The sequence below is a fragment of the Hirundo rustica genome, unplaced genomic scaffold, assembly GCF_015227805.2.
Source record: "Hirundo rustica isolate bHirRus1 unplaced genomic scaffold, bHirRus1.pri.v3 scaffold_150_arrow_ctg1, whole genome shotgun sequence".
In the NCBI taxonomy this organism is placed as follows: Eukaryota; Metazoa; Chordata; class Aves; order Passeriformes; family Hirundinidae; genus Hirundo; species Hirundo rustica.
The window spans coordinates 18,239-88,726 of record NW_026690229.1 but is presented as its reverse complement, the minus strand read 5'-3'; the positions used below and the strand labels follow the sequence as shown (position 1 = coordinate 88,726).

The 70,488-nt window shown below is 50.5% G+C and overlaps 2 protein-coding genes across 2 annotated transcripts; one reads left to right on the top strand and one right to left on the bottom strand.

Moving 5' to 3' along the window:
• Positions 1-11,644: 11,644 nt before the first annotated feature.
• LOC131378786 (olfactory receptor 14A16-like) lies at positions 11,645-17,689 on the top strand. Its single transcript, XM_058424323.1, has 4 exons — positions 11,645-11,726; positions 13,658-13,974; positions 14,335-14,479; positions 17,646-17,689. The coding sequence occupies exons 2-4, from the start codon at positions 13,681-13,683 to the stop codon at positions 17,687-17,689; spliced, it is 483 nt and encodes a 160-aa protein (XP_058280306.1). The 5' UTR covers positions 11,645-11,726; positions 13,658-13,680.
• A 13,329-nt stretch (positions 17,690-31,018) lies between these two features.
• LOC120747670 (serine/threonine-protein kinase pim-1-like) lies at positions 31,019-69,834 on the bottom strand. Its single transcript, XM_058424322.1, has 6 exons — positions 69,782-69,834; positions 32,925-33,171; positions 32,779-32,829; positions 32,208-32,574; positions 31,383-31,562; positions 31,019-31,125 (listed from the first exon to the last, which is right to left on the bottom strand). The coding sequence occupies exons 1-6, from the start codon at positions 69,832-69,834 to the stop codon at positions 31,019-31,021; spliced, it is 1,005 nt and encodes a 334-aa protein (XP_058280305.1).
• Positions 69,835-70,488: the final 654 nt, after the last annotated feature.

Below are 70,488 nucleotides of genomic sequence, written 5' to 3'. Positions count from 1 at the left end.
GTAAATAACTGCTCCCATCAGTGACCCAGGTTTCTGCATCATCCAAAGGGGTGTCCTTCAAATCTGGGCAGCTAGAGTAAGTGGCTTTGATAGTCAGCAGGCAGTCATGATGTACCGGCTCCCCTTGATTTCCGCTGAGAAAAGAGGTTGGGTTGACAATGTTAGTTACGGCTATCTCTACATTATCTTGCTCTATCATGATAGCTTGGTATTTCAGGAACTGCTGAGGGGAAATGTTGGAGTCCTAGAAGCTTAGAGTTTGGGGTTTTAGTGTATAGTACTGCATGTGAGTCAAGATGGAGGATTTGGGGTGTTGTCTTTGTCCTTCTTCTTCACCTTCTTGTTCACAAATCTGGGTGGTTTTCTGTAATCAGGTGAAAGAAATCCGCATTGCGTGTTTTGGGTGATTATAACTGGATTCGGAGCATAAATAATATAGATGTCAACTGTTTATTGGATAACTGGGACTTAAATAGCCTTGAATAGACACCATTTTAGCTCACTTTCTCTACTTGTTAGAGAGAGCTCACATCTCGTGTGTTTGTAATAGATAAGGATAATAAATTTCAGAGTGAGACTTCAAAAACAATGTCTCCTGAGTTTTATTCACTCTGACCTTGGAGCAGGAAAGAGCCAGGCAATCCCACAGGGAATGCCAGTGGCCACCCTTTACTTCCAACACTGCAGACACTGTGTGAGACACTAGCACAGTCATTTTCTGGCCCAAGGTGAACTTGTGTGCTTCTTGGATGTTCAGCACCACAGCTGCGACAGCTCTAAGGCAACCTGGCTGTCCTTTGGCTGCTGCACCCAGCTGCTTAGAAAAGTAAGCAACTGCCCTTCGATATGGGCCCAGGTCCTGTGCCAGTATTCCCAGGGCAATCCCCTGTTTCTCATGGGAAAAGAGAAAGAATGGTTTACTCACATCTGGAAGTTCCAGAGCTGGAGCTGACATGAGAGCTTCCTTTAGTTGTTCAAAGGCCCACGTGGCTTCCTTTGTCCACTGGAGGTCTTTGTTTCAGTTTGCAGTGAGCGCATACAGAGGTTTCACAAATAGTCTGTAATTGTAGATCCATAATCTGCATCACCCCATCATTCCCAAAAAGGTTCTCTGATTCCTTTATCATGTCTGGGGTTTCAGGGTTTGGCATATTACCTCTGTGCACTCTTTTTCCAAAGTCTGTTGTCCAGCACTGACCTCATAAACCAGGTAAATCACCTTCTGCTTTACCACTTGAGCCTTTTTCTTTCATACTCTGTACCCCTGAAGCCCCAGGAAATTTAAAAGGCTTACTGTCCAGGCCACACACCCCTCTTCTGTTGGAGTAGCTATTAGGATGTCATCTACATACTGCAACAATTTCCCTTCTCCTGGCGGTGCTTCCCAGGATTCTAAGTCTTTTGCAAGTTGTTCTCTGAACAAGGTGGGCAAATTTTTGAACCTGTGCAGAAGCACTGTCCATGTGAGCTGAGTTTTCACATTCAAATGCAAAAATTTTCTGGCTGGCTTCATGGAGAGAGAAGCAAAAGAAGGCATCCTTTAAATCTAGAATGGTAAACCAAGTTAACTCTGGTGTTAAACACGTTAACAAGGTGTATGGCTTTGCCACTACAGGGTAAAGATCCTCAGTTATCTTGTTGACAGCTCGTAAATCCTGTACGAATCAATATGACCCATCAGGTTTTGGAGAAGTAGGAGTGCTAAAATTGGACTGACACTCCTTTAGCAACCCCAACTGTAAGAAGTTTTCAATTATCAGGTTAATTCTTTCCCTATTCTCTTTTCCCAGGGGATACTCTTTGATTCTAACTAGTTGTTTCCCATCCTTAGGTTTGAATTGTACTGGGGGTTCATTTTTTCTCTCCCTGGTGTATTGGAAGCCCATACTCTAGGCTACATAGTTTTGGTCATTTACCTCCAAAGTAATTTCCCAAATTTTAAATAAATGGTTGCCTATAATTTTTCTTATAAATCTCTCCTTAGGAGTGACTCTGGGGAGTTAGGCATGGATAAAAACTTATGGATGCCCCATTGTTTTCCATATTTATATTTTAAAGGCTTACGAAAATGTGCTATTTTAGATTGGCCAGTTGCCCCCTTGTCCTAGGGTGACTTTATGATGCTTGTGTCCCCAGTGGTCTGTTCTGTTTGTGTTGGATATTGTGTTCTGTACCTTTAAGCCTGGTTCCAAGAGCGAGGCAGGGAGACAGAGAAGGGCCGAGTTTGTTTTCAGAAACTGCACTCACTCCTCTGCATTCCGGCTCCTGGACTGTGTTCATCTGAAGCACGGACAGACAGCGGGACAGAGATCTCCTGTGCTTTTAGTTAGTTTTAGCTACCTTTAGAGGCAGAGAAGTTCCCTGTGCTCTTTTTTCTTTTTTCTTGGGACTGTTTAAACCTGCTCTGGGCTGAAAAACCCAGAAGAGCACCAGGAGCTCAGCACCTTCGCCCCACCTGGACCCAGGACAGCATTTTCCAGCGTCAGAGGGACTGATAAGAGACAGAATGAGCTGAGCTACAACTCACAGCAAGGACTTTCCTCAATTTTGCCTCTCTCTTCAGAGTGGTGAGAGGTTTTATTGTTTCATATTATTCATTTTTTATGCTCATAGACACTTGGTTAAAATAATAGTTTTTTCCTCTTTTCTCTAAGGAGATTTTTTCCCAGACCAATTGGGGCTGGGGCCAATTGAGTTTCCTTCCCAGAGGGATCCTCTTTGGAGGTTTCCTCCCAAATTTGCCCTAAACCAGGACTATAACATAGTCATTCCCCACTGGCAGTAAAGCTTTATTTAAAACTGAATATGTTGGTCCTGTATCCACCATGAGTTTCACCTTCTCCTCCTCTTTTCCCAGCTTCATTTTTATAACCAGTGGATCTGCAGGGGTGGAATCCCCCTGGTTTCAGGTACTAAGTGTGACTTTCCACACACAAACTTTAAGATCTCGTGTTCCAAATCCACATGTCTAAGGTGTTGTTCTTGCTCACACCCAAGTACATACACTCTGTTGCCTAACAAAATAATAATACCAACACCGTGTACAAATCTTACACTATATTAACACCCACACAGGATGCCACTCTCTCAACGAGCTAATTGTCCTGGAATTTCCACAAAAACAAGTTATCCAGTTCCTCTCTCTTGGAAGACCCAGATCCTCTACTACAGGTTTCTCCCAGTACAAGGCAATCAGCCTTCCTGCAGAGGTCTTATATACCCCTTCTAATAAAACCTGTTCATTTATTTTGGTTTTTTACCCAGCAATGTGCTCGATTCACATATTCCCACAAGTCAAGTCCAAACCACTGAGGGAGAAGAGTTCTCTCCACTCATCTAGCCACAGTTAACACACCCAATAAAACACACAGTAATCACCACACACTCAGGCACAGCACTCTCAGACACTGCACACTCTCCTGTGCTCCCACTCTGTATTCCCACGCTTTGCCTGTCTCTGGCCGTTCCGGTCACCCAGGGAAGGAAACGCAGATCGGGGCTCTGCACTCACTCTGTGTCTGCTGGCACATCTCACTCACACAATCAAATGTTCAAACTTAGCAATCACAGTCACACAAATACAGGAACAGTAACTCAATTGCAGTTATAGTTGGTTGTCACAAGAGGGAAGTGTTTCCACAAAAATGAATACAGCTATTGCAAAAACTCCAAAATTCCTTTCAAAAGGCACTACATCAAAACCACATATCCCACACAGCATATATCACTGGCTTTTCATCCCACATAAATCACCTTACATAAATCATCTTACAGAAAGCCTTTTTCCCACCACTCATTAACAAAATCTTAAAACAAACACAATTTTACAGGATATTTATGGTATAGCAACCAAGTAATAAATAATACTGGTAATATCTTGGTTTCTGCTCAGATTACACCTACATCTGCCAGGGGCCACCCAGTGGGGTCACCAGAAATTCCCTTTTTCCATATTTCCAAAATTACTATACCAGATGTCTCTGACAGATACTTAACCTTGTGCAAACATTTCCAGCTTATTGGTTTAGCTTCAGTGCCCTCCCTTAATAGTCAATAAAATATACCTTCTCTGCCATGTGGAAGGTCCTTGTTTATTCCCTGCAGGAGCAGCCAGGGAGCAGATTCCCCTCTGGAAAAGATCCAGGGTGCACCTTGGGGGGTCCAGCCTCCCAAGTGCTTCTGCAGCCAGTTGAAGTCCCATCGAGGTCACCAAATGAAGAGTAGAATAAGGACTTTAATTAGAAAATTCTAAAGTGGGTATGTTTAATTTCCAGCTGGGATACAGAGGGGGACATTTCCTCCAAACTGTGTGTGCTCCGGTGACTTTCTCTTATCTATCTTTTGAAGTATTATGCATTTGAAGTATATGCATTCAATTTCACAATACACCTATACATTACCTACATCCACCTAACCTCACTTTGTATTAAAATTAGCCAGAAGATATTCCTGCAGCTGCGGAGTCCCCTCTGGTGGTCGTGGGCCAGGGTATTCTGATGAAGTAAATAGTCTTCCTCCAAATGTCCTCTTCTTGACTCCTTCTTCTGGGCAGGCACAGTAAGGATTTGGCTAGTTCCCAGGTCAGTTTGCCCTGGCCAAAACAGGAGCCTTGTTCTTGCCGGCTCCCAAGCCACAAAGTTCTTCTTTATCAATTTTTGACAAATGCCTAGGTGCAGCTTTGCTAAGTTTCAACATTATACATCTTACCTATATGTTAGTAGCTACCTAGTAACTACCTAGCAGCCAAGCTTAATAGCTAATCTTCTCTGTGTTCTCAGTACAAACTGTTTTTTTACTTCTACAAAATCACCAAAAGCTGCCGCTAAAATCTTGAATTTTCATATCCCATATCAGGTGCACCCATTGCTGGAGCACTCCAGAGAGGGCACTACCATGGGGCTCACTCAGAATTGGCTGCTGGGCTGGGCTGGGCTGAGCTGGGCTGGGCTGAGCTGGACTGGGGTGAGGGCAGGGGAGGTGGGCAGAGCTGGGAAGAAGCTGGGCGAGACTGGGAAGTTCCCAGGAGATAAAACCCACCCACGTCAGCTGAGCTGTGTGACTCTGCAGGGCCAGGACACATTCCAGCAGGTTTGTGGGGCTGTGCCAGTCCCCTGGCAGGGATCTCACACAGGCAGGTGCAGTACTGAGGAGGTTGGTCTGTGGCCTTGGTGGCATGGCCAGTCTGAGAAGGTGCCCCAGGGCTTTGACCATCCCTCCAGCCTCTTCCAGCAGCCTCTTTCAGACCTGGAAACTCACCCTAGTTTATTGGTCTATTTGTTCTGTGGTTATCTTCTTCCTCCTGATGATTTCAGCCACCCTGTCCCAGGCTCCCTCCTCACCCAGCCCTTGGCAGACTCCAGGGCAGGGCTCTCTGTGAACCCTGCCATGGGATGTGGGTGTTGGAACTCAACACTGAGGTCTGGTGTGGACACTCTGGTGGGGAACATTTGCCCACCCAAAACACACCCTGTGCTGTACCGTGCCTGATGAGGGGAATGTGGGGCCTGTGCTGGGCAGGGGAACTGTGCTGCCTCAGGGATAAATGACAGGGATGAGCCACAACACAACCACCAGGAGGTGAAAATGAGGACAAGCTAAAGAGGAAGAATTCAGAAATCTGATGGGAACGTGTATCCATGTATTTAGGAAAGCCAAAGCTCAGCTGGAGCTGATGGAGGCTGCAGGCAACCTCCAGAGCAAAGTTAATTCAGTTGCTGTGTTTGCAGTAAATGGCTGCAAAAGGAACATGTCAACCTGCTGCTCAATGAGGTAATGGAGGGGCAAATCTAGGATCATGGAATGGCCTGGGTTGGAATCCTAAAGATCATCCAGTTCCAATCTCCTGCCATGGGCAGGGACACCTTCCACTGGACCAGATTGCTCCATGCAACCTGGCCTTGAACACCTCCAGAGGTGGGGAGTCTGCACCCTCTCTGGGTAACCTGTGCCAAGGACTCACCACCCTCACTGGGAAGAATTTCTTCTCAATATCCCATCTAAACCTGCCCTTCTTCCCCTCATGACCATTCCCCTATGTCCTGTCACTCCAGGCCTTTGTCCAAAGTCCCTTTCCAGCTCTCTCAAAGCCCCTTTAGGTGCTGGAATGGGCTCTAATGTCTCCCTGGAGCCTTCTTGTGCTCAGGCTGAACAGCTGCAGCTCTCTCAGCCTGGCTCCAGAGCAGAGGTGCTCCAGCCCTGCAAATGTCCATTGTGACACTGCAGGGCTTCCTGTAACCAAGGGTGCATTGTCACACTGTGGAACCAAGGAGACCCTTGTGACACTGGGGTGTCCCATGGAAGCAAGGGGCCATTGTGACACTTTGAGGCCTCAAGGAACCAAGGGGCCATTATGACACTTCAGGGCCTCATGAAAGCAGGGGGATCCTTGTGACACTGTGGGGTCTTGTATAACCAAGGGCCAGTGTGGCACTGCAGGGCCTCATGGAACCAAGGGCCATTTTAAAACTGCAGAGCCAAGTAGGGCATTGGGACACTGTGGAGCCTGATTGACCTGATGAGAATAATGTGACACAGTGAGACCTTATGGAAACAAGGATCCATTGTGACACTTTGGGGTCTCATGTAACCAGGAGTCCGACTGTGACACTGCAGAGCCAAGGAGATCATTATGACACTACAGGGTCTCATGGAACCAAGGGGCCATTGTGACACGATGGGGCCTCATGGAAGCAAGGGGCTGAGCTCTGCCCCTCCCACAGTCAGCCCTGCCCAGCCCAGGCAATGCCCAGCAATTCCTTGTCTGTGCCTGGCCTTGCTGTCAGCCCCGGCAGCGGCTGCGTGGCCCCTTTGTGCCGCGCTGGCCCAGCCATGGTGCCACAGCCCCTGTGCAGGCCCAGGGCAGGACAGGAGCATTGCGGGTGGGAACGGCCCCTGTGCCGTGGTGCCCACAGCAGCCTTGGGGCTCTGTGCCCCATGGCCTCCCTGCTGGGCAGCCTCTGCCAGCTCCTGCACAGCCCGTGGCACCTGTGGGGCTGCACAGACAGCCCTGCCCCGGGCTCTGCCGGGCTCTGGGCCAGCAGAGAGGCCGGGCAGGGCTGGCCATGGCCGGGAACAGGCCCTGAGCCCCGCAGGAGGATGGAGCTGGGCCACAGCCAAACTGCCCCGCAAACCTGGGCTGAGCAGCCAGGGCTGGCAATGGCTGGGGACAGAGGCTGGGAGTGACAAATGTCCTGGGCCCCCTCCCTGCTCTGTCCATGCCACCAAGGGCACAGAGCAGCCTCCTCTCTGGGCCACTTGCCTGTTTTCAATGCCTTCCACAGGCGCTGGCCCTGCCCCACAAGGCCTGGGCTGAGTCCTGCCCCTGCACGCTCACACAGGCTGAGATGGACACTGATGGTTTCTGTGCCAGGCTCTCTCAGCCCAGCCCAGCTCCCTCCAAGCTCTGCCAGCTGCCCTGAGCTCTCTGCAGCACCAAGGGCCTCTCCCCAGCACAGCCCAGCCGGCTCTGGCCCCACAGCTCTGCTCAGGGCAGGCTGCTCTGGGCAGGGGCCCCACGGCCTCAGCCCCTCGGAAGGGCACAGCAGCAGCTGCAGCTCAGAGAGGGCTCAGCCCCAGCCATGGGGGAAGGTGCCTGGCCAAGGGAAAAGGAGGCTCCCTGGGTGCCCTGCTCTCCTCTCCAGGACATCCTGAGAGCTCTGCAGCCCCTGCTGCCATCCCATCTGCCCAGGCCAGCACAACAGACCCGGTCTTGTGGTCACAGAATCACAGAATTTTTAAGCTGGAAGAGACCTTCAAGATCATCGAGTCCAACCCATCTCTAATACCTGGTCCTCAGGAACTGTTCCTGCTCCAGGCCCAGAGCCCATCCCAAAGCTGGAGCAGCCAGAAAGCTGTGCCCATTTCTCTTCATTGCTGCTCGAATGAGGATGCAACTTCAGCTACTTAGAAGCTGCTGGTGAATTTTGCTTTTCCAGAGGCCTCATCTTGTGTGAGTTCTTCAGTTGAGAAATTCATTGAAAAAAAACTCATTAACATTTGTTGAAAACACCCAAACACGACAAGCCCCTGGGAATAACTGAGGTTTTCAATTCTTCTGTGGTTAATTAGACACATTTCAGAAGTGAATTCAAACTGAATATACTATATTTAAAACAATGAAGAAATAATTGTTTTGTCCTCTTTAGTTTTCTTTTCTTGTTTACAGATTGATATCAGCAATCTCCAGTTGATATTGATCCCCAGAATCTCCTAATGCATTCCAAATAGATCTGAAAATCCAGACCCTTCATGGCTGACAATCAATCACACTTTGTCCCTACCCCCACCCCACCATTTCCCTCATCCAATCCCTGGGACTCAGAGCACCTGAGGAAAGTTTCTCTTCATTGCCAACTTACAAAAGTTGAACATGATGCTATTTCATATCCATCACAATTCTTCCCTCAGCTTTCTGTGCAATGTCCCAGCTTCCTGTCCATCCTCCATCCCCCATCCCCCATCCACAAGGGATTTCTGTGCAACACCAGTTTTAAAACAAAGATGATGCTCAGATAGATATGAACAATCAAGGTGTTGTATCAGGATGCTCTGCCTGGACTGGAGGTCAAAACAGCTCCAACAGTGCCCTATTTGCAAAGGTGCCAGTCACGGATAAAGAATGGGTTCAGGCTGCTTTTGGTGTTGAGGAAATGCTGAAACCAGCCTGATTCATTTTATCTCTTCCTCTCCTGGCTGAAGCTCCTCTCTTGTCCCTTCCATCCATTGTCTTTTGTCTCCCACCAGGCCCCCGGTGAAGAGCCTGGCTCTGTGTTCTCCATCACCTCCTCGGTGGCACTGCCAGGCTGGCATGAGGAGCCCCTCAGCCTTCCCTGCTCTGGGCTGGACAAGCCCAGCTCCCTCAGCCTCTGCTCACAGCCAAAGGGCTCCAGCCCCACCTTGGGGCCCTTCCCTAACCCTGCTGCAGCTGCCAGACATCTTTCCTGCCCTGGGGAACCCAACTCAGGCCACAGTGACCTGGATCCTGCACATCCTTGATGTCCTGGTCACACAGCCCAGCCCCTTGTCCCCGTGTCAGGCTCTGAGGATTGATTTGCAGAAGATCCTCTTCTCCATCCACTACGGAAGGTCCTTGCCATGCTATAATGTCCCCTTGGTTCCAGTGGGTCCCAAAGTGTCAGAAGAGTCTCCATTGTTCCATGAGGCCCCACAATGTCACTGTGGTCCCCTTGGTTCCACAGGGCTCCACAGTGTAACAATGATTCTTGGTTCCATGAGGTTCCTCAGTCACAATGGGCTCCTTGGATCCTCAGTGTCACAATGGCCCCTTGGTTCCATGTGGCCACACTGTGTCACAGTGGCTGATGGTTCCATGGGGCCACACACATTAATAATGCACCCTTGGTTCCATGAGGTTCTGTACTATACCATGGTCACCTTGGTTCTGTGAGGCTCCACAGTGTCACAATGGACCCATGGTTCCACGAGGCCTTGCTGTGTCAGAAATGGCTCCTTGGTTCCAAGAGGTTTCTCATTGTCACAGTGGTCTCCTTGGAACTGCAGTATCACAGGGGACCATTGCTTCAATGTGGCCCCAAAGTGCCAAATGAATTTTAGTTCCATGAGGTTCTGCTGTGTCCAAATGGACCCTTTGTTCCATGAGTCTGCACAGTGTCACAGGAGACTCCTTGGTTCTGTGAGGCCCTGCCATCACCAAATATCCAAAATATCAGAATAAGACTAAACACTAATTTGCTATTTAGGAGGGTATGCTTGATTCAGGTCTCAGGTCGAGGGAGGGGTAACTCCTAACCTTACATGAACATGTAATTCTACCAGGGTGTTGCTTACATACAGTCACTCAATGTGTATTTATAGTTACACATTTCCATAAAACCCACTTCAACTTCCCAGATTCATTCCTTATTTTTATCTATCACTACACTCGAGCCAGATGTCTTCTTTTTGTCTTCCAACCATCCTCACATGAAAAGCAGCCTGTTCATGTGACTGGTTTCTCGGCTAAAACTTCACAGGCAGGGTAGTAATGGAATTACCCTTTTGGTATCAAGCCCAAAGCTTTGCAGAGGCAGGCAGGAAGAGTGTCCCAGGAATAGCCCTGAGCACGGGACAGGATCTTCTTTGCCAAGGGTTGGGGCTCAGGCCTGGCAACACTTTCTCCATCAGGTTCCTCTGTGTGACCCATTAAAACTTCAAGAAACTTTGGAGTTTCCATTTAACTTGGAGTTCTTGATAAGTTTTTCGAACACATTCTCAGGGACTGAGTTGAAAGTAAACAACACCAAATCCACAGGAGGATCATTAAACTTCTGGTGCTGATGCTGTGCTGCTGAGCTGGGACAGGCTCCTGGCACAGAGGCTGCTCATGGCAACCAAGAAAAGTTTCTAAAAGACAATTATCCTGAGGAGAAATCCTCCTTCCTGGGGTATTTGAAATGTAGACTCAGAGAAAGTTTTCAGTGGCATAACAACCTTTTCTGTTCCTTTCTCATTAATTGTTAACCCTCTCTTCTTTGTTTGCTTTGCTTTTAACAGTATAGAACATCAGTCACTTATATGAAATACTAGCTTTTGCACTTATGCCTATTGATATCTATGCCGATGAAATATTAATTTTTGAATAGAATATGTTTCACCAGCAAATAAAGACATTGAACTGAATAATAGAACTAATCTGTCTCTAGGTCCCACTGCTGCTTTAGGAAATTTTCTTCTTCGGCTAACACTTCACAGGCAGGGTAGAAATGGAATTACCCTTTTGGTATCAAGCTCAAAGCTTTGCAGAGGCAGGCAGGACACAGAGCTGTCAGCAAAGGAAGGGGCCAGCGAGGTGGGGCAGCCGGGGGATGACGACAGCCTGCAGGGACAGAGGCGCAGGGCATGGACACCGTAGGACAGCCTGGGCTGGAGAGGGCACAGGGATGGGCAGCAGCTGAAAGGCCCTGACACAGCCAACTCCTGCAGCACTTGGGCCATGGCTGCTGGCCCTGGGCCTGAGCCATGAGCAGGAGACAAGTGACCCTGGCAGGCCTGGGGCCTCATTGCCTCCTTGTCCCTGCTCAGCAGCCTGGCAGGGGCCGCCCCATGGTGCTGCCCTTGGCATTGCACATCCCCACATCCCAGTGTCCCGGGAAGAGCCCTGAGCACTGAGGGAGGGACAGGATCTGCCTTGGCAGGGGCTGGGGCTCAGGCCTTGACCATTTGAATTCTTGAAGCACATGCAGGTTTGCTCAGCATCAGAGACACCTTTGCCTTGTTTGTCCCCACCTGTCATCACTGCCTGCAGTGTTCTGCTCTAACTGGAACATGAGGACACTTTCTCACTTATGCCCCACAATGGGACCCATTAAAACTTTAAGAAACTTTGGAGTTTCATTCTCATTTGAAGTTCTTGAAAAGTTTTTTGAAGACACTCTCAGGGACTGAGACTGATGTAAACAACACCAAAGCCCCATGAGACTCATTAAAGTCCTGCTGCTGTGTCTGTGCTGCTGAGCTGGGCTGGGCTCCTGGCAGAGGCAGCTCCTGCTCACCAAGAAGAGCTTCAAAAAGACATTTCTCGTGAGGAGCAGCTCCTCTCCCAGCCCAGCAGGGCTGAGGGCATTGCCTGCAGATACATGAGAGCAGTGAAGCAGACAGAAGCTTAAAGGAGCTGGAAGGACAATTCTGAGATTATTCACAGAGAAATCTTCACACCTTTTGAAAATTCTCAGCTTCTTCATGGAGAAATCATCACCACTCCTGACACAGTAAGTCTCTGGCTGCAGGGATCTCCTCAAGCTGACCCAGGACAGGACTGACATGACTGTAAGGATGGCTCTGCTGCCCTCTCTGCTTTGGGGGAGGATGTGCTCCAGAGCAGGGCTGCCCTGGGCACCGTCAGAGGGACAGGGCAGGACGGCTCCTGCTGCCAGGGACGGCTGCAGGGGCTGAAGCTGGGGCTGCAGCCAGGGGTGCCCAGGGCTGTCGTGCAGAGCAGCTCCTGCAGCCCTGAGGGCTCTTGGCCAGGCCAGGGGATCTGCCACCTGCCAGGGGCAGCTCTCAGCCTGCCTGGGAGCTCCCCATGGATGGTGGAGGGGAGCTGTGGGTGCCAGGAGTGACTCCTGCCAGGGCAGGAGCTGCTGCTGTGGAGAGGGTGCTGTGTGGGCCAGGGCTGCTCAGAGCTCCAGCTCATGCCCAGGTCATTTCTTAGGGGACTTTTCATGAGCTCATTCAAGGAAGAAGTTTCTCGCTTGAGTCTCTGTGTTCCTGAATCTGTGCTCCCGCTCTTCCCTGGCTAAGCTTGGTGGCAATGGAAACTCATCTGTCCAGGGCAGAACAGGGAATGAGGCTCTTAAAACATGACACAATTTTCCTGGGACCCTCAGCAAGTGCCTCCAGCTCCCCAGCCTCCAGATCCATCCAGCATCCCCTTTCCATGGTGCCCAGGCCTGGGGGAGCTGTTCTTTAATCCCTGCAGCCCCGAGCAGCTGCAGGGCAGAGCTGGCCCAGGGGCTGGGCTGGGCTCTGGCAGCACTGGCAGGGAAGGAGCCCGGGGCCACAGGAACAGCTCGGGCTGGGACAGCTGCAGCAGCAGAGGCGTGGGCAGGGAGGGAGGGAGGCAGTGCTGAGGGAAGCCCTGCTGCAGGGGAGATGTGGCACCTGCCGGCCCTGCCCTGCAGGGCACACACTGCCCTGAGCAGCACAGCTCTTGTGTCCCCTCGCAGCCAGCACAGCCCTCAGCCCGGGGGCTCGGGGCCCTCAGTCCCCTCCTGGGCCAGCAGAGCAGCCCCAGAGATGAAGGGCATCTCTCCTGCCATGTGCCCATTCCCTGCTGACCAGGGCCTGAGGGCCACTGTCCTGCACTGCTGCTGCCTGGCAGGGGCTGTGCAGGGCTGGGCAGGGAAAGGCTTTTCCTCAGGGCCTGGCTCTCTCTCTCCTTGCCTTGCCCAGGTGCTCCTGGCATTGCTGACGGGCTCTCTGGGAATGGCAGTTCCAGCTGCAGGCTCAGGCCCAGCCCTTGGGCTCCTCCTGTGCAGGCTGAGCACAGCAATGGGGTGTCCCAGCTCCCTCTGCCCTGGGGAGCTCTGGGCAGGGCAGGCTGGGAATGAGCTGACTCTCCCTGACTTTGGGAAAGGCAGGAGCCACTTTGTGTGCCAGGGATCCCTCTGCTCTCAGCAGTGTCTCCTGGCTTTTCAGGATAACAAAGGAGTGGAGGTCAGAAAGGTGCAAATCCAGGGCAGCTGGGAACAGGAGAGAGGGACAGAGCAGCTCCCCTCAGTCTGCACTAAGGCTCAGAAAATCCTCCTGCCTCACTGGACTCTCTGTTCTCCCCAGGTGCAGCAGAATCTCTTGTTCTGCCTTCTGCAATCCCCATCCCTTCACCCTGGCAGCTCCTGTGCTTTAGGAGGAGATTCTTTGTCCAAGTTCAACCACCAGGACTGGCCCCTGCCCTCACTGTTCCCCTGCACTGACTGGGGGTCAGGGCTGAATCCCAGGTGTCCTGCAGGACCAGGTCTGACTCCTCACTGAACATTGGCCAGCAGCAATCAGGGCTACAGCAACCATGATGAAGGAAGTTCTCCTAGACACAGACAAGGGGGGGCAGTGCTTAGTGGCAGGGAATGGTCTGTGAGAGAGGGCTTTGACTCTTCTAAGAGAAATCTCTCCTCAGCTGTCATGGTTTTTTCTCCTGCAAAAGATTCCAGTGTCTGGAGAAAGCAAATGTCCAACAGCAGCTCCATCAGCCACTTCCTCCTGCTGCCATTGGCAGACACGCGGCAGCTGCAGCTCCTGCACTTCTGCCTCTTCCTGGGCATCTCCCTGGCTGCCCTCCTGGCCAACGGCCTCATCATCAGCGCCGTAGCCTGCAGCCACCTCCTGCACACGCCCATGTTCTTCTTCCTGCTCAACCTGGCCCTCACCGACCTGGGCTCCATCCTCACCACTGTCCCCAAAGCCATGCACAATTCCCTCTGGGACACCAGGAACATCTCCTACTCAGCATGTGCTGCACAGGTATTTCTGTTTGTATTTTTCATTTCAGCAGAGGTTCCCCTTCTGACCATCATGTGCTACGACCGCTACGTGTCCATCTGCAAACCCCTGCACTACGGGACCCTCCTGGGCAGCAGAGCTTGTGCCCACATGGCAGCAGCTGCCTGGGCCAGTAGCTTTCTCTATGCTCTGCTGCACACAGCCAATACATTTTCCCTGCCCCTGTGTAAGGGCAATGCCCTGGGTCAGTTCTTCTGTGAAATCCCACACATCCTCAAGCTCTCCTGCTCACACTCCAAACTCAGGGAGCTTGGGATTCTTGTGGTTGGTACCATTTTAGCTTTTGGCTGTTTTTTGTTCATTGTTTTATCCTATGTGCAGATCTTCAGGGCCGTGCTGAGGATCCCCTCTGAGCAGGGACGGCACAAAGCCTTTTCCACCTGCCTCCCTCACCTGGCTGTGCTCTCCCTGTTCCTCAGCACTGGCTTTTTTGCCTACCTGAAGCCCCCCTCCATCTCCTCCCCATCCCTGGATCTGGCCATGTCAGTTCTGTACTCGGTGGTGCCTCCAGCCCTGAACCCCCTCATCTATAGCCTGAGGAACCAGGAGCTCAAGGCTGCAGTGTGGAGACTGATCACTGGACATTTTCAGAAACATTAAACTGCTGGCCAATTTCTGCACATAACTTGTAATAAAAGTCATCTTTGATGGAGCTTGTTAGTTTGGTGGTCAGGAGTTTTTTCTCTATTTTACTTTTCAATGATGTTCACAAAGCAAGGACACTGTTTTTTCCCTTTGCGATTTTGTTTCTCTCCATATTTGCTATGGCCACACACTGTGTCACTGAGAAGCTGTGTTCTCAGTAGCTATTAATGAACTAAAGGATCTCCCAGGAGAGATTTCTCAATAGATGCCCCTTTTGTTCCCCTCTCTGGAGCTGCAGCAGCAATGTCTGTGTGCAGAGCTGGGGCAGATCAGTGCTGGCACAGCAGCTGTGCCCAGCAGCAGCAGCACTTGGTGTTGCCAGTGCTGCTCCCGTGGCCCTGCCCCGCTGCCCTCCTGGCCCTGGTGTTGCTGTAGGGCCTGAGTGCTCTCGGGGCCGGGCACAGTGCTGGGGGTGGCAGTGCCGGGGCTGCAGCAGGGACAGGCCATGGGCACTGCTGGGGCAGCGCTGACGCCTCAGGCCAGGGCCTGGGGGCTCCAGGCTCCTTGCCCAGGCTCTCTCCAGAACACGCCCAGGCCAATGCTCAGCAGAGAAAAGCCCCGTGAGCAGCCCCAGGGTGGCCGTGGGCAGGCTGGGGGCAAACAGCATCACACCATGGGAACATGCCTTGGGGAGCAGGATCATCCTCCAAGTGCTGCAGGAATTGTCTGCAGGCTCCTGCAGTGCCTGGTGCTGTTCCCTTGCCAGAGGCACCACAGGCCAGGGGGGCACATCTGGGCTGCTGTGTCTGGCTGTGGGGCTCCCTGTTCTGGGCAATGAGGAGGGGCTGCAGAGGCTCTGCAGGACTGACAGGATGGGCTTTGGGGCTGTGAGGAGAAGCTGAGGGACCTGGGCTGCTGGACCTTCTGAAGAAGCGGCCCAGGGCTCATCCTGCAACTGCTCCAAGGGTGGTTTCAGAGAATCACAGAATCAGCAAGGTTGGGGAATATCTTGGAGATCATCAAGTCAAACCTGTGCCCTGACACCACCTTGTGTCCCCTGAGCCTTCTCTTCTCCAGGAGAAACAACCCCAGCTCCCTCAGCTGCTCCTCTCAGGACCTGTGTTCCAGACCCTCACCAGCCTTGTTGCCCTTCTCTGGACACGCTCCAAACCCTCCATGTCCTTCCTAAACTGGGGGTCCAGAACTGCATGCAGTACTCAAGGTGCTGCCTCACCGGTGCTGAGCACAGGGGAAGAATCACTGCCCTGCTCCTGCTGGCCACACCATTCCTGATCCAGGCCAGGTGCCATTGGCCTTCTTGGCCACCTGGGCACACTGCTGGCTCATGTCCAGCCTGCTGTCCATCAGTGCCCCAGGTCCCTTTCTGCCTGGATGCTCTCCAGCCACTCTGTCCCCAGCCTGTAGCACTGCAGGGGTTGTTGTGGCCAAAGTGCAGGTCCTGGTCCTTGGTCTTTTTAAACCTCACACTGTTGGATTTGGGTCCTGGATCCAGCCTGTCCAGGTCCCTCTGCAGAGCCCTCCTACCCTTCAGCAGATCCACACTCACACCCAGCTTGGTGTCATCTGCAAATTTGCTGATGGTGGACTCAGTCCCCTCATCCAGATCATCAATGCAGATACTGAAATCCACGCTGCTGGGTCTGATCCCTCGGCCATCCTGTGGGTGCTGTGTGATGGCTCTCAAGGTGATCTGTTCCAGAACCTTGCTGGGCACCGAGGTCAGGCTGACAGGCCTGGAGTTCCCCAGATCCTCCTTCCAGCCCTTCTTGGGGATGGGCTCACACTGGCACCTCCAGCCCTCTGGGACCTCCCTGCAGGGCCAGGACTGATGAGAAATGATGGAGAGCAGCTTGGTGAGCTCATCCACCAGCTGCCTCATCCCCCTAGGATGGATCCCATCTGGTCCCAGAGACACCTGTGAGCATCTGAGTGGCTCAGCAGGTCACCAGCTGCTTCCTCCTGGATGACAGGGGGGCTGTTCTGCTCCCTGTGCCCATCTACCAGCTCAGGAGAACACGTGTCATGAGCACAACCTGTCTGATTGTTGAAAAATGAGGCAAACAAGGTGTTAAGCAGCTCAGCCTTTTCCTTATCTCTATTACTATATTCCTCACAGCATCGAATAAAGACTAAATGTTTTCCTTATCCCACATTTTGCTATAAATTTATTTGTGGAAGCATTTTAATTTTTCAGAAAACTGGCCAGGTTAAATTTTAACTATCTTTCACCTCTCTAATTTTCTTTCCCCATGACCTATCAACATCCTTAAACATTTCCTGAATTGCCTGACCTTCTATCCTAGGTGTTGCACCTTTTTTTTTTTTTTTTTTTTCCTGAGTTCCCACAAAAGTTTCATGGGCAGCCAGGCAAGTCATTTTCCTCACTGGCTCATCTTTTGGCACACCAGGACAGGATGCTCCTCTCCCCTTAAGATTCCTTTTCTGAAGTGTGTCCATTCTTCCTGGACTCTCCTGTTTTTAAGGGCTTTTTCCCTTAAAAAAATCAGTACCTGATTCAGTACTCCCCAAATCTGCATCCTATAGAGGCCAAAGTCTGCAGTCCATAATTTCAGTGTAGATGTTTTGTTGATGCCTTTCCTTCTTTCCCAGATTTATGGAAAGTTGATTATTTCATGGTCACAATACCCCAGGCAGCCTCAGTCCATCACATCTCCCACCAGCCCTTTCCTGTTTGTGGACAGCAGCAGACAGAGCTTTCCTTGGCAGTGGGAATGTTACCAAAAATTTGGTAAAATACAAAACTCCTTAACACCAATGTAGCATTTAGAAGCAGCGTTCTTTATTTGGCTGGGTGCACGGGGGAACAGCTCCTCCCAAAGCCGTGCATGCTGAGTACAGGAAAGGTTCTGTTTATATTCTGTATTTTGCATTCATATCCATTGATGGTCCTGGACTAATCATACCTATGATAATCATTTCCCAGAAAATCATTTACATATTTCCCTCCCCTTTTGCAAGCACTCTTCTGTCCTGAGGGTCTCTCTGGTGGTCCCTGGTGCTCACAGACCCCAATGTTCCAGTCGGCCTGGCTGAGCTGGCAGGACACTGAGGCTGGTGAATTTCCAGTTCCCCTTCTTACACAATAGGCATTGTGTGGTTTCCATGGGCCAGTGGTTTTGGAGAATGAGCATTGTGTTAGCTCACCAGGTGTAGACCATTTATCATCAGGTAACATGAGGTCACAGAGTGGGCTATGACATCACAGAGTGGGCTATGTGAGGTCATCAAGCAGCTCCGACATCACAGGTCAGCTCTGTGACATCACAGAGCCATCTGTGACATCACAGGGAAGAGGTATGACATCATAGAGCTGGCTGTGACGTTACTGGGTGGCTGTGTGACATCACAGCAGGGCTGTGTGAGGTCACTGTGTTGATCATTCCATCCCAGACCCCCCTTACAGTTTCCCCCATGAAGTCCAATGCTGTTCATGCCGAGCAGGGTCCCCTGTCCACTGGTATCCCCCTGGTGCACCTGGAGCCACAGCCTCCACCAAGGATGTTCCACAAATCAACCCCAGAGCCTGACACGGGGACAAGGGGCTGGGCTGTGTGACCAGGACATTAAGGACGTGCATGATCCAGATCACTGTGGCCTGAGTTGGGTTCCCCAGGGCAGGAAAGATGTCTGGCAGCTGCAGCAGGGTTAGGGAAGGGCTCCAAGGTGGGGCTGGAGCCCTTTGGCTGTGAGCAGAGGCTGAGGGAGCTGGGCTTGTCCAGCCCAGAGCAGGGAAGGCTGAGGGGCTCCTCATGCCAGCCTGGCAGTGCCACCGAGGAGGTGATGGAGAGCACAGAGCCAGGCTCTTCACCAGGGGCCTGGTGGGAGACAAAAGACAATGAGTATAGGGTGAAAGAGGGGAGCTTCAGCCAGGACAGGAGGAAACCTTTGTTCCCATGGGCTCAGCCAGGTGCTGAGATGCTGCCCCCTCCCTGTCCTTTGGGATTTTCCAATCCAGACCAAATCAAGCCTTGAACCACTTGGTCTGGCCCAGTTTCTGACAGCTTGGGCTGCTGACTTGCTGAGGTCCTTTCCAATTCAGCTCTCTAACGATCCTGGGACAGTGCTGCTCCCTGTTTTACACTGGAGCACAGCAGATGGGACAGGAGCCCTGCAGGGCTGTACAGGACCTGCTGCTTGCGAGGTGCACAAGCACGTCTTCATTAGCTGGGTCATTTGAGCACTTTTAAGAAATGCCAAAGTTTTCCCATCAGGAGAGACCAGGAATTTCCTGGAATTGTATGATGGCAGGAGAAGGAATCCTCTGTTTGTGTCACTGGCTGGACTTCTGTTTTTCATGGGGCTGTGCCTTCCCTTGGTTTTGTTGGCTGACAATAAATGAACATCCCTCTGTGTCTCAGGCAGCTCCTTCTGCAAGGAAAGCAGGTGGGAGTTGGTGCCAAGGAGCTGAAAGCTGCAGCTGCAGCCTGGAGTGGAGGAAGCTCAGATTTGCACAAGGCTGCTCTGAGTCCCTGGGGCTGGATGAGGGAAATGGTGGGATGGGGCTAGGGACCAAGTCTGATTGATTGTCAGCCATGAAGGGTTTTGTTTTTCATATCTATTCAGACTGCAAGAGGACGTGCTCAGAATCAATATCAACTGGAGATTTGTGATACCAATCTATAAACAGGAAAACAAAACTAAACAGGAGAAAAAAATCTCCCTGCATTTTTCAAAGACATAGTGTATTCTCTTTGAACACACTTCTATAATCTGTCTAAGTAACCACATAAGAATTGAAGAGTTGAAATTAAATTATTCCCAGAGGCTTGTCTTTTTTAGGTGTTTTGAAACATTAATGAGCCTTTGGCACTGAATTCCTGAACTGAAGAGCGGAAGACTGAACAAGTCTCTGGAGAACTAAAATTCATCAGGGAACCTCCAAGCTGCTGAGTATCCATCCTCAGCAGAGCAAAGGAATCTATTCTAAATAGATTCTAATAGATTGCTCAGCAAAGCAATCTATTTAAATTGACTACATTCCAGGGGTTTCCACCTGCTAAAGGACTATAAGCTCACGTGCAGGCACAGGGGCTCCATGGTGGCATCTGAGGGGTCTCTGGGCTCCTGAAGATGTTTGGCCACACTCATTCACAGGGGCTCCATGGTGGCATCCCAGGGGTCCTTAATCTTCCTAAGGGTCATGAGGTGACAGTCACAGGGCTGCACAGTGACAACAGAGGTGTCTGTACACTGCCAAGGAGCCAATTTGTCCCAGGCAGTGGCAGGAGTCCAGTGATGACATCCCTGTGCTCCTAAAGAACTGCGAGGTCACAGACACTCACAGGGTTCCATGGGGACATCCCAGGAGTCTCCAGGCTGCCAAAGAGCTGGGGATGTCACAGACACTCACAGGGGTTCCTGTCATGGGCAGAGTGGCAGCTTCAGGCAAAGTTTATTAAAGAAGCTCCTGTTGGGTCATGAGGTACAGAAAGGACCCCCAACACCCCAATCATACCCCCAGGCTCCCCCAAACCAGGACCCCCAGGCTTTGTAAACTCCTCCTGTGAGAGGATCCTGGGAGTGCCTGGATCCAATCCCAGCCCCAGACTTTGTCAAGGATTTCTGTGTAAAGGATTATACAGGTGGAATTGAAATTTGTACAACTTTGTCCAACAGCATTCAGGATGGCAAACCAGAAGTATTTGTGCACATATAGATATGACTGATTATGATCATGATTAGACAGAAAGGTCTTAATCAGAATTACCCACTCCATAGGGTAGGAGCTGTAACACCTATTTTAATAGAGTGCTCTAGGAAGCAATTTTGAAGCAATTCTATTAAAGCAAAACCAGTTATTAAGTAGAGATGGGTGTCATCCCCCCAGACTATTGGCAAATCTCTTTAGTTCAGCCTCAGGCAGTGACCTCGAGGGGTGTCTCCACTCCAGGGAGGAATCTCCATACCCCACCAAGAAGGGAAATGTCAGGAAATGCTGCAGTTAAAATTTGGGACAGGGCTTTTCTTGTCTGTAGTGCTGCCCTGTCAGTCAGATGGGCCCAGGCTGTGCCACCTCAGCAGCTCTGCAGAAGCTCTCAGTGGTGTCACTTTGTTGTTCCTTTCTCTGGGCATTTTTCCAGCTCTGCCACAGCTTCAGCTTCCTCTCAGGATGTTGAACTTGGGGATGGAGGATTCAGGCTGCTTTCAGCATTATTCACCCCAAAAGCAGCACAACCCCCCTTCTTCATTCCCCACTGGGGGCTTTGCAAACAGAGCCTTGTTGGAGTTGTCTGAGCCCATTCCAGGCAGAGCCTCCTGCTCCAGCAGGAACTGCCTTTCCTGTGCCATGGCCAGGCCAGGTCCCGCTGCAGGAAAAGCCCCAGGCCAGCCCCAACACAGTGAAGGCCTCGGGCACAAGTGCAGAGTGCTGGGAGCTGTGCCAGGAGAGCCTGGGACACCAAAGGCACCTGGGCAGCAGCAGCTCCCTGCAGGCCATGGCCAGAAGCCTCCCTTGGCAACCCGGCCTGGTGGCCACCACTGCAGAGCTGCTGGGGCAGGGGCTGATTTCTGCCTGGGCTCTGCCCCAGCCCACAGAGTGTGAGCTCAGCCCTGACTCGGGCACAGCCCTTGTGCCTGGGCCCTGCAAAGCCTAAAGGTCACCTGTGCCACCCTGGTGCCCATCCCTGGATCTGACACTGTCACTTCTGTACTCGCTGGTGCCTCCAACACTGAACCCCCTCATCTACAGCCTGAGGAACCAGGAGTGTGAGGATGGCCTGAGGAATATGACCAACAATCAAGTGCCTCTTTGTTTCTGCATAGCATTCAGAATGAAACTCATTCCAGGCCCAGACTGCTTTGTGCCATGTCTCTTCTATGTAATTCTATTTGGTGTATTCCACTTTTCCTTTTTTAATATTTTTTTTTAATTTTTGATAATGTTTGCCATAAAGGGATGCCATTAGTCACAGTATTGCTACATCAGTATCTACCATGCTTGTGATAAGCAGAGACAGTAAGGAGCCATCATCACTGTGCATTTATGTAAAATGAAGTGTCCTGCTCTGCCCTGTGTGTCCAAGATGTTTCCTCAGCCCTTCTCTGTCTCTGCAGGGGCAGTGCCTGTGAGCAGAGGTGGAGGGAAGAGACTCCCAGCACAGCAGCACAGCCAGGGACAATGGCCCTGGCTCTTCCCACATCTGCTCTTCCCAACTCCAGCCTCTCCTTCCCAGCCCTGCTGTGGCTGTCAGGCCCGAGTGCTCTGGCAGCTTGGTCACTGTCCTGCTGCGTGTCCCTGCTGTGCCCACAGGCAGGGACAGGCCATGGGCACTGCTGGGACACAGCTGGGCTCCAGCACAGCAGCTCCAGCAGCAAAGGGATCTCCTGAGGGCAGGGCAGGAAGGCTTTGCTCTCCCTGCAGAGTCACTCTCAGGAACAGGCCCAAGGAACAGACTCTGAAGAGGCTCCTTGTGTTCCTTGTTCTCCCAGGGCTCAGTGGGATGAGATCAGGGTCCCAGTGTGGCCTTCAGGGCACTCAGGGCTGGGTCAGGTTCTGCTTGTTGGCGGCCAGGGCCCATCAGATGGGGAATGGTCTGTGCTGAACCTGGCTGGGCTCTGCAGCTTGTGCCAGGGCTGATGGCAGAGGAAGGTTTGTCTGGAGGGCCTTGGGAGCTGCCAGGAGAACACAGGGCACCTGCAGGGACAGTGTGTGCCAGGGATCAGCAGGGAGTGGAGCTCCCTGGGCACAGGCCTGGCCAGGGTGGGCTCAGCCCGAGATCAAGGACTGAATGTGTGCTGTGAGCCAGGAGAGCTCTGCAGCCCCAGGGGACACAGCAGGCACAGGGAAAGGAGTCTGGGCACGGACTGCTCTGACCCTCAGGGAACTTCCCCAGGAGGATGCAGGGCAGCCCCAAGGCCATGGGGCAGCCCTGGAACAAGGCAGGCACCTCTGAGCAGCCTCCATGGCCCCAGCAGAGCCTGTGTGGGAGGGGGTCAGTGCAGGGAGCAGCATCAGCTGCCTCTGTCTCCCAGCCTGAGCAGCAGAGCCCAGCAGAGGCAGCCCAGGGCCCCGGGCAGCACAGCCCCCGTGCTCTGCAGAGCAGCAGCCCCAGCTCGGGGCTGTGGGCAGCAGGGCAGGGGCTGCAGCAATGGCTGCTCAGGCCAGCACAGACGTGTTCCCCTGGGAAAGGCTCTGTGGGCAGCTGGCATGTGCCAGTGTAAGAGTCTGTCTGAAGTTCCCCTCATTTGCCTCACGATCGTCATAAGGACCCCGAGGACCCACTGCAGTTCTGGCCTGCTCGAGGTGGATGCTTGCCAATCATCTGCGGGTGCATTTTCCTGTGTCACCATGCCACGGTACACGGGCTTTGAGCAGTGTAATGGTAGTTCTGTACCTGAAGATTACACCTGCTTCACGGTCCCTGCTTCATGACAATAGCCTATGAATTTCCCCACCTCTTGGCCAAGGGAACTTTCTGGGGTAACTTTGGTGGTCCCCCACGGAAAATCCTTCATCTGCTTCACAACCACCGTGACAGACAGAGATCAAAGTCCCCTTCCAAGGACTGAGATTGAGACCCCTATATGAAGCCCCTCTCAAGGACTGAGACATGAGACCCCTGCAACCCTAATTCAGGGATGGGGACTGACTTAACTGAAGCGAGATGTTTGCCTGGAGGCGTGATCGTTGGACCAAGAAGACAATGGCTCTCGCTTACTGCTAAGGACATGGACTACCTGTTCCCCCTTGGTGGCTTCAGTAGATTTACCTGTTCCCCCCCCGTGATTGAGGACTATAATAAAAACCCCTGAGTTAACCAGAGATTTTGAGAGAGACTCTCCCTGACGTGACGGGCGGACCCATCAACCGGACCACGAGGACTCCGTCTCCACGTTTGGTAGCTATATCCCCCCTTTCCTCTATCTCTTTCTCTATCTCTTTCTCTCACTCTTAATCCCTCTATCGCATTTGCTATGGTCAATCAATAAAAGGTGCATTTGTTTTAATGCTGAAATCCCCTCTGTGTTGTGTTTTGCACTCTGAGATCAGTAAACGAACCATCACGACCCCCGCTTGTATGAGCGGATCGTGACAGCCAGGAGCAGAGCAGGAGCCCGTGGCTGTGCAGAGGAGCCCTGGCAAGAGGCTGCCCTGTCCCTGGGGCAGCAGGAGCTGCCTGAGGAGCCCCGGGGCCAACTCTGTGCTGCTGTGCTGGGCAGCGGGGCTGGCCCTGGGGCTGCACGAGCTGCCTGAGCTGAGCATGTCCTGAGCATTCCAGACACAGAGTGGCTGTTCCTGACCTCCAGTGCCTCCAGTTCCTGCTGCAGGGACAGACAGGTCTGGGCTGCTCTGCAGGGCTGGGACAGGGAGAGGAAAACAATGGACCCTTGATTATAAGAGTCCCTGTGGTGTCAGAATGATCTCCTTGGTTCCACACATCAGCAGAAGGAAGCTTTCATAGCCAAGGAATAAAGATCCTCTCCCAGCAACTGGGAATTCCTGCTGGTACATCCAAATTTGCAGGCAATGAGATGGGCAGAAAAACTAGGCGAACTAGGCAAGAAAACAGTACTTCATAGTACAAGGTCTGTAAAACGGTATTTATTTAGTCAATGCTGGGAGTGAGTGGGATGGCTCCACCACAAACTCACTTGTCTATTCTTCACACAGTACTATCTTTTATACCTTTTTTTTTTTTTTTTTTTAATGTTCTCATTATACTTTCCAAACCTTCATACTGTAACATATTTTCTAATCACATGATTATGTAAGCCCTTGTAGCACATGCGTGGTCTCTGCACAAGGCGCTTGTCAGCCTCCTGGTGGTCGTTTTGATGAAGGCTTAGAAAACTTCCTGGAGTTTGAACTTATTACCCCTGCTTCCTGCACAAGCTCTATAAGATTGCCTGCTCAAATAGCCAGGGGTCAGCTGCTTGCAGTTAGCTTGTGTCATGGTTTGACACTGGCCCAATGTCAGGCACGCACGAGAGTCCTTCACTCATCCTCCCCTGCCACAGCTGGGCAGAGAAGGAGAAAAATATTAACAAACACTTCATGAGTGAGATAAGAATCAGGAGAAATATTTCAAATGCAAAAAAGTCTCAACCTAAGTTGCAAAGTAAATTTTAATACTAACAGAATCAGAGGAGAATAGTGAGAGGTAAAATAAACCCTTAAAAGACCTTTTTTACACAAAGCCCCTCCCTCCTTCCCATGACAGCACAGGGAGACAGGGCATGAGAGTTTTCTCCTTTCATCTAGAGATTTCGTTCTGGTGCTCTGGGAGAGGAGCCCTTCCCCCATGTGGCCATGGAGTCCCTCCCACTGGATACAGTTCTCCATGAACTGCCCCAGCGTGGGTCCACTCTCACGAGCAGCAGCCCTACCACACCTGCTGCAACGTGAGTCCCTCCCACGGGCACACAGTCCTCCCAAACTGCTGCAGCATGGGTCTCTCCTCCCACGGGGTGCAGTCCTCCAAGGACAGGCTGCTCCAGCCTGGAAGCAGGGCCCCCTCTCTCCACCGGGTCTCCCACTGGATCACAGCCTCATCCAGGCATCCACCCGCTCTGGGATGGGCACCTCCCCTAGGGGCTGTGGGTGGATCTCTGCATCCCCATGGATCCCCATGGGCTGAGAGTGGATCTCTGCATCCCCATGGATCCCCATGGGCTGAGAGTGGATCTCTGCATCCCCATGGATCCCCATGGGCTGAGAGTGGATCTCTGCATCCCCATGGATCCCCATGGGACTGAGAGTGGATCTCTGCATCCCCATGGATCCCCTGGGACTGAGAGTGGATCTCTGCATCCCCTGTGGATCCTCAGGGGTTGCAGAGTTACAGCTGCTTCACCAGTGTTCCCACAACAGCCTGCAGAGGAATCTCGGCTCTGGCACCTGGAGCACCTCCATGTTGTTTCTCTCACATGTTCTCACTTCCTGCTCTTCTCTGACTAGAAGCAAAAACCTTGAGACTTTATTTTGATTTTCCTCTTAAATACGTCATCACAGAGGCGTTACCAACCTCTCTCACCGGCCCAGTTTTGGCAGCAGCACATCCACCTTCAGAGCCGTCACCCCCTGGCTCTGCCGGACATGGTGGAAGCTTCCAGCAGCTTCCCACAGGAGCAATCTTGGTGGTGCCCCTGCCGCCAAAAACCAGGCCGTGCCAAACCAATACAGCTTGTTCTGATAAATTTCCTGATTTCTAAAAGGAGCTTCATTCACATTCCTTGTTACAAGGTAACTATTTCTTTCTGCACAGCTACAGCTTTTTGCACAGTTCAAGCATTATCTTGTTGCCTCAGCATCAGGGCCCATCAGGCTGAGTCTGACCTGTCCTTTCTCCAAGCTGCAAACAGAACCTGCCCCCAGCCAGTGCCCTGCAAACAGGCAGGGTTCTGTAGGGCCAGGGAGAGTGCACAGAGATTTGGGGTCTGTGAGTGCTGGCAGGGAGAGATCAGGCACAGGGAAACACCTGCAGGGGGAAAATCTCCAGGAGGCAGAGAGAGTCCCTGTCCCTGAGCCCCATGGCCTCCAGTCCCTGCTGCAGGGCCAGACCTGACTCTGCTGCTCTGTGGGGCTGGGACAGGGGCAGGGAGAGTCTGGACTCTGCAGTGCCAGCGAGAGGAAAACAATGGACCTTTGGTTATACAGGTCCCTGCAGGGTCAGAATGGTCTCCATGGTTCCAGGAGGCCATGAAGAGTCAAAATGGCTGCTTGATTCCTTGGGGCCACACAATGTAACAATTTCATCCTGGTTCCATGAGACCACAAAGCGTCACTATGGTCCACTTGGTTTCATGAGGTCCTGCAGTGCCACAATGGCCCCTCGGTTCTAAGAGGTCCTGAAATGGCAGAGAGGTGTCCTTGGTGACAGAGTGACACAAGTGACCCTTGGTCACACCAGGCCCCGCAGTGTCACACGGCACCTTTGGTTCTGTGGGGCCGCAGTGTCTGTTCTGCTGGTGAGCAGGGTCAGCACCAAAGACACAGACACAAACTTCAGGAATTCTGTGATTTATTATAATGCAAAAGCGCAAAGAATCACCAAAGGAGAAGCTCAGCAATGCACCCAATCATCACTACCAAAGATTGCCTGCAGTGATTAAGAAAGAGACAGCACCAGGTCCCCTCAGACTTTCCCATCACCCAGATCCACACATCAGCTGGGGGAAGCTGTCACAGCCAAGGACTGCACACGGGAGGGAAGAGTGGCAGGGGCTGTGCTGAAAGTCAGCTCCATGTGCTGCTGCTGCTGCTGTGGGGGTCATTTGTGTTGCCCTGCCCCAGAGTGAGGGATCAGATCCAGGCACTGCTGCTGCTCCCTGGGGATCAGCCACAATTTGGTTGTTGCTGTCAGGGCCAGCAGAAGCGGTGGCTGGAGCAGCGGGTGCTGACAGTGCCCCAAGCCCCGGGGCTGGAGGGGTCCCTGGGCTGGGGCTGGCAGGGAGCTGCCCCTTGTTCTCCCTCTGCCTCCCGCAGAGCTGGGCCGGGCACAAGTGGGGCAGCACAGCAAACAGGGAGCCTGCCAGTCTCTTCCAGCCCTGTCTGCTCACAGTTTGGGCCTTGGAGCTTCAGGTGGACACAGGCAGCTGCTTCTGCTCCCTCTGTGTGTCCCCGTGTTCAGCAGTGCTGCTCCATCAGTCTGTGCCCAGCAGTGGGGAAAAGCCTCAGCCCTGCAGGGCCAGGAGCTGCCAAGCTCTGTGTGAGCAGCTCAGTCAGTGGGATGGCAGCTGCTCTACACCAGCAGGAACCAGGAGCAGAGGACATGCCTCTTTTAGGATGTGTTTTCTGTTAAAAAAAAAAAAAAAAAAATGAAAGCCAAAAAACTGCCACAAAATGTGTTGTTAAATTTCTTCTGTAACTTTGGATTAAGAAAAAGGAAACTGATATTTTGAAATGAGAACTCAGTTACTTTCTTTGTAACTGTCCTGGTGTCAAGGATCCATCATCTGCCTTCTTTTAGAGATTTTGGGGATTTTTTTTCCAATATTGAGTTATTTTAAATTGTGGTTGAAGCAATAGGCAACTGAAAGATGGACTGTGCATGAGAGTGTCTTGACTGTAAAAATATTACAGTTTGAAACTTGGATGTAAATACTGCAAATGAAATTTCAAAATCCCAATGGATTGTGTGACAGCAGCTTTTCCTTGAGGATGTGCAGCAACACAAAGATTTCATCATCGGGGGGTGGGGGGATTGGGGCTTTGTCCTGTGCCACTCTGAACATTATGAAACAGGACTTAACCTGCCACCAGCCCAGGTCACCTTCTGCCACTGCAGCTCCTTGGACCTTGTGTCCCCCAGAGCAGACACAAAGTGTTTCTGCTGCACCCCCCATAGCATAAATCCACTGAGAGCTGGGATTTTCCCAAGGCTTGTGTCTCCATTGTGCCATATTCCTAAAGAACCAGCAGCTCATCCTGATGAATATGGCGAGTTACACGGGCGGTTGTCAGCTCCATTTCCTGCCTAGAAATCCTGAAACTGCTTCTGAATGCTGCTCCCTTCATCTCTTGGACACCTATTCACACAGAGCTGGGAAAAAAAATCCCCTGGCCACCAGCTTACAAGTGAGTTATGCCAAAGTTAGAGCTCTGTGGGAAATCTCTATCCATTCTTATCCTTTTAATATGTCTATACGTGGGGGTGTGCACTGATGTGTCTTGTACAGAAAGGAAGGAGTGTGCAAGCAACGTGACTGACACTTTCACTCTCAGTATTCATTCCATACCCATGAGGACAAAGACATTATGGAAACCCTGGCACAGACAAACCCTTCTGTCCATGGATAGAGAGACATGCAAGAGCCCCTGGCACACACAGACCCTTCTATCCATGGATACAGAGACATGCAAGAGCCCCTGGCACACACAGACCCTTCTATCCATGGATACAGAGACATGCAAGAGCCCCTGGCACACACAGACCCTTCTATCCATGGATACAGAGACATGCAAGAGCCCCTGGCACACACAGACCCTTCTATCCATGGATACAGAGACATGCAAGAGCCCCTGGCACACACAGACCCTTTCCCCACAAGCTGCAGGACATGAGAGCACAACCCTTGCAAACACTGACTGCAAGCCACAGCTCTGGGTGCTCCCCATGAAGCTCAGCTCTGGCACCACTGTCTGCCCCAAGCTCCAGGGGATGCAGTGGGAGCCCGGCTGGGCTCTGCCCTGGGGCCATCCTGCAGGGAGAGCTGGAAACAGGGAGCATTTAGGTGCCACAAACAGCCAAGCCAGGGGCACAGGGCAGCTGGTCCAGCCTGGACTGCACTGCTGTGTGCTGTGCTCTGGGGCTGGGGCTCTGCGCAGAGGGGACTGCACTGGTGTGTGCCAGAGGAGACAAAGAAGCTTCAGCTTTAGTTGAACTGAGCTGGGTGGGTGAGCTGGGAAGAGAGGGGAGGCTCAGGGGGATTCACAGAGCTCATCCTGCTGGAAGGATGAGGAAAATGGAGTGGGAACTCAGCAGTGAGGAGAGCTGAGGGCTGGAGAGCAGCTCTGAATGACACTAAAATGCCACTGTACCTCTGAGACATTGCTGTTCTTCTGCCAGGGACAGGATGAGTCCCTAAGCCTGGGACTCGGCCTCCCTCATGGTGAGGGATATCAAGGAAGGCAACAGTGTGACAGAGACTGTGATGGGCTGGGAACTCACTGGAGGGAAGGAGGGAGCAGTTGTGAAGTAAAAGGCAGCTGGGGGAGAGAACTGTTCAGTGAAGGGCTGAGCTACAGCTTGAGCATGCTGAAAAATGTCATTTAGGGTCACCCTAGATTGATTTCGTTTCACAAGGTATTGAAAAGGTTTAATTTAGGGAGGATGTCATGTTTTCCCTTGGAGATGTACATTCTCCAAACTTGAGCAGCACTGCCAAAATGCTCAAGCAAGTCTCTGCTGCAGGTCACACCGTTTCTTCTTTGGCTGATTCCGGCCCGGTGCTGAGCTCCAGCAGAGCCCTGGCAGAGCCCAGAGCAGCCTCAGCATCCGCAGAGCCCGGCTGCAAGGAGAGAAAGCAGAAACTGCCCATCAGCTGAAGGCTCCTGTGCCCTTGTCCCAGCCGCCCATGGTGCCCAGGCCATGCTGGCCGTGCTCAGAGCGGTGCCCAAAGCTGCCCATCATTGCTGCCTTTGGCAGCAGAGCAGGAGGGCAGGACATGTGCCCAGCCTGCAGCCAGCCATGGCACATCCACCTCCTCAGCAGCTGCCCAGAGCAGGATGCTCCTGTGCTCGCTGCCATCTCCCAAAAGCTCTTATCCCACCTATGCCAAGAAGATGGGGACCCACCTCACGCCATCCACCGCTGGAAGAAAAGCTGCTCCCAAAGGATGTCCTCAGCCTTCTCCAAGGGCTGGGCCCATCCACGCCACAGCTGGTCCCAAGCACTTCCCCATCCACACTGGACACTGCCTGGAAGGCTTCCTTTAGAAAAACAAACAACAAATTAAGGAAAATAGATTACAGGCAAAAAGAAAAAACAAGGGAAAAAATAAAAGATCTTATGTCAGTCACAGCTTGAGGAAGGCCCAACCCCTGCATGCTAGGGAAAAACCCACCCACGGGTGAGGGAAGCCCATGCTTTCTCCTTCCCCCCTGCACTGCCCTCCAAAAGTGATGGTGATCCCAAAGCAAACAAGGGGAGTGGAGCAGCCCAAGCCCTTCCTTGACTGCAAAGCAAAGCACAGGGGCACAGGTGCTGGAGTCCCACCTCTGCTCCTGCCATGGGGGTTTGTTTGTGTCAGGCTGGCTGCCCCAGCCCCAGCCCAGGGCACAGTGGGTGGTGGGGGCTGTTGGCAGGGCCAGGAGCCAACTCCCATTTCGTAACCACCCCAGCCCACGGCCCCAGCCCTGACAAAAATCAGCTTGGCGGCCCACTGAAAAATCAGTTGCATCAGCCCCAGCAAAGGGGGAACCTTTGGTTCCTGGCCAGGCTGTGCAATGCCCAAATCTGGGAGCATCCCCCTGCATGTGGACTCATCTGCAAATTCACGGTGGAGCCTGGCTTTGAAGAAGTTTCCAGAATCAGAGTCCCTCATCTCCAGCTTTGTGCTGGCCAGGTCGAGGAAGAGGTTGTCATCCTTGATGTCATCCTCGCTGTCTCCAGCAGCAGCAGCCCCACCTGGTACAGCTCCTCCAGGGGCTCCTTCTCCTTCCCTGGGGGTGAGACCAGGCTGTCAGTGTTCTGCCCAGGGCCCCAGCTGTCAGTGAACCAGGACAAGCCAAACCAGCTGGGATGGCAGCCACCAGTGCTGGGCAGACACGCTCAGCTCCAGCATAAGGGCTGTGTGTTCCCATCTGAGGACCCCTGTGCAGTGACACAGGCAGCAGAAAAAAGTCTGGGTTTCTTTGCTTCTGATTGCCAAGGCATGTGTGCAGCTGTAACTTACCAGGGCCCTGCATCAAAGGGTGCCTGTGGCTCTCTCCCTTCTTCTATGGCAGATGAATATCCTGCATCCAAGGATCACAGAAGATGTCTTCTAATGAAGGCCTGTCCACGTCTAGCATGGTTAAACACCTCCTGATCAGATCTTGGCACTCTGGGGAGAGAAACCAGAAACCGCCGGTCAGTTGGAGAAGGCTCCTGTCTGCTTTGCCCCACTATTCCCATGCCCAGGCCATGCTGGATGTGCTCAGAGCTAAGAGCTAAACTTTCCCATCAATTCCCTGTTTTGGAGGAGAGCAGGAGAGCAGGACATGTGCCACCTCCTCAGCAGCTGCCAGAGCAGGATGCTCATCAGCCCGCTGCTGTCTCCCAGCACTGGTATTGCCCCCGTGCCCAGAGATGAGGATCCACCTTGAGAGAGCCGTTCTGGCAGCGAGAGCTGATGGTCCCAGCTGATGTTCTGGCCCCTCCTGAAAGGGTGCTCCCCGCAGACCATCTGGTGCAGCAGGATGCCCAGGGACCAGATGGTAGCTGGCTTGCCATAGTACCAGCCAAAGTGGGTCCATTCTGGGGGACTGTAGGATGGTGTTCCTATGGAATACAGATGGAGCTCATCAGGGGGATGCTGCTGCTCCCAGAGCCTGGCCCCAGCATCCCTGGGCATGCAGAGGCTGCCCCAGTGGCACGTGGTGTGACCTGCTGCCCTCTCGCCAGCACCTGGGACTTGTGGACAACCTTGGGGTTGGAAAAGAAGCCACTGGTGTTGGAAGAGGGCAGTGTAAGTTCTGGCAATGCCCAACCATGACAAGGAACATCCCCTTCAGTGCTGGGGAAAAACCATGCCTTCATCCTCCCTGCCTGCATTGCCCCAAAAGCATTCTGAAGCCAAGGCAAACCAGGCGAGTGGAGCAGTCCAAGCCCTTTCTCTCCAGCACACCAAACTGGCTGCTGCACAGGTTCTGGTTCCACCCCTCTCCGCCACCCCCACACACAGGTGTTTCTGTCAGGCTGGCTGCCCCAGTCCCAGCCCAGTCCTGGCCAGAGTGGCTGGAAAAGGCTGCCAGCACAGCTGAAAGCTGACCCCCACCTGCCCCTGCTCAAAAGCAACTTGGCTGAAGACTCAGTGCCATGACTGGCAGCAAAAGGGAGAATCCCCGCTGCCACACCCGAGTTGGGTCATGAGATGTTGGGCCAGGAGATGTCCAGAACTGGGAGCACACCCCTGCATGTGCTCACCTGCAAAGTGAGTGTAGGCCGTGTCTTGCAGGTAGGTGCCACAGCCGAAGTCGATCAATTTGGCCTGCCCAGTGGCCAGGTCAACCAGGATGTTCTCCGGTTTGATGTCCCTGTGCAGGACCCCGCAGCTGGTGCAGTGCTGCACGGCCTCCAGCACCTGGCGGAACAGCTCCCGCGCCACCTCCTCGGACAGGAACCCCCGTGCCCGAATGAAATGCCAGAGGTCCTGACATCGTTCCGGGCGCTCCAGCACCATGATGATGTCCTTGGGGAGCTCAAGCCACTCCAGCAGCTGGGCGACACCAGGGAAGCCAGTGGAGACCTTGTGCAGCAGCACGATCTCCAGTGGTGCGCTGGTGCCGTTGGGCTGCGGGAGGAGCACGATGCCGTCAGTGGGGCTGATGCCGTGCCAGGGCTGGGGAAGCCCTCACCCAGCCCGGGATGCTCTGCACCCTGCGCTGGCCCCACGCCCGCTCTCCCTCCAGGCATCCTTGGGGCTTCCACCCTGCCGGGGCTCGGCTCATCCCCGCCCAGCACGCCCCGGCTTCTCCCGCTGGCCCCGCTCACTCACCAGCTGGTCCCAGTGCCGGACGCGGTTCCGTGGCACCCTTTTGATGGCCACCTGCAAACCAAGGGGAGCAGCGGGATGAGCTCAGCACCCGCCCTGCCCAGCCCCATCCTCCATCTCCTGCGCCCGCCGCCGGCCCCGCCGCTCACCGGGGCGCCGTCCGAGAGCCGCGTCGCCGCGAAGACGCTGCCGAAGCCGCCGCGCCCCAGGAGCGACCCCACTCGGTACTGCTCCTTGAGGCCGTGCTGCGCCTTCCCTGCCGGCGAGACGCGGCTGTCAGCGCTCGGCCCGGGGCCAGGAACGGCCCCCGAGCGCCCCTCAACCGCCCCGGGCCGGGCATCCCCAGGCGTTCGCTCCCTGGGACGGGACAGCGGCGGCTCGGGGCCGGCGGCCGCGCTGCCGAGCGGCGGAGCTCGGGCCGGGGAAGCCGCAGCGGAGGCGGTGGGAGCGGCTGCGCCGCGTGTGTCCTCTGCGGGGACCGGGAGGAGCCGGGGCCGGGGCCGGGGCCGGGGCCGGGGCCGGGGCCGGGGCCGGGGCCGGGGCCGGGGCCGGGGCCGAGCATGGCTCAGGTGCAGCCAAAGGGCAGCGATGCCTCCTTGGCTCCAGGCACTGATGCCCGCCCAGCATCGCCACCGCCAGTACGGCCAGAGCCGGGCCGAGGGGAGACCGCGGCGGGACGCCCGGGGGCGGGGACGGGGCAGCCCCATCCGGGGCCGGGGGCGGGCTGGGGGCATGGCCCGGCCCGGCAGGGGAGAGGGAGACTGGGAGAGGAGGGGGACACCGGCAAAGGGAGACCCGGAGAGGGTGCGGGGCTGCGGGAGAGTTTGCGGGACTGAGGGAGAGGGAGGGAAGAAGCAGGACGGGGTAGACAAAATCTCCTTTTTGGCTTATGCCACCGCTGCTTCTGCTGCTGCTGCTGCTGCTGCTACTGAAGCCCCGGGGCCGTTTTCCCCAGTGTCCATTTGTCCGTTGCCCACTCAGCCCCGCACTGAGCCCCGCGCTCCCCGGGGGCAGCCCCTGAGCCTGTCCAGACACAGGAACTTTGCAGTGTTGAGCCAAGACCCAGAGTCTTGACTCCTGCACGGTGGCACAGGAATCCCCTTGGCTGCTGCTGTGCATTGTCCCTGCTGAGGGTCAGACACTGTCAGAGCACATTCCCTGAATGCAGAATTTGTACCTGACCCAAGCACTGCACCTGTGTCTCCAGCATGGCTTTCCAAGAAAAACAGGGGAAGGCAAACTGGATGTAGCTCATGGCATTTTACAGTGTCTAAAACTTGTCAAGTCATGGATCTTCAAGGTGAGATCCATTTGGAATTAAGGGGATGGAGAAGTAGTGCAAGATGGAAAAGAAGAGCATGGAAAAAAATTGGGGAAACACATCCTGGATTGTTTCTTTCCATTTTCATTTCATTTCTTAGAAGCTGTTTCCATTTTCCCAGAATCTTTCTCCTGTCTGCTCTTTCCAAGAAACTTTCCTGGAGAATGAGGTGCAGCTTCTGTCACGGGATGTGCCACCAACAGCAGCTTCCCTTGGCTTTCCACTGAGTGCATGCAGCAGGAGTCTTGCAGCAAAGCAGGACAAATATTTAATAAACCTGACAACTTGTTCTTTCTTTTCCTTGTGGGCTGTGGAGTTGTGCCATTGGTAAGGTTTTCATTGTTACTGTTCTCCCCTAAGAAAACAGGACAGAGTACTGGTGATACCTGCTGGGAGTCTGTTATCGTACACCCAAGCAGGAAGAAGAGGTGGACAACTTATTCTATAAGCAGCTGGAGAATGTTTCAGGATCACCAGCCCCTGTTCTTGTAGGTGACTTTAACCTGCCAGACATCTGCTGGGATCTAAATACAGCAGAAAAGAAGCAGTGCAGGAAGGTTTTGGAGTGTATGGAGAACAACTTGTTCACACAGCTGGTGTGTGCCCACCAGGGGATGGACTATGTTAGACCTGTTGTTCGCAAATAGAGATGGGCTGGTGGGAGATGTGGTGGTTGGAGGATGCTTGGGACAGAGTGATCAAGAAATGAGAGAGTTCTCCATATTTTGTGAAATCAGGAGGAACATTAATAAGACTTTTACACTGGGCTTCAGGAGGGCAGACTTTGGCGTCTTTAGGAGACTTATTCAGAGAGTTCCTTGGGAAGCAGCCTTTCAAAACAATGAAGTCCAGGAAGGGTGGGTGTGCTTCAAAGCAGAGATCTTGAGGGCAGAGGAACAGACTGTGTGCTGAAAGATGAGCTGACGAGGCAAACGTCCATCCTGGATGGGCAACAGGGTTTTGAAAGATCTTAGGAATAAAAAGAGGTTGTATCATCTTTGGAAGGAGGGTCAGGTCTCTCAGGAGGTATTTAAGAGAGTTGCTAGGGCATGTAGGAAAAACAGTAGGGTGGCCAAAGCTCAGTTCAAACTTAATTTGGCAACTTTTGTAAAAGATATTAAAAAATATTTTTACCAATATATTAGAGGCAAAAGGAAGGGTAAGACCAACCTTTGTTCTCTGCTGGATGTGTGAGGGAACTCAGTAAGTGCAGATGAGGAGAAGGCAGAAGTGCTTGATGCCTTCTTTGCCTCAGTCTTTAGTGGGAAGACAGCTTGTCCTCAGGACAACTGCCCTCCTGGGCTGGTAGATGGTGTCAGGGAGCAGAATGGTCCCCCTGTTATCCAGGAGGAGGCAGTCAGAGAACTGCTAAGATGCTTGGATGTTCATAAATCTATGGGCCCAGATGGGATCCATCCCAAGGTGATGAGGGAGCTGGCAGATGAGCCTGCAAAGCTGCTCTCCATCATTTACCAACAGTCCTGGCTCACTGCTGAGGTTCCGGGTGACAGGAAGCTGGCCAATGTGACACCATTCACAAGAAGGGTGGGAAGGAGGATCCTGGTAATTAGAGGCCAGTCAGCCTGACCGCAGTACCCACTAAGGTCATGGAGCAGTTTATGTTGAGTGTCATCACACAGCACCTGCAGGATGGCCAGGGTATCAGACCCAGGCAGCATGGGTTTAGGAGGGGTGGGTCATGTTTGACCAGCCTGCTCTCCTTTCATGACCAGGTGACCCACCTGGTGGATGTGGGAATGCTGTGGATGTTGTGTATTTGGACTTCAGCAAGGCCTTTGACACTGTCTCCCACAGCACACTCCTGGAAAACCTGGCAGCCCACGGCTTGGACAGGAGCACTCTTTGCTGGGTTAAGAACTGTCTGCATGGCCAGGCCCAGAGAGTGCTGGGGAACGGTGCTGCATGCAGCTGGCAGCCAGTCACCAGTGGTGTTCCTCAGGGGTCTGTGCTGGGGCCAGATCTGTTCAATATTTTTATTGATGACATGGATGAGGGTAATGAGTCTTTTATTAGCAAATTTGCAGATGGCACTAAGCTGAGGGCATGTGTCTGTCTATTGGAAGGGAGAATGGCTCTGCAGAGAAACCTGGAACAGTTGGATGGGTGGGCAGAGTCCAGTAGGATGAAGTTTAAGAAGTCCAAGTGCAGCGTCCTGCATTTTGGCCACAACAACCCCCTGCAATGCTATAGGCTGGGGACAGCGTGGCTGGAAAGTGCCCAGGGAGAAAGGGACCTGTTCCACTGATGGACAGCAGGATGGACATGAGCCAGCAGTGTGCCCAGGTGGCCAAGAAGGCCAATGGCACCTGGCCTGGATCAGGAATGGTGTGGCCAGCAGGAGCAGGGAGGTCATTCTTCCCCTGTACTCGGCACTGGTGAGGCCACACCTGGAGTGCTGTGTCCAGTTCTGGGCCCCTCAGTTTAGGAAGGACGTTGAGACACTTGAGTGCATCCAGAGGAGGGCAAGAAGGCTGGTGAAAGATTTGGAACACAAGTCCTGTGAGGAACAACTGAGGGAGCTGTTGTTGGTTATCCTGGAGAAAAGGAGACTCAGAGGTGACCTTATCACTCTCTACAACTTCCTGAAGGGTGGTTGTAGTCAGCTGGGCGTTGGTCTCTTTCTCCAGGCAGCAACTGACAAAATGAGAGGACACAGTCTGAAGCTGCGTCAAGGGAAATAAAGGTTGGATTTTAGGAAAAAACTTTTTTCGGAAAGGGTGATAAAGTTCTGGAATGGTCTGCCTGGGGAGGTGGTGGCATCACCATCCCCGGATGTGTTTAAAAAAAGACTGGATGTGGCACTCAGTGCCATGATTTAGTTGAGGTGTTAGGGCAAGGATTGGACTCGATAATCTTGAAGGTCTCTTCCAACACAGTGATTCTGTGATTCCATGAATTGTTAGGGAATACAAGCCTGTTTGAATGCAGAGAAGGAATCTCCAGAGCCTGCAGCCAGAAGTGGAGAGTTGTGTGATAATCATTTCAACAACAACATGGACATTTTGAAAGTGATCCAGAACATGAAAATGGGCTGACAGAGGGAATTTGTTTCTGTGTTCAGTTTTGATGATTCTACATGTCATGCACTGATAGAAATCAAGAGTACAATCAGTTCATTGGAAGCAGGAGAACAAGCTCTCAGAGCAGATGAGGAAAGAATCTGAAAAGGCGAAATGCAGGGAATGACTTGGTGGACTTGATCTGTAAAGAAGGGTCATTTTATCCAAATCATTTCCAATCCATTCCCTCTGATTTTGTCATTCCTAACAAGGGATCTGCCTCTCAGATTTCCCATGAAATGAGAATCCTGAGCTTGTGGAACTGCCTGAAAGATGCCCTGGTCCTCTGCAGGGACACTCAGGCTGAAACAGGAGCCTGAGCCCTGTCTTGGGAAGCCTCCTCCGAGCTGGAATTTGTGCTGTGCTGGGAGAGGAGGAGGAGAAGGGGGAGAACGATGGGCGCTGTGTGTCAGGAGCAGGAGGTTTGGGCCGCAGGACATTCCGCCTGTGCCGCTGCCCCGTAATCGGCGGCCGTGCCCGGGGCTCTGGGCCTGGCCCCGCGTGCGCTGAGCTCCCGACACTGCGGGAGCTGCCCGGGCTGGGCTCAGGTTCTGCTGGGACTGGGCAGCAGGCTGGGCTCCAACTGGGATCAGCAGCAGCTGGAAATACCTCTGGGCATCTCCACTTCGTGCTGCTGCTCGGAAGAAACAATTGTTAGGAAACTTAATACAGGAACACCAGAGTTTTATGTCCAAAGAGGAGGCAGAGGAGCCCTTTTATTTTATTCGAATAAAGCAAGAGGCCAGGGGGCATTTTCCCTGGGGTCTCTCAAATTTTCAGAGGACGCAGCCTCCTTTTTATCCTGATTTCCCGGCCACATTTCCCTCTCTCTTTCCCCATTGGCTGAGGTACTTGAGAGGTACAGACTTCCCAAAATTCCTAAGATGTAAGATTCCCCTTTTAATGTATAACCCCCTTAGTTTTTAATTCTTATGGGATTTATGGGTTTTCCCCATTGATATTTTCATCATTCAATATTCAGTTTCATTTACAAACAAACCTACAATTTGTCTGTAAAGGCAAATTTCTTCTTTTCCATTCATCAATCAGTAGAATCCTTCCCATTGTTTCTCTTATCTCTCAGTGCTAGTTTTATCTACCAGCAGACCCAGAACTTGTTTGTAAAGACAAATCTTGTCATTCCTTGCACAATGAATTGAGTTGAGAAGTTCTGTTTTTTCTTTCTTCTGGTGGATTTTTACATTTTTTGTGACACTCCAGAGGCAATTTCTGTGATGGCCTCTATCAATTCTATTTCAGCAGCACCAGCAACAGGGCTGTGTTTGGGTGCCGCAAATGTGGCCTGTGTGGCTTTAATTCTCCTTGACTTAGTGCTCAGGGAATGGTGAGTATTTCGAGAACTGTTAATCATGATGCCTGAAAAAAAGTATCTGAGTTCCCCATCAGGAAAGCAGTGTCAGTAGCACCAACCAAAAGAGGCAAATGCCGTTTAAAAGATAAAATTCAATTGCAACCAAAAGAGGGGCAAGAGCAGCCATGATCTACAATTCCCAAGGCAAAGGCGGCAGCAGCCTCCTGCTGTCACCTCAGGGTGAGTAAAACAGTGCTGAAAACAGCACTGGAACCCGATCCTTCCTTTCTCTGAGGGCTGACTCAGGGCAGCACAGCTGGGCCCGGAGGAATCAGGGCTGTTTGTGGGTGACTGTTGCTCTACTCCAGAATTCAGCTGGAAAATCCCCTGGGAAGCCGAGGCAGGAGCAGGTGGGAAGGGGCCGGCGCTGCTGCTGCTCCTGCCCGGGAGCCCCGGCTGGGCCGGGCCGGCGCCCGCTGCGCTGCGGCTCCTGCTGCTGCCAGAGCCGGGCGGGACTCGGGGACAGGGAATGGACACGGGGGGACAGCAAAGGCCTGGGCGGCTGCAGGGATGTTGGCGCTGGGGCCAGCGCCAGCACACAGCTTTAGCCGCAATGAACCCCGAGGGAAACGCTGGGGAAAGGCTCCATTTCAGCCTTTCTTTACTCATGGCTGTGAAGAGACCGAAATCAAAGGAGAACAAGCAGGGCCCGACCCCTTCTCCTTTGGGAGGAGCCCCGTGCCTGGGGCTGTGAGGGGCTGTGAGGGGTCATGAGGAGCTGTCAGGGACCTTGAGGGGGAAAAGGGTCTCTGAGAGGCTGTGGGAGGCCAGGCACTTCATGGAACTAAGGGTACATTATGACACTGCGGAACCAAGGAGATTCCTGTTGACAGCACAGAACCTCATTAATCCAAGGGGCCATGGTGGCACAGCAAGGCCTTGTGGAACCAAAGAGACCACGGTGACACTACAGAACCTCATGGATCATGGATCCTTGTGACACTGCAGAATCAAGGAGAATGTTGTTGGCAGAGTGGTCCCAAAGACAGGTAGCAACCTACTAGGAAGAGACTCACAAGTGAAATTAGGAATAGGGGTTATACCAGAAGATGAGAAAATGACAGCTAAAGTTTTAAAATTAGGCCAAGAGGAGAAAAAAAAAATTAACAAGAAAGTTTGGGCTGGGGAAGGAAATAGGGGAGGATTAAATATTGACCCTATAAGTGTTACAATAGAGAGAGAATATTGTCCCATATGTGTACGTCAATACCCCATATCATTAGAGGGACGGGAGGGTTTGAAGCCAGTAATAGAAGGACTAATAAAGGACGGGACACTAGAACCTTGCATGTCTCCCCATAATACCCCTATTCTCCCAGTAAAAAAGCCTGATGGGAGTTATAGACTAGTACATGATTTAAGGGAGGTTAACAAAAGAACTCGGTCTCGTTACCCAGTGGTGCCCAATCCCTATACACTTCTAAGTAAAGTTCCACCCCAGCATCAGTGGTTTAGTGTAGTGGATCTTAAAGATGCTTTTTGGGCCTGTCCACTAGCCGAGGAGAGCCGAGATATCTTTGCCTTTGAATGGGAGGATCCAAAAACTGGAAGAAAGCAGCAATTAAGATGGACAAAATTACCGCAGGGGTTCACGGAATCTCCAAACTTATTTGGGCAAGCTTTAGAAAAAATACTGCAAGCCTTCTCCACTCCTCCTAGAATACAAATTATCCAATATGTGGATGATCTTCTACTATCTGGGGAAGATGAAGTTGAAGTTAGAGAAGCTACAATAACACTTTTAAATTTTCTGGGAGAAAAAGGATTAAGGGTATCAAAAGAGAAACTGCAATTTGTAGAACTAGAAGTAAAATATCTTGGACACTTGATAAGTAAGGGTAGTCGAAGGCTTAGTCCAGAGAGAATTGCAGGAATTCTATCCCTTCCACCTCCCTCTTCAAAGAGGGAAATCAGAAAACTACTCGGATTGTTGGGATATTGTAGATTATGGATTGAGGGGTACACACAGGCAGTAAAATTTTTGTATGAAAAATCGACAGAGGGAGATAATATAAAATGGACCAAGGATGATGATGATAAATTAGAAAAATTGGAGTTAAAATTAGCCTCAATACCAGCTTTAAGCTTACCTTCACTAGAAAAACCCTTTCATATGTATGTGAATGTAGAACAGGGGGTAGCTCATGGAGTTCTGGTCCAAGTGTGGGGAGGAATAAAGAGACAAGTAGCTTATTTATCAAAGATGTTGGACCCAGTGAGCCACGGCTGGCCAGTATGTATTCAAGCTACAGCCGCTACTGCAATCCTAGTAGAAGAAAGTCGTAAACTTACTTTTAGAGGTAAACTAATTGTGTGCACATCTCATGCGGTTCGAAATGTGTTAAATCAGAAAGCTGAAAAATGGTTGACAGACTCTAGAATGTTAAAATATGAAGCAATCTTGATAGATAGTGATGACCTGACATTAGAGGTAAACAGGAGTTTAAATCCAGCTCAGTTCCTATATGGAGAACCAGCAGATAACCTAATACATAACTGTTTAGAAATTATCCAATACCAAATGAAAGTTTGAGGAGATCTTGAAGAACAAGCCCTTTCAGAAGGGGAAATAATCTATGTAGATGGTTCCTCCAGATGTCTACAAGGAAAAAGGATGTCAGGTTATGCAGTAGTTGATGGAAAAAACATGCAAACTATTGAAAAAGGAAAATTACCCTCAAACTGGTCAGCTCAAACTTGTGAATTATATGCTCTAAAAAAGGCACTGGAATATTTAGCACACAAGAAAGGAACTATATATACTGATTCGAGGTATGCTTTTGGAGTAGTACATACTTTTGGAAAAATTTGGGAAGCAAGAGGACTACTTAACTCAAGAGGAAAAGGATTAGTACATGAAGGACTCATTTTAGAGATTTTAGAGGCATTAAAACTGCCTGAAGAAATAGCTATAGTACACATTAAGGGACACCAAAAAGGAGTAACCCCAGAAATAAGAGGAAATAATTTAGCAGATCAGGAAGCTAAGGATGCAGCAGAAAATGGAGCTGAAAGAGTCATGTTAATATTAACTTCAAATGAGGAAAAATTGGAAATCCCAAAGTTTAGTGAAGCAGAGAAAAAAAGAATTAAACAAGATAGGAGGAGAACAGGCTGAATCAGGGAAATGGAAACTTCCTGACAGAAGACAATTACTTAATAAAATACTGGCTAGAAAAATATTAGAAGATATGCATCAGAAAACCCATTGGGGTACTCAGGCCTTGTGTGATCATTTTTTAAGGAACTATGGATGCATTGGGATTTATGGAGTAGCAAAGCAAGTAACTGAAAAATGTATAACTTGCCAAAGGATGAACAAGAAGGTAATGAGAAAAACAACATTAAGAGGTTGTGAGTTAGCTCTTCGACCATTTCAAATTATCCAAGTAGATTTTACTGAACTTCCTCAAGTACAAAGATGGAAGTATTTATTAGTAATAACAGATCATTTAACCCATTGGGTAGAAGCAGTTCCCACTACCAAGGCCTCAGCCAACATGGTAAGTAAGACCCTTTTAGAACAAATCATTCCCAGATACGGAATGGTTAATAGAATAGACTCAGACAGAGGAACGCATTTTACGTCAAAAGTGTTACCTGTGGCCTTATTGAGGATCCGAACACAACCTTGGTCAGACCTGGGATTGTCACCCTATGAAATGATGTTTGGGTTACCCTTTTTAACCACCCAACATGAAAATGCTACCTATGAGGTAGGGGAAATAAGCGTTAAAAGATACGTTAACACCATCGCAAAAACTCTTGAAAACTTACAGTTGAAAGGAATAATCCCTCAAACCACACCTTTAGACTTTAAAATCCATAATGTTCATCCAGGGGAATGGGTGCTAGTAAAAACCTGGAAAGAACAATCTTTAACTCCTCAATGGGAAGGTCCTTTTCAGGTATTGCTGACAACCGAGGCTGCGATCCGGACCAAGGAACGAGGGTGGATCCACGCCAGCAGAATCAAAGGACCTGTGGATGAACCTAAGGAGTGGACGATTACATCTGAACCGGGTGATACAAAACTGACTCTTAAACGGGGACTGGGTGGTAATGAACTGGGAAGACCCAAATGGTCCAAGAAACATACCCAGGATCACACCTAATTGGGAGAAAAGGCCAAGCTTATATCAGTGGTTTCAAGTACCGTCTGGACAATTTTGAGACGCCTCAGATACCCTCCTTGGGGAGGAATACTTCCACTCCAAACAGGAGGATCAGGACTGTTTCGGACAGAGAACTCTTGTATTCACGCCTTAGCCTGTGATTTATACAAGGAGGAAGAGGAGTTGCAACTTCCATCAGTGCCAGACCAAATACCCTGTTTGATCCACCCAAATACCAGACATGCTAGCTGGGTTAAATGTAAATGTTTAAATTGTGGGAAGAATTGGTATTGTAGTTCACACAAGCGACGTTCTCGTTGCAGGAAGTGTCAAGGACCAAATCGATCTCCTATCCAAACAGAATTCCAAGAAACTGAAATAATAACTTTGTTTTGTGGATGGGAATTATTAGTGCCTGTTGAATGGGAGATACCTGAAGAACAGTGGGAAACGACAGTTAAAAAGTGTCAAAAACGATTTGTCTGGAAATTAGCTAAGAGGAAGTGACAAGGAAATAGAGGGCAAGACCAGATTGGCCTCTGTATTCGCCACCAAGAAGATCAAATATACCTGCTGTGGGTTGCAACCCCATAGGCATGGGAGGTGGGAGTATAAGCCATACTGGACCTCTGTTACTCCTTTTTCTGTCACTCAAGTTTTGTCTTCTCCCTTTTGGGATATCGACAAGGCCATGTTACAGATGTTACCAAAAGCTGTACATGGAAAGACACCGAGGTTCTTTTTTCATCTCTCACACTCATGTCAACAGCAACTGTTACAACCCATCCAAATTAGGGAATTGCATACATAAAGGGAAGAAGTACTGGATTGCAGAGAACTTAGGAACAAGTGGAAGCAGGATGGGAAGTCAGTGCCCAAAAGAGGAGAGATGAATTTGTTTTACCTACATTACTGGAAAAAAAGCACCAGATTTAGTAAAAGAGCAGTTGATAAGCAAAAAAGCTAAGTCAGTAAAGCCACCTAAGCCTGTGCCAATTTCCATCAATGATTTGTATACCAAACTTGAACAGCAATTAGAGAAAGAAATAGATATCTCAAGGATGGGTAAAAATCAGTTTGTAGAATTAGGAGAAAGAATAAGTAAGGAACTTAACATAACCAATTGTTGGGTCTGTGGAGGGGCTTTGATGTCAGAAGAATGGCCATGGAAAGGCAGCAGCTTAGGCCCAATTAAGCTTCTAAAATGGAACCAAGCAAGTACAAGTGGAGAAAACAGACCAGAAGGGTGGATTTTAAGCTCAGCAGTGATAGGGGAAGAATGTCTCTGGCGCACTGGGAAAAGCTTCCTCTATGAAGTAGGAAAAACACCCTGTAAAAGATATAAGGTTAGTAATGGAACTTCTGTATGGTGGGTCCCAGAAGCACCAACCGTGTATTGGACCCAAGAAAAAGCAAAAAAAGTGAATTGTAAGTATGACAACAAAACAAACCTTTTTCAATGTAATGATACAAGTAAAAATCCTTACTATGGCATCCCAGAAGTTTCCAAATTTTGGGAGAATATAGATCAACAAAAATTTAACTATTGGAAAGCTCCAGACGGCTTATTTTGGATATGTGGAAAACAGCATACCCAAAACTCCCCTCCCAGTGGAAAGGGAGCTGCACTCTAGGAATTATACAGCCAGGATTTTTTTCTTTTACCAGGACCTGATGGGGATCAATTAGGGATACCAGTTTATGAGGATCTAAAGAGAAACAAAAGAGAATTGATTGGAGGATTCCAAAAATGGGGAGATGAGGAATGGCCCCCTGAACGCATACTAGAAACATATGGGCCAGCCACCTGGGCACAAGATGGGAGTTGGGGATATCGAACCCCAATTTATATGCTAAATCGTATTATAAGACTTCAGGCCGCTGTAGAGATAATAACGAACAAAACTGGTCAGGCAATGGAATTAATATCAAGGCAACAAACCCAAACAAGAGCGGCTGTGTATCAGAATAGGTTAGCTTTAGACTATCTATTAGCTGAAGAAGGGGGTGTTTGTGGAAAATTCAATACATCAGATTGTTGTTTTAAAATAGATGACAATGGAGATGCCGTCCTGGACATAGTCAATGATATCAGAAAAATCACCCACGTACCAGTTCAAAAGTGGGAATCAATGCTAAACACTAGCTGGTGGGATAATGTGTTGGGAGCAGAATGGTGGAAAAAGTTAGGCTTCTTCCTTTTATGCGCTACAGCTGGTTTAATATTTCTGCCTTGTTTGATTCCCTGTTTCATTTGGCTCATCACCAGTGTGGTACAAAGCATGCAATTAGTGAACATGGACCAAAAGTTGCCTACAACAACAACACCACAAAGGATTATGGTGTTAAAGAAACAAAATAATATAGAAGACCCCTTCAAAGAAGAGAGATTGATTTGTGAAAAAAAACGAGCGAATAATGAAGGCTAGAAAACAATGAATATTGCTTGAGCCAAATTAATTATAAAAAGAAAGAGGGAGGATTGTGAAAAGTGCATATTATATGGCTCTACGCAAGATATTTACTATATGTGTTGTGTTGTGTTAATTGTTGGTGTTGTATTAATATTTTGATAGTATAGTAAATGAAGTTTTGTAGTTAAAGTGTAGTTTTTGTATGCCAACCACAGGAAAATGTAAATCTTTCAGAGAAAAAGAATTTCCTACTTCCTTATCAGAAGAAACCAACTCCTCCTGCCTCTCTCAGCCTTGAGAATGCCACAGAGATTAAAGAAAAAAAAAAAAAAAAAAAAAAAAAAGTGATACTAACCAGAGACAGTTCTTTGTTTAAATAAAGTTTATGCATCATGTATAAAATAGATGAATATTCAACAGGCAATTGCTTTTAAGAGATAGTCCTTTGTTAGCAGGGGTCCTTCTCCAGAGCTTGTGGCTTGGGAGAGGCATCCAGACGTCTGTAACTTTGTTTTTATTGTCTCGTATTGTCCTAACTGTTATAAACATGTTTTGTCCATAATGTAGGATGCGGAAACAGGATGTATGCTATGTAAAGATATGTATTGTTATAAACATATTTTGTTTATAATGTAGGATGCGGAAACAGGATGTATGCTATGTAAAGATATGTTAAGCAATATTTTCCAGAACCCTGAAGCCGCCGACGTAGCAGAAGCAAAAGAAGCCCCAGCAACAAGACAGGATATGCGCAGAGTACTACCCTTGATCCCGGAAACAGAACCGTATAAGAAGAAGGGTCTGAAGCAGAAAAGCGCGGCAGTTGGCGGGACGGTGAAAACCACCCCCCCGTCGCCCAGCGCTGCATTGCCTCATCGCTACGCTTGCTGTAATCAATAAAATTGCTGATTGACTTGAGCAACAGTGTCTGACCTATTTGTTGCCCAAATTCCTCCATAACAATTTGGTGCCGTGACTCGGATGAGAATACAGTCCGATTGAGGAGCCAGGGGAGGCGCCCCACCCTTATAGGTGGCCCCAAGCCCCGAAGTCGAGACCCTACTCTCACCGACGAACCTAAATTGTAACGATAAGGCAAGGAAGAACCCTATAAGCTCAGTGCACTTGAGGTCCGGACGAAGACGCTGGGACGCGTAAGTAACTGCCCTTTGCGCAGGGAGATCCGTTCGGGTTGGGTCGGGAATCCTGGAGCACGGTGAGTGTGAGTGTGTCTGAGAGGAGAACTGGCAGCCAGATTCTCCAAGTGAATGAGGACCCTTGAGTAGTGCGGTTCCCATCTCCCGCGAGGGACTGGGCCACGAAAAAGGGGAAGCGAGTGTACGCACACACGTACGAAAGAAGGTGCTCCAGAAGATGGGACAGGGGAAAAGCAAGCCCCCTTCACCCATAAAAACCCCCCATGTACCTAAGAATAGTCCTCTGGGATTTATGCTAGCTGAATGGAAGCACTATCCTGGGACTGGAGACAAAGATAAGGTAAAAATGATACATTATTGCGTTGAGGTATGGGGTGGGAAGGAAATATCTAAAAATGTTTTTTGGCCCCTGTTTGGGTCATCAGAGGATTGGGTAAGGCAAAAGCTAAATTTGTGGGTGAATTCCAAAACACCCTTTAACCCGGAAGAGAGTGATTATGCTGCGATCTGGTTAGAAACCCCGGGGGTCGCAGTGTTTGCATTGAAAGAGGGGAATGACAGTCAACAGAACAGGAGAAGGGACAAGAAGGAGGAGGAGGTACCCCTGATACCACCTCCCTATATACCTCCACAAGCCCCTCCATTAGAGGAACCTGAACAAAACCGTGTGGGCGAAATATCGGAGGACGTACCTAGAGGGCCAGTCACTAGGCAGCGGGCAAGACAACAAAACCTTTACCCTCTAAGGGAAATGCCCATGGGAGGACCACAACCTGGAATAGGATTTATATCAGTCCCCCTTAACTCAGGGGATGTGAGGGATTTTAAAAAGGATATGGGTAATTTATTAGAAGACCCCCTAGGAGTTGCCGAAAGAGTAGATCAATTTTTGGGACCAAATATTTATACCTGGGAAGAGTTGCAGTCTATCCTTGGCATTCTATTCACCTCAGAAGAGAAGAATATGATTAGGCGGGCAGGAATGCGTATATGGGATGCCCAGCATGTCCAGGGCCCACAGGCAGATCTGAAATGGCCACTACAAAACCCTAATTGGAACCATCAAAATGGAGAACATCGAGGCCACATGCAGGACCTGAGAACAATCATTATACAGGGAATAAGAGAGGCAGTTCCACGGGGACAGAATATTAACAAAGCCTTCAATGAGAGACAGAAGAAAGAGGAAACTCCAACTGAATGGCTAGAAAGACTGAGAAAGAATTTACAACTATATTCTGGGGTGGATCCTGATTCCCCCGTTGGTCAGGCTTTGTTAAAAACACAGTTTGTAGCCAAGTCATGGGAAGACATTAGAAAGAAACTAGAGAAGTTAGACAATTGGCAGGACAGAGGATTGGATGAGTTATTGAGGGAAGCACAGAAAGTGTATGTACGGAGAGAGGAGGAGAGTTATCGTAAGCAGGCAAGAATTATGGTGGCAGCGGTGCAGGAAGGAAGAAAACCCAGCAGACCCCCTCCAAAAACACCACCCAGAAAGAAACAAGGAGGTCCGAGGGAGACACCTAGCTGCTACTACTGCGGGAAGCCTGGGCATTTAAAAAGGGATTGCAGGCAGAGAATAAAAGATGAAGCAGTGTTTAAAGAAGATTAGGGGAGTCAGGGGCTCTATCTGTTGGGGACCCGTACGAACAAGGAGCCCTTGATAAAACTGAAATTAGGTCCCCAAGCACATGAAGTGGAATTTCTGGTAGACTCTGGGGCAGAGAGATCTACTTTGCAACAAGTACCCCCTGGATGTAAACTATCCAGGGAGACTGCCCAAGTAATAGGAGCTAAAGGGGAACCTTTTAAAGTAGGAGTCATACAACAAGTGTTAATAGAAACAGAATCCAAGATGGGAATGGGTAACTTTTTGCTGGTTCCGGAGGCTGACTTCAACCTACTAGGAAGGGACTTGATGGTAGAATTAGGAATAGGACTAGAAGTTAGGCAAGGAGAACTAGGAATTAAAATATTTAAACTTACACTAGAGGATGAACAAGAGGTTAACCCTGAAGTATGGTACACCCCGGAAACAGTAGGAAGATTAGATATTCCGCCATTTACCGTAACACTCAAAGACCCAGACAAACCCATTCGACTTAGGCAATACCCCATGTCTTTAGAAGGAAGAAGAGGGCTTAAGCCAGAAGTAGAGAGACTAGTATCCCAGGGATTACTAGAATCTTGTATGTCTCCCTTTAATACCCCAATTTTACCTGTAAAGAAACCTAATGGAACATATAGGTTAGTGCATGACCTGAGGGAAATCAATAAGCGTACGGTATCCAGATTCCCCGTGGTAGCCAACCCGTACACACTCTTAAGCAAATTAGGACCCGAAAATATGTGGTACAGTGTAATAGATTTAAAAGACGCCTTTTGGGCTTGCCCTTTAGATGAAAGTTGTCGGGATTATTTTGCATTTGAATGGGAAGACCCGGATACTGGACGCAAACAACAACTCAGGTGGACAGTACTCCCTCAGGGATTCACAGAAAGCCCTAATTTATTTGGTCAAGCATTGGAACAAATCCTCCAGGACTTCGTCCCTGCTCCAGGATTAACTTTAATTCAATATGTTGATGATCTTTTAATCGCAGGGCAAACGGAGGAGCAAGTTAGAAAAGAGAGCATAAAACTGTTAAACTTCTTAGGACTTAAGGGCTTAAAGGTTTCCAAATCCAAATTACAGTTTACTGAGGAAAAAGTAAAATATTTAGGACACTACATTGAAAAAGGAGAAAAGATGATAGACCCCGAAAGGGTCCAAGGGATTTTGTCATTACCAACCCCAGGAAGCAAGAAGCAAGTTAGACAACTATTAGGATTATTAGGGTATTGCAGATTGTGGATAGAAAATTACAGTAGTAAGGTAAAATTTTTATATGCCAAACTCACAGCATCCAATCGTGTAATTTGGGAACCCAAAGATGAGGAACAGTTACAGGTAATACGAAAGGATTTAGCAACTGCTCCAGTATTAAGTCTCCCAGACTTAAAAAGACCCTTTTATTTATTTGTGAACATTGATAATGGAACAGTGTATGGGGTATTGACCCAAGAATGGGCTGGGAAAAAGAAACCCATAGGGTATTTGTCAAAACTATTAGACCCTGTAAGCAGGGGTTGGCCTACCTGTTTACAAGCAATTGTGGGATGTGCTTTGATGGTAGAAGAAGCTAGGAAAATTACTTTTAACAGCACGCTTAAAATATTATCTCCCCACAATGTGCGAAATGTTCTGAACCAAAAAGCTGAGAAGTGGATCTCTGATGCTAGACTTTTAAAATATGAAGGAATTCTCTTGGAAGCTCCCAATCTGACACTAGAGACGACTTCACTACAGAATCCCGCCCAATTTTTGTTTGGGGAACCCACTCAGACAGAACATCTAGCACATGACTGTTTACAAACTATAGAAGAACAAACGAAGATTAGACCTGATTTAGAAGAGGAGGAACTAACAGACGGGGAGGTGATGTTTGTAGATGGGTCCTCTCGAGTAGTAGAAGGGAAACGTAAATCAGGATATGCAGTAGTTTCTGGGAAAACACTGGAAGTATTAGAATCTGGACCTTTAAACCCAACTTGGTCTGCACAGGCATGTGAACTGTATGCAATCCTACAAGCCCTAAAAAGACTAGAAGGGAAGTCAGGAACAATTTATACCGACTCAAAGTATGCCTATGGGGTAATACACACATTTGGAAAAATTTGGGAGGAGCGAGGCTTAATTAACTCACAAGGGAAGGATTTAATACATCAGCAGCTAATTAAGGAAGTATTACAGGCTCTTAGAGGCCCGACAAGGATTGCAGTAGTGCATATTAGAGGACACCAATCGGGTACAGAATTAAGAATTAGAGGAAACAATCTGGCAGATATAGAAGCCAAAAGGGCAGCACTCCAAATTAAAACTATAAAACAAATAGGGTCACCAGAAGACCCTTCTAAATCCCCCATTTGTTTTACTCCGCAAGAAACTCAGAAGCTAAAGGAAATGGGAATTTTACAGGATGCCCAAGGGAAGTGGAAATTACCCGATGGAAGGGAAGTGTTACCGAAGGCAATGGCATTTCAATTATTGTTTAGAATACATCAGAGGACTCACTGGGGAAGTCAGGCTTTGGTAGATCAATTTGCTCTTAAGTATATGAGTATAGGGGTGCATGATCTAGCAAAATCAATAACTCGTAATTGTGAAATTTGTTTGCGGGTCAACCGGTCTGTGCAGAGAAAGTTACCAAGAGGGGGACGTCCAGGAGCAATTAGACCATTTTCTAAAATACAAATTGATTTTACTGAGCTTCCAAAGGTAGGAAGATATAAGTATGTTTTAGTTTTGGTAGATCACCTAACACATTTTGTGGAAGCGTTCCCAACCGCAAGAGCAACCGCCCAAACAGTCGCTAGAGTTTTGATGGAACATATCATACCCAGGTATGGAGTGACTGAGAGCATAGATTCGGATCAGGGGCCTCACTTCACCTCTAGAGTCATAAAATCCCTATCAGAAGCCCTAGGAATAAGGTGGGAAGAACACACTCCTTGGCATCCCCAAAGCTCGGGGTTAGTAGAAAGGATGAATGGGGAGCTAAAAAGACAATTGACAAAACTGATGTTAGAAACAAAATTGAATTGGGTTAAATGCCTACCGTTAGCCCTACTAAATCTAAGGACACTGCCCCGGGCGGATTTAGGAATCTCCCCTTTTGAGATGCTTTATGGTATGCCATATGACACGGGCATACCTCGAGACCACCCCGGAGTTATAGATAGAGAATTGAAACTATATATAACAGAATTAATGGCATTCAGGAATAAGCTATGGGAAAAAGGACAAACCGTACAACGGCCTCCCTTAAACATTAATTTACACCAGGTGCAACCAGGAGACTGGGTTTTAATCCGGACCTGGAAGGAGAATACACTGCAACCTCATTGGGACGGTCCATATTTGGTTCTCCTCACAACCCACACCGCCGTGAGAACCGCTGAGCGAGGATGGACACATGCCAGCCGAATTAAAGGACCAGTCCAAAAGCCTGAGTGGAAAATAGTCAGTGCCCCGGGAGAACCGAAGCTTAAGCTGAGTCGAAGGGCTAATTTAAATGAATAAAACGACATTCAGAGTGGAAATTTTGCCGGAAGCAGAGACTGATCCCAGGGGAAACTTATATGCAGAAGACGTACGCATTAGATGCACTAACTTGCACTGTATTAATCAGAATAATTGTTATCCTTTTGTATGTTATCAATGCTTAGTGTGTAAAGAAAGGTGGTGGACTCATTGTGTTAAAGGGATCCCCCCTAGAGGTGTCTGTCACCTCTGTTGGGAGATCCAGAGGGAATTAACTGAATTGGCCTTAAGAATAAGGGTGGAATACGGGACTTTGGAATTAGAATCAAAAGAGTGGTGGGATATTTTTATAGAAGGAATTAACCCTGCTCTATATTGCTACCACTTAAACAAACCAGCTCCCTTTGTGGCAAAGATCCTAAAAGGAGTGTGTCGCCAACAGGCCAAGAGCCTGAGGTGTGACTCTCCTGACATTAAAGACCATAACTGGAACACCTATATCCAAAGATCAGTAAAGAAGGGGCGACTATCCCCTCCTGAAGACCATCCCTGCTGCCGAGAAGATGGGACACCCCGTGGCTCGAAGCAACCGAGTCGACGGGCGAGGCAGAGGGCAAAAAGACAGTGGAGGACGAGCCCCGGGAATAGGTGGGACCAGGGAATTATGGAGCAGGAAATGCCCAGGGACTGGGAATGAAATTGAGGGAAAAATTGGAATCTGCACAAGGACCAAAAACAATGAGGAAGCTACCTATCTAAGACTTTTATTGCTATTTTTGTTAATATGGGTAAAAAATGCAAGAGCTAACCCACATCATCAGCCCTTTAATTGGAGCCTGATCAGGTGGGAGGATCAGAAAATTTTAAAAAGCATAATAACACCGGGCATGCCCTCGTTCTCAATCGATCTGTGTTCTCTCCTACCTGGGGCTCCCGGATGGCCATGCCTTAACAAAGTGGGCTTTTATTTTTGCCCAGCCTCTAATCCAGGGAAGAGTTACTGTAATTACCCAGGAGAATATTACTGTGGGTATTGGGGTTGTGAAACCATATCACATGGGTTCCACCCAGGAGGGGGGCCGGATAGATATATCAGACTTGGGTGGCCCAAGCACTGCAAACCCACGCAAGTGTGGCAAGCTGGTGAAGCAGACCCAGACCCAGGGGCATGTACAAGTATTCTTATCAATGTTAGTAGTCCTCAAGACCCTGGCTGGTTACTAGGGAAGACTTGGGGAGTACGACTGTGGGAAACGGGGAAAGACAGAGGAGGTCACTTCCTAATTAAGAAAGAATTACCCACAGTACATGGCCATGGAATAGGACCAAATCCGGTAGCAAAAGAAGAAGAAGAGGAAGGTATAGATCCCATCATTAATGGTAGTAGCCCGAGTCTCAAAAACAGCTCGCTACCAAACAAAAATAGTTCCTTACCAACCCCTGTTAACCAAGAAGTACCATCCCTACGCACTTATAGTGCCCTTTGGAAAATCATGCAAGCTAGCTTTGATGTGCTTAATAGGACCTACCCTAACCTCACTCGAGAATGTTGGTTGTGCTACGACATCCGACCCCCTTTTTATGAAGCAATAGGATCAAGTGCTAAAATAAGAAGATCTAATAGCTCTAACCCCACCGAGTGTCAATGGGTCAATAGGAATATTACTGAAGAAGCTCCCGGTATCACCATGTCTAAGGTTACAGGTAACGGTACCTGTATTGGTACCATCCCACCTGCTAAGAGTTCTCTATGTAATAGAACTGCATCCCCTAAGGGATCTCAATGGTTGATATCCGCTGGAAATGCCAAATGGGTCTGCATGAAAACCGGAATCTCCCCTTGTGTGTCTGCAAGCATCTTGAACAAGATTAAAGACTTTTGTGTACAAGTAGTAATAATCCCGCGAGTGATTTATCACCCAAAAGAATATGTGCTCGAACATCAGAACACCGCCAACCACCACTTAGCTAAGCGAGAACCCTTTACAGCTCTAACCTTAGCCGTCCTATTAACATTAGCAGGCACCGGAGTAGGAACCGGAGCAGCGGCCTTGATCACTCAACCGGGAAAATTAAGTGCCTTGAGAAGCTCTGTGGATGAAGATCTCCGCAAAATTGATGAGTCCATAACCGCCCTTACTAATTCAGTACGATCGTTATCTGAAGTGGTCTTACAGAATAGGCGTGGGTTAGATTTATTGTTTTGGCAACAAGGTGGTTTATGTGTAGCTCTTAAGGAAGAATGTTGCACATATGTAGATAAGACTGGCATAGTGTTTGACACTCTTGGAGAACTAAGAAAGCAGATTGAGAGAAGGGAAAAAGAAAGAGAATCTTACCAAAATTGGTATGAAAACTGGTTCAATCACTCACCATGGCTTACTACCTTGTTGTCCACAATAGCAGGACCAGTCATTCTGTTAGTTCTAGGATTAACATTTGGGCCATGTATCTTTAACAAACTTATCGAGATAGTAAGGGGGAGACTAGAAGCCGCACATCTGCTGTTAGTCAAAGCCAAATATGAGGCCCTAGGGGACACTGAAAAAGAAGAGGATCTGGAATGGAGCAGAAAGGAATTGGAAAGGTTTAATGAACAAAACAAATTGACCTAAGAGGAAAAGGGGGGAATTGTTATAAACATGTTTTGTCCATAATGTAGGATGCGGAAACAGGATGTATGCTATGTAAAGATATGTATTGTTATAAACATATTTTGTTTATAATGTAGGATGCGGAAACAGGATGTATGCTATGTAAAGATATGTTAAGCAATATTTTCCAGAACCCTGAAGCCGCCGACGTAGCAGAAGCAAAAGAAGCCCCAGCAACAAGACAGGATATGCGCAGAGTACTACCCTTGATCCCGGAAACAGAACCGTATAAGAAGAAGGGTCTGAAGCAGAAAAGCGCGGCAGTTGGCGGGACGGTGAAAACCCCCCCCTGTCGCCCAGCGCTGCATTGCCTCATCGCTACGCTTGCTGTAATCAATAAAATTGCTGATTGACTTGAGCAACAGTGTCTGACCTATTTGTTGCCCAAATTCCTCCATAACAAGAATCATTTACAAACATCACTGTCTGCTGAATGTTATTGCCATTGTCTGTACATTAAACCACGCAGAATGAAATAGAAGGAAATGTGTAAGTGAGAGGGTATTGCTTGTATTCTTTTTTTCTGTGGGGAGAATGGATGGAAGTTTTATGTGGAATATATATTGGTTCTGTCTGTAAGTCAACGATATGGGGATAAGGGGTGGAAGATGTCATGGGGTGACTGTGTATCCCCAATCGTCTGTTGGGTGCAGGGGGGAGGGCAAGCGCGGTTTGTTTTTCCCCAGGAAAACTCTGCTCATCGGAGTGACCTTGAAGCGGGGGAGCTGGAACACAGCAAGACAAAAGAAGCTCTGTTGTTTTTTCCCCGGCAGTTAGTTAGTTTAGTGCTAGCGTAGTTAGACGCTGTAGAATAGCTGAAGCTTTTTGCTTTTTTTTCTTTTTCTTTTTTTGTCCTTTTTTCCTTCCTTTTTGCTTTTTTTTTGTCCTCTCCTCGGAACTGTTCCAACCTCTCCGGACTAAGGACCTGGAGAAGCACCGGGGGCCTCCACAGGGGACTCACCCCACCAAGACCAGCCCTGCACATCTCCTTTTCTCCCAGCGTCAGCAGAGACGGAGCGGTGGAGCACAGTGACGACCCTCGAGGAGACTTTCTTTAAGTTTGTTATCCCTCCGTAAGCGACACGAAGCTCTTGTCATCAGGTATTGTGCTGGGAGTGCTTTGCCTGTTTAATAAACAGGTTTTTTCCACTTCTCTCTGAGGAAATCTTTTTTCCCGAACCAGTTGGAGGAGGGGAGGGGGGCCCCGTGGGAGGGTTTCTCCCAAAATCTGCCTGAAACCACCACAACTGGGCACCCCCGACCAATGCAAAAGCTCCCCAACTAGATAGCCTGTGGGCCCACCCTCAGGACCTCAGCCACTATCCTAGCCAGTGGACCCTCTTAACCCTACACCCGGATGGGGTATCTAGACCCCCCGCCCAATGCAGGTCCCACACCCGGATAATATGCTCTCCTGGGGCCACCCTGACCAATGTGGAAATCAAGGGCCACACCCACTACTCCTCTCTCGCGGGGGGATCTGAGTGGGGCCTTCTACCAACCGCCCTGTGACGTGCCACTCACACCCTATATTGCCTCTGCATGTCTGGAGGGGGGCCCACGATGCCCCTGGAGATGCCTCTCTCTCCCAGTCTCCTTTCGCTTCCCCCTGTTCCTGGCCGGCTCCCTCGCAGAGGTCCGGAACCGCGGTACTGAGGGGTCCTCAATTGCTTCGGGGGTCCGAGCTGCCGGCCCCTGTCTCAGTCACACCTCACTCGCACGCCTCCACTCCCGCCACCGGTTTTCTTACCAGCGCTCCTCAGCAATGTCCTCAGTGGTGGCGTCCTCGCTGTCCCTTCTACGTTCTCCTCTGGTGTCCCTCGGTGCTCCCAGGTCCGGAGCAGCCAGCTGTCCCGAAGGTCCAAGGCTGGGAGGCGGCTTCCCGTCCTGGATCCTCTTCTGGGCATGGCTTCTCCCGGACGTGCCCCCAAAATTGTTATAAAGGAACAGGGCAGGAGATTGTTTTTACTCCTTTTAATGCCTTTATTGTTCAGCTCTTTTGAAAGGGATGGCTCAGGGGAACGCCACCGCTGCTCCCAATGGGCACCGCTGAGAAGGAGGTCTTCGACGAATCTGCTGCACAGCCGCAGAGTCGGGAGCCTTGCCTCACGGGAGTCCCCTAGGTCTCGTTCCAGGCTCCTCAGGTCTGGGGGGGTGTCTCTCAGCGAGGACCTCTTAAGTAACTGCGAGAATCTGGAAAACAGCTGCAAGTTGTTGGTAGATGCCTGGGCTCCCTCCTCACCTGGCACTGCCTCTCATTTTGTTGGAGTTTGTGTCGGCTCGTTGTTATTAGGGGTTGTTGGTATTTACCACACTCCGGTTGAGAGGTGCACCTTGGGAGTCCCCCTTATTTCCACACTGGGTGGTGCTACATGGAGAGTAGTCGAGATCTGGGCGGTGCCTTCAAGTTGATGAGCAGATGAGGAGGAGCTGATGGGAGGCAGGCGGTGTCAGTGTTTTGATGGACGTGAGGCGCATGTGGCGTTGATAGCTCGGCGGGCCAACCGGGGAGCAGCGGATGCTTCACTTGGAACATAGTAAGGAGAAACTGGGAAAGAACTAGGGAGTTTTGGAGCCTAACTTGGAATACTGTAAGGGGAATGCACAACACTAGGTACAGAACTAGATTCTGGGGTACAAGGAACAGATAACAAAGAGAGATAACATTGGTACACAGAACTGGTAACAAAGAACATTAATACAGAGAACTGTTTAACTCATTATAAACTCCTATACAACTGTTTAACTTATTAAAAACTCCTATACAACTGTTTAACTTATTATAAACTCCTATTACTCTGCACCCTTTTGATTTTATTCCTCACAAGACCCACAGTGGATTTGGGGCTGAGTCCAGGAGCCTCAGGCACTGAGAGAAGGTTGAAGAAGCTGCTCAAGGAGGCAGAAGCAAAACTCCAAGTGCCTTGGAGCATCACTGGGCCCCAGTGAGGGCAGGGAGTGCCAAAGGCTCCCCAGGCAGTGGTGAGAGCAGATCCTTGAGGCCAGGATTGCAGGGAGCCAAAGGCTGTGAGCAGGGAACTGCAATGCTGAGCAAGGCCTGGGCTGGCTGGAGGAAGCAGAAAGGCCAAGCCCTGAGGCCAGGCCTGGCACAGCAGGGCCTGTCCCTCACGGGTGGCTGGGGGCTGTTTGTGGGGCAGGGGGATGGCAGGGGCAGCAAGGACAAATGTCATCAAGCTGTGAGCCCTGCCAGGCTCCTCAGGGAGGGGCGAGGCAGAAGCAAAGTGCAGCCCCTGGAAGGAAAGTTCCTTCTGTGGGGCCTCCAGAGGCGCTGCCAGAGCCCAGGGGACAAAGGCCTGGGTGCCTGTGGCCCTGCCAGCCCTGCCCAGCCCTTGGCCATCTCTTCTGCAGGCTGTGCCCCCTGTGCGTGCTGCTCCTGTGCCCTGGCCGGCTGCACACGCCCATCTCGCTGTCCCCCCCAGCATTTCTCAGCCCAGCATTTCTGTGCCCTCCCTGGGCTCCCTGCACCCAGCGCTACCGGCTCCTGGCACACAGAGCCAGGGCATGGCCCAGGCTCACGCTGGGACACCTCGAGCACCAAAATTCTACCCTGGCAGGGACTTTTCTTTTTCCTCACCTCCGGGCTGAACCTTCCAAGCTGCACTTTGGGGAGGTTTCCTTCTCTTGCCACTGCCAAGGAAAGCTCTGTCTCCTGCTGTTCACAAACAGAGAAGGGCTGGTGGGAGATAAATGGTCAGAGGCTGTTTGGGGCACAGTGACCATGAAATTATTGAGGTTTTAAATCTGTTAAAGAAGGAGAGCATCCACAAAATTCTATGCTGGACTTATGGAGAGCAGACTTTGGCCTGTTCAGGATGCAGATTTTTGGGGACCAAATCAGATACTGAATTTTAAGGGAAACAGCCCTTTAAACAAAAGTGGTCCAGGAAAGATGGACACACTCCAAGAAAGAAATCTTGAAGGCATGGGAGCAGCCTGTCCCTGTATGCCCAAAGGTAAGCCAGAGAGGAAATTGTCTGCCCTGGCTGGTCATGGAGAATTTGCAGGAACTCACTGGAAAAAAAAAAAGTGTGCATCACCTTTAGACACAGGGGCAGGCAACTGAGGAAAGATTTTAAGATATCACTAGGTCATGCAGAAAGAAAATCAGAGAGGTGAAAGCTCAATTAGAGCTTAACTTGGCCAGTTCTGTGATAGAGACAGGAATGTTTTTATAAATATATTAAAAGGAAAGCCTCCATTCTTTACTGGGGGGATATGATTAGCAAAGGTGATGAAAAGGCTGAGGTACTAAACCCCTACTTTGCCTAAGTTTTCAACAATCAGACAGGTTTTCCTCAGGACAAAGTGTTCTCCTGAGCTGGTAGATGGGCACAGGGAGCAGAACAGCCCCCGTGACATCCAGGAGGAAGCAGCTGGTGACCTGCTGAGCCACTCAGATGCTCACAGGTGTCTGTGGGACCAGATGAGATCCATCCTAGGGGGATGAGGCAGCTGGTGGATGAGCTCACCAAGCTGCTTTCCATCATTTCTCATCAGTCCTGGCCCTGCAGGGAGGTCCCAGAGGACTGGAGGTGCCAATGTGAGCCCATCCCCAAGAAGGGCTGGAAGGAGGATCTGGGGAACTTCAGGCCTGTCAGCCTGACCTCAGTGCCCAGCAAGGTTCTGGAAAAGATCATCCTGAGAGCCATCACACGGCACCCACAGGATGGCCGAGGGATCAGACCCAGCCAGCGTGGATTTCAATGTCTGCACTGATGATCTGGATGAGGGGATTGAGTCCACCATCAGCAAATTTGCAGATGACACCAAGCTGGGTGTGAGTGTGGATCTGCTGGAGGGTAGGAGGGCTCTGCACAGAAACCTGGACAGGCTGGATCCAGGGCCCAAATCCAACAATGAGAGGTTTAACGAGACCAAGGGCCAGGTCCTGCACTTTGGCCAAAACAACCCCTGCAGTGCTACAGGCTGGGGACAGAGTGGCTGGAGAGCGTCCAGGCAGAAAGGGACCTGTTCCACTGATGGACAGCAGGCTGGACATGAGCCAGCAGTGTGCCCAGGTGGCCAAGAAGGCCAATGGCACCTGGCCTAGAACAGGAATAGTGTGGCCAGCAGGAGCAGAGCTGCTGTGCCAGCACTGACCTGCCCCCAGCTGTGCACCAAAATATTGTTGCTGCAGCTCCAGAGAACGGAACAAAAGGAGGATCTCAATGAAAACATTGCTGGGACACCCTTTAGTTCATTTAAAGCCACTGAGAGCAGAGCTCCTCATTGACTCACTCTGGAGCCACAGTAAAAATGGAGAAAAACAAAACAAGAAAGGACACAAACAACGCCCTTGCTTTGTGAACACCGTTGAAAACAAAAGCAAAGAAAAACCACCCAACAACATAACCAACAAGTGCTATCAAAGGTGACTTTTATTACATGTGACTTGCTGAAACTGACCATCAATTTAATGTTTCTGAAATTGCCCAGTGATCAGTGTCCACACTGCAGCCTTGAGCTCCTGGTTCCTCAGGCTATAGATGAGGGGGTTCAAGGCTGGAGGCACCACCGAGTACAGAACTGACATTGCCAGATCCAGGGACAGGGACGACATGGAGGGGGGCTTCAGGTTGGCAAAAATGGCAGTGCTGAGGAACAGGGAGACCACAGGCAGGTGAGGGAGGCAGGTGGAAAAGGCTTTGTGCTGTCCCTGCTCAGAGGGAATCCTCAGCACGGCCCTGAAGATCTGCACATAGGAGAAAACAATGAACACAAAACAGCCAAATACCAAAGAGGCACTAAGAAATAAGAGCCCAAGTTCCCTGGGCTCTGCTGCCCAGGAGGGTCCCGTAGTGCAGGGGTTTGCAGATGGACACGTAGCGGTCATAGCACATGATGGTGAGAAATGCAAATTCTGATGAAATGAAAAAGGCAAAGAAAAACACCTGTGCAGCACATCCTGAGTAGGAGATGTTCCTGGTGTCCCAGAGGGAATTGTGCATGGCTTTGGGGACAGTGGTGAGGATGGAGCCCAGGTCGGTGAGGGCCAGGTTGAGCAGGAAGAAGAACATGGGCGTGTGCAGGAGGTGGCCGCAGGCTACGGCGCTGATGATGAGGCCGTTGGCCAGGAGGGCAGCCAGGGAGATGCCCAGGAAGAGGCAGAAGTGCAGGAGCTGCAGCTGCCATGTGTCTGCCAATGGCAGCAGGAGGAAGTGGCTGATGGAGCTGCTGTTGGACATTTGATGTGTCTGGAAATCCTAACCTGCAGATGGAAGAAAAAGACAGTGACATTTGAAAGGAGAATTCTCATAGAAGAGTCGAAGCCCTTTCCCACAGACCATTTCCTGCCACTGGACACCTCCCCGTTGTCTATGTCTAGGAGAACTTCCTTCACCTTGGTTGCTGTAGCCCTGATTGCTGCTGCCAAATGCTCAGTAAGGAGCCAGATGTCAACTGTCAGGAAACCTGGCAGTCAGACCTGAGCCCCAGTCAGTGCAGGGGAGCAGTGAGGGCAGGGGCCAGTCCTGGTGGTTGAACTTGGACAAAGAATCTGCCCCTAAGGCACGGGAGATGCCAGGGTGAAGGAATCAGGATTGCAGGAGGCTGAATGAGAGATTCTGCAAGTCCTGGGGAGAACAGGGGGTACAGTGAGGCAGGAGGATTGTAGGAGGCTTAGTGCAGACTGGGGGGAGCTGCTATGTCCCTCTCTCCTGTTCTCAGTTGCCCTGGACTTGCACATTTCTGAGCTCCACTCCCGTGTTACCCTGGAAAGCCAGGAGACACTGCTGAGAGCAGAGGGATCCCTGGCACACAAAATGGCTCCTGCCTTTCCCAAAGTCAGGGAGAGTCGGCTCATTCCCAGCCTGCCCTGCCCAGAGCTCCCCAGGGCAGAGGGAGCTGGGACACCCCATTGCTGTGCTCAGCCTGCACAGGAGGAGCCCAAGGGCTGGGCCTGAGCCTGCAGCTGGAACTGCCATTCCCAGAGAGCCCGTCAGCAATGCCAGGAGCACCTGGGCAAGGCAAGGAGAGAGAGAGCCAGGCCCTGAGGAAAAGCCTTTCCCTGCCCAGCCCTGCCCAGCCCCTGCCAGGCAGCAGCAGTGCAGGACAGTGGCCCTCAGGCCCTGGTCAGCAGGGAATGGGCACATGGCAGGAGAGATGCCCTTCATCTCTGGGGCTGCTCTGCCGGCCCAGGAGGGGACTGAGGGCCCCGAGCCCCCGGGCTGAGGGCTGTGCTGGCTGCGAGGGGACACAAGAGCTGTGCTGCTCAGGGCAGTGTGTGCCCTGCAGGGCAGGGCCGGCAGGTGCCACATCTCCCCTGCAGCAGGGCTTCCCTCAGCACTGCCTCCCTCCCTCCCTGCCCACGCCTCTGCTGCTGCAGCTGTCCCAGCCCAAGCTGTTCCTGTGGCCCCGGGCTCCTTCCCTGCCAGTGCTGCCAGAGCCCAGCCCAGCCCCTGGGCCAGCTCTGCCCTGCAGCTGCTCGGGGCTGCAGGGATTAAAGAACAGCTCCCCCAGGCCTGGGCACCATGGAAAGGGGATGCTGGATGGATCTGGAGACTGGGGAGCTGGAGGCACTTGCTGAGGTACCCAGGAAAATTGTGTCATGTTTAAAGAGCCTCAGTCCCTGATCTGCCCTCGACAGCTGAGTTTCCTTTCCCACCAAGCTGAGCCAGGGGGAACTGAGAGCACAGATTCAGGAAGGAAGAGACTCAAGTGACAAACTCCTGCCCTGAATGAGCTCATGAAAAATCCCCTCAGAACTGACCTGGGCATGAGCTGGAGCTGTGAGCAGCCCTGGCCCACACAGCACCCTCTCCACAGCAACAGCTCCTGCTCTGGCAGGAGTCACTCCTGGCACCCACAGCTCCCCTCCACCATCCATGGGGAGCTCCCAGGCAGGCTGAGAGCTGCCCCTGGCAGGTGGCAGATCCCCTGGCCTGGCCAAGAGCCCTCAGGAGCTGCTCTGCACGACAGCCCTGGGCACCCCTGGCTGCAGCCCCAGCTTCAGCCCCTGCAGCCGTCCCTGGCAGCAGGAGCCGTCCTGCCCTGTCCCTCTGACGGTGCCCAGGGCAGCCCTGCTCTGGAGCACATCCTCCCCCAAGGCAGAAAGGGCAGCAGAGCCATCCTTACAGTCATGTCAGTCCTGTCCTGGGTCAGCCTGAGGAGATCCCTGCAGCCAGAGACTTACTGTGTCAGGAGTGGTGATGATTTCACCATGAAAAAGCTCAGAATTTTCAAAAAGTGTGAAGATTTCTCTGTGAATAATGTCAGCATTTTCCTTCCAGTTGATTTAAGCCTCTGTCTGCTTATCTCCCATCAGATACCTGCAGGCAGTGCCCTCAGCCCACCTGGGCTGGAAGAGAAGGTGCTCCTCAGAAAAAATGTCTTTTTGAAGCTCTTTGTGATTGCCAGGAGCTGCCTCTGTGCCAGGAGCCCAGCCCAGCTCAGCAGCACAGACACAGCACCAGGACTTTAATGACCCCCTCAGGGCTTTGGTGTTGTTTACATCAGTCTCAGTCCCTGAGAGTGTCTTCAAAAAACTTTCCAAGAACTCAAAATTAAGTTGGAATACTGAAGTTTCTTGAAGTTTTAATGGAGCCCACTGAGGGGCATGACTCTGAAATTGTCCCCAGGTTCCAGTTAGAGCAGAACACTGCAGGCAGTGATGACAGGTGGGGACAAACAAGGCAAAGGTGTCTCTGATGCTGAGCAAACCTGCCTGTGTTTCAGGAATGCAAGGGGCCAAGGCCTGAGCCCCAGCCCCTGCCAAGGCAGATCCTGTCCCTCCCTCAGTGCTCAGGGCTCTTCCCGGGACACTGGGATGTGGCGATGTGCAATGCCAAGGGCAGCACCATGGGGTGGCCCCTGCCAGGCTGCTGAGCAGGGACAAGGAGGCAATGAGGCCCCAGGCCTGCCAGGGTCACTTGTCTCCTGCTCATGGCTCAGGCCCAGGGCCAGCAGCCATGGCCCAAGTGCTGCAGGAGTTGGCTGTGTCAGGGCCTTTCAGCTGCTGCCCATCCCTGTGCCCTCTCCAGCCCAGGCTGTCCTACGGTGTCCATGCCCTGTGCCTCTGTCCCTGCAGGCTGTCGTCATCCCCCGGCTGCCCCACCTCGCTGGCCCCTTCCTTTGCTGACAGCTCTGTGTCCTGCCTGCCTCTGCCTGGGCACACAAAGCCCTGGGCATGGAACCAGGAGGGTTAATTTGATTTTTACCATGCTTGTGAAGTTTTAGCATGGGAACAAGGCAGGCAGGGCCTGCTTTCCCTTCATGGACAGTTGGAAGACAAGTAGAAGACATGTATTTCAAGAGTGCAAGAAAAAACAAGGAGTGAAGCTGGAACTATGTGGGGGTTTTATGGTAATGGCTAAATTGTAACACACATGTAGTAAGTCTATATAAGTAACACTCTTTTTGAATCATATGTCCATGGATACCACACAGTGGACCTCAAGTCTGAATAAGTGATACCCTCTTACTTGCAAATTAGTCATCAGGACCCTTATTCTGATATTTGGTAAATTTGGTTACAGCAGGTCCTCACTGAATCGAAGATTCTACTGTGATACCTTGGAAGCTCATGGAAGCAAAATTCTTTTTGACACAGCAGGCCACATGGAACCAATGGTCCATTGTAATACTGCAGATCCAAGGAGACCATTGTGACACTCTGGAACCTCATGGAGCCCAGGGGCCCTTGTGACACTGAGAAACCTCATGGAATCAAAAGTACAGTGTGAAAGAGAAAGATTTCATGGAACCAGGAGCCCATTGTTACACTGTGGGGCCCTGTGGAGCCAAGGGGACCACAGTGACATTGTGGGGCCTCATGGAACAATGGAGACTCTTCTGACACTTTGGGACCCACTGAAACCAAGGGGACATTATAGCATGGCAGGGCCTCATGGAATCAAGGGAACTGCAGTGAACACTGTGGGTGTCCTTGGGATGAAGGGTCCATTCTGACACCATGGAACCAAGGATACCATTGTGGCACCATGGGGCATCATGGAACCAAAGGTCCATTGTGACACAGCAGGACCTCATCAAACCATGGAAGTCATTTGTACACCTTGAGGCCCTGTGAAACCAAAGGGCCATTGTGGCACATCAGAGCCTTGTGGATGAGCCAAAGGGCCATTGTGACACTGCGGGCCTTAATGGAACCAGGGGACAATTGTGGTACTGTGTTGCACCATTGAACCGAGGAGATCATTGTGACACTGCAGTGCCCCATGGAACTAAGGATTCATGGAACAGTGCGGGACCCCAAGGAACAAAAGGTCCATTGTGTGTCATTGCAGGGCCTCATTGAATCCTGGAGACTATTATGAAACTTTGAGGCCTCGTTGAACCAAGAGGCTCTGCAGGACCTTGTGGAATCAAGGAGACCCTTCTGACATTGTGACTCCCTCTGGAAGCAAGAGTCCTTTGTGATACTGCGGTACCAAGGAGTCCCCTGTGGCCCTGCAAGGCCTCATGGAAGCAAGGGGCAACAATTGTGTTGCAACAGGGCCCAATGGAAGCAAGGGGCCAGTGTGACACAGCTGGGCCTCATGCAGCCAAGGGGCCATTGTGATCCTGAGGAGCCCAGAAGAACAAAGGGACCACTGTGACACTGTGGGGCCCCATGGAAACACGGGGCCAGTGTCACACAGTGGGGCCTGATGGAACCAAGGATCCAATATGACACCACCATTGTGACACTGTGGGGCCCTGTGGATCCAAGGGAACAGGGAACAGGTCTGGATAGCTTGGCCTGACTGACTCAGCTGACCCTAGCATGTTGGGGGTCCCTTGTCCTGCACCCCTGAAACACTGGGGCTCTAGGTTTTCTTTTCTGTGGAAAAGAACCATCCCTCCTGCCCAGGCACCCATGGCCAAAATTGGTACTTCTCCAAAATTCACTGTAAGCCAGGATTTCTCCCAGACAAAAGCTGCCATGACCCATCAGCCTGGCTTGCCTTGGCCTCTGCTGGTCGCCTCGAATCTGCCCTTGAAATACTGGGGATCGGTGTTTTCCTTCCTATGGGAAGGAACTGGCCTTCTCATGCAGGTGTTCATGGCTGAAATTGGGATTCTGCCCTCAAAATTCCATATATATGAGATATAGAATCCAAGGTATTTATTCCATTGCTCCCAGATGAAAGCTGCCGGGACACAGAGCTCTGGTTTGCCTTGGCCTCTGCTGGCTGCCATTTATCAGCCCCTGAAACACTGGGGCTCTGTGCTTTCTTTCCGGTGGAGACTGTGGTGACACTTCAGGGCCTCATGGATCCGAGGGACCATTGCTATACTGTGGGAATTCATGGAAGCAAGGGAAAAATTGTGGCATTGTTGGGCCGCATGGTCCCAAGGGGCCAGTGTGAAGCAGCAGGGCTTTGTGGAACCACGAGGCCATTGCTGCATTACAGGGCCTGGTGGAACCAAAGGGCCACTGTGATCCTGCAGAGCACCATGGATCCATGGAGACCGCATTATGGCATTGCAAGGCCCCATGGAATCATGGAGACGATGGTGACACTGCAGGGCCCCACAGAACCAAAGGGCCATTGTGACCCTGCAGGGCCTCATGGAAGCAAGGGGGGATGGAACATATCTTGCTGCTTTGGGCTCCCAGGCACCACCTGATAGGTCCAGCTGACCTTGGAATGCTGAGGGCTGCCTCTCATCATGGTGGGCTTAGTGCTTTCCTTCCTATGGAAGGGAATAATCTGTCCTCCTTGGTGCCTGTAGCAAAACTTGACACTCCCACTGAAAAATTCCCTGTATGCAAGGGTTGTCCCAGAAAAAACAGCTGCCAGGACAGAGAGCTCTGGCTGGCCTTGGCCTCTGGTGGTTACCTATCATCTTAAGGAAGACCTGAGGAAAGGATTTGAACAGGTTTGACTACCTAATGAGTCTCTCATCCTCTGAAAAACTCAGATGCTCTTCTGATTGTATGTGACTTTCTTTTTCTCATTCTGTATTATGCATGAAATACTGTTTTAGGATTAAAAGAAATATTATTCTTATCACTCTGACAGTATTCTCTGACACAAAACAACACTACATACAGATCCAGGTCACCTGCATAAGCAAATAAAGAATCTAGCAGGAATGATTTGTCTCTGCTCCCATCTGTCACATCTCTTCTGGCACTGGACGTGCAGCCCCAGCACTTGGGAGGGCTCCAGAGGTCACAAGCTCAGCTCCCACACAGAGAACCTGTGCACCCTGGGGTGCTTTTCTTGGCCCCTGCACGCTCACACCGGCTGAGATGGACACTGATGGTTTCTGTGCCAGGCTCTCTCAGCCCAGCCCAGCTCCCTCCAAGCTCTGCCAGCTGCCCTGAGCTCTCTGCAGCACCAAGGGCCTCTCCCCAGCACAGCCCAGCCGGCTCTGGCCCCACAGCTCTGCTCAGGGCAGGCTGCTCTGGGCAGGGGCCCCACGGCCTCAGCCCCTCGGAAGGGCACAGCAGCAGCTGCAGCTCAGAGAGGGCTCAGCCCCAGCCATGGGGGAAGGTGCCTGGCCAAGGCAAAAGGAGGCTCCCTGGGTGCCCTGCTCTCCTCTCCAGGACATCCTGAGAGCTCTGCAGCCCCTGCTGCCATCCCATCTGCCCAGGCCAGCACAACAGACCCGGCCTTGTGGTCACAGAATCACAGAATCACAGAATTTTTAGGTTGGAAGAGACCTTCAAGATCATCGAGTCCAACCCATCTCTAATACCTGGTCCTCAGGAACTGTTCCTGCTCCAGGCCCAGAGCCCATCCCAAAGCTGGATCAGCCAGAAAGCTGTGCCCATTTCTGTTCATTCCTGCTCGAATGAGGATGGATCTTCAGCTACTTAGAAGCTGCTAGTGAATTTTACTTTTCCAGAGGCCTCATCTTGTGTGAGTTCTTCAGTTGAGAAATTCATTGAAAAAAACTCATTAACATTTGTTGAAAACGCCCAAACACGACAAGCCCCTGGGAATAACTGAGGTTTTCAATTATTCTGTGGTTAATTAGACACATTTCAGAAGTGAATTCAAACTGAATATACTATATTTAAAACAATGAAGAAATAATTGTTTTGTCCTGTTTAGGTTTCTTTTCCTATTTATAGACTGATATCAGCAATCTCCAGTTGATATTGATCCCCAGCACCTCCTAATGCATTCCAAATAGATCGGAAAATCCAGACCCTTCATGGCTGACAATCAATCACACTTTGTCCCTACCCCCACCCCACCATTTCCCTCATCCAGTCCCTGGGACTCAGAGCACCTGAGGAAAGTTTCTCTTCATTGCCAGCTTACAAAAGGTGAACATGATGCTATTTCACATCCATCACAATTCTTCCCCCAGCTTTCTGTGCAATGTCCCAGCTGCATCCTCCATCCCCCATCCACCATCCACAAGGGATTTCTGTGCAACACCAGTTTTCAACAAAGATGATAGATAGATATGAACAATCAAGGTGTTGTATCAGGATGCTCTGCCTGGACTGGAGGTCAAAACACCTCCAACAGTGCCCTATTTGCAAAGCTGCCGGTCATGGATAAAAAATGCATTCAGGCTGCTTTTGGTGTTGAGGAAATGCTGAAACCAGCCTGACTCATTTTATCTCTTCCTCTCCTGGCTGAAGCTCCTCTCTTGCCTCTTCCATCCATTGTCTTTTGTCCCCCACCAGGCCCCTGGTGAAGAGCCTGGCTCTGTGTTCTCCATCACCTCCTCGGTGGCACTGCCAGGCTGGCATGAGGAGCCCCTCAGCCTTCCCTGCTCGGGGCTGGACAAGCCCAGCTCCCTCAGCCTCTGCTCACAGCCAAAGGGCTCCAGCCCCACCTTGGGGCCCTTCCCTAACCCTGCTGCAGCTGCCAGATATCTTTCCTGCCCTGGGGAACCCAACTCAGGCCAGAGTGACCTGGATAATGCACGTCCTTGATGTCCTGGTCACACAGCCCAGCCCCTTGTCCCCGTGTCAGGCTCTGGGGGTTGATTTGTGGAAGATCCTCTTCTCCATCCACTACGGAAGGTCCTTTGTTACCTCCGCTGAGGCGTAGCGACCTGGTTCAGGAACGACACGGCAGCCACACCCAGGCTGCTCGGTCCATCAGCTCACAGACACCAGTGTGGTGGACGGCTAATGGCATTTATTAACTGGTTACATGGAGTTATAAAACCTCTGTTTGCTACATCACATCCGTCTGCTTACGTTACAAGTTAGGTATTGCTTACCTTATCAAGGACACTAACCAACTAAGAGTTGAGGGAGGGGTTCTGTCTGCCCGTACAGCGCGATATCTTCCGACCGCCTGTCCCTAATCTCCCACATTTCCCCCCCCCACCATGACTAAATAAAAAAGTATAAAAGTATAAAAGTATAAAAGTATAAATGTTATAAAAGTATAAATGTCATAAAAATACAAAAGCTGTTAAAGTTAGTATAATAGGATACAAAAATAATATAAAATGTTAGTAACAAACACACTTCACGATAATTGCATGCGTTCGACAAATAGGATGTCGACTTTGTCTAAACGTCTTTTAACAAACGACACTAACTTGTTCAAAATGCAAGGCCCAAAAATCAATGTCAGGAGTATCATGGTGAGAGGGCCTGTTAAGGTGGGAAGAAGGGTGGCTAGCCATGGGGACTGATTGAACCATGACTCGAACCATCCTTGTTGGGCCTCTCTCTCTCTCTTTCTCTGGGCCAGTCTTCCTCTCAGTTCGGCCATGGAGTCTCGCACGACTCCGGTGTGGTCTGCATAAAAACAGCATTCTTCTCTCAAGGCGGCACACAGGCCTCCTTGCTGCATGAGCAAGAGGTCCAGTCCTCGCCTGTTCTGCAGGACGACTTCTGAAAGCGAGGAGATAGATCTCTCCAGAGAGGAGATGGATTTTTCAATTCTCAGTAAGTCTTCGTCAATTGTCATTTGCAGCTGAGGAAGTCTTTGATGTTGGGTCACGAGAGCTGAAACACCTGTGGCTGTGCCAGTGGCTCCTAGGCCAAGGAGCATTGCAATGGTTATACCTGTCATTACTTCTCTTTTGCGGAGCAGGATGGTTTCTTCTAAAAAGCGATACATTTCTTCTTCTTGGTGATACAGGACTCTAGGAACAATCAGAACTTGGACACAAAAGTCAGCAAGGTTATTGAATTTGCTAAGGTACACACAGGGGGTTATTCCGATTTGTTGACAGACCCACATTCCTGATAGGAACGGAACTGCCCACTTATCAGTTTTTTGACTAGGTTGGATGAACTCAGTACAGATATTTCCCATCTGCTTTGCTACGGTTACACTGCCAAAGCATTTGCCTCGGCCTGTGACTTGACTCAGGGTAATTTCCCTCCGGGGTGTGTCCCACTTACAGTTGTGTGGATTGTTTGCTGCAGAGTATTCAAAAGGAGCATCAAGGGCGAAACCCTCATAAAAAGGAGGTTCTGCATTATAACATAACCAGCATGATTTTGTAAAGTTCAGATTGCATTGGTTCAATGACAAAAAGGTAGCATTTAACACACTAAGAAACAAATTGTAAGGATCTGACTTAGGTTTTTGGTAGATAGCTAAAGGACGGGATGAGGAGGAGGTGCCAGATGTGGCTTCCCTCTTTTGTCTGCGTGCTGCGAGATTCTGATAGGGTTTGAATGACTGGGGCACTGAAGGTGGGAGTCTGATAATTTGCACATTCACCCAGAAGTTACGAAAGGCGCGAACAAACACTGATCATACCTTTCCTGTGGCCCAACTCACATGGGTTGGCTGCAAAATTGTCATTGCATAGTTCTTACAGGTGTGTCGTCTGCCATTTTGGGGTATGTATATTAATCTGTCCATCCCGAACTTAGGTTCGCGGCAGCCGTGGGGAGTGTACCTGACTTGTAGGAACTTGTCGGGTTGCTGCGGTTGCCATCTATCACTCGTCATGATAGTCTCGCATCCCCAGTACCCACAGTACCCGTACTTTGGATGGCTACAGTAGCTTTTACCTGGGTTGGAGGCAGGGCACCAATAAGTTTGGTACAGTGAAGAATCTCCAATTTTAGGGAATCCTAGCTGTGAGGGAAATATGTCTGTTAGCTTAAACTCAAAGGATGGGCTGTCTACTGTAATGGTTTCTTTGATTGCCTCATCACTTGAAAGATGGCGCAGGACCCATCTGAATGGTTGGTGAGGGTAATACACTACATTTGCTTGCCCTCTGCCTACAAGACCCAAAAATAAAATCACGCAAAGACACCGTGGTTGCTTGGATCTCACCGGTGCGGGATCTTTGGGTGTTGCTGGGTTACTTGGAGGTTCATCATTCTCTTCTGGTACCGGAGTGTACGCATCACAGGGGCGTCCAATGATCCAATCCTGCAAATGAGACCTCACAATTTTCATTAGTTCTATTCTGAAGGTCTGGTTTGATTGACTTAAGTGGGCACCATTTTACTTTACCGTCTTTTTTAACAGCTGCATATCCTCGCCCTGCGAGCACTAGTCTCCAGCCCTGTTCCCATTCTCCCAGTTCATTTTTAACTACGACGTGCGGGCCTTCTTCTAGTGCTCGGGTGGCCCAGTGTTTCTGGGCCGGGC

Bases quoted from the DNA above. Each gene is read 5' to 3' on its own strand.
- LOC131378786 (XM_058424323.1), top strand. From the start codon at position 13,681: ATGTCCAACAGCAGCTCCATCAGCCACTTCCTCCTGCTGCCATTGGCA. The intron at 13,975-14,334 runs GTATTTCTGTTT...TCCTATGTGCAG, and splicing joins ACTCAGCATGTGCTGCACAG to ATCTTCAGGGCCGTGCTGAG. The intron at 14,480-17,645 runs CCCTGGATCTGG...TGGTGCTCACAG, and splicing joins CCCCTCCATCTCCTCCCCAT to ACCCCAATGTTCCAGTCGGC.
- LOC120747670 (XM_058424322.1), bottom strand. From the start codon at position 69,834: ATGACGAGTGATAGATGGCAACCGCAGCAACCCGACAAGTTCCTACAA. The intron at 32,830-32,924 runs GTGAGCGGCGGG...CTTGGTTTGCAG, and splicing joins GGCTCTCGGACGGCGCCCCG to GTGGCCATCAAAAGGGTGCC. The intron at 31,126-31,382 runs GTGGATCCTCAT...TTCTCTCCCCAG, and splicing joins GCCAGAACGGCTCTCTCAAG to AGTGCCAAGATCTGATCAGG.